Source organism: Humulus lupulus, chromosome 9 (assembly GCF_963169125.1).
Source record: "Humulus lupulus chromosome 9, drHumLupu1.1, whole genome shotgun sequence".
NCBI lineage: Eukaryota > Viridiplantae > Streptophyta > Magnoliopsida > Rosales > Cannabaceae > Humulus > Humulus lupulus.
In genome coordinates this window covers 178,565,005-178,637,093 of record NC_084801.1, presented here as the reverse complement: position 1 = coordinate 178,637,093, position 72,089 = coordinate 178,565,005, and the positions used below count along the sequence as shown (strand labels likewise).

At 34.7% G+C, this 72,089-nt stretch overlaps 5 protein-coding genes and 1 non-coding gene across 6 annotated transcripts; 4 read left to right on the top strand and 2 right to left on the bottom strand.

The window, feature by feature from the left end:
* The first annotated feature begins 2,998 nt into the window (after positions 1–2,998).
* Positions 2,999–6,291, top strand: LOC133801326 (NADPH-dependent aldo-keto reductase, chloroplastic). The gene is made up of 7 exons (XM_062239493.1): positions 2,999–3,250; positions 3,718–3,768; positions 4,293–4,369; positions 4,857–4,944; positions 5,252–5,527; positions 5,655–5,903; positions 6,047–6,291. Exons 1-7 carry the CDS (start codon positions 3,128–3,130, stop codon positions 6,131–6,133), a joined length of 951 nt encoding a protein of 316 aa, XP_062095477.1. The 5' UTR covers positions 2,999–3,127; the 3' UTR covers positions 6,134–6,291.
* An 11,081-nt stretch (positions 6,292–17,372) lies between these two features.
* LOC133801325 (uncharacterized protein At2g39795, mitochondrial) lies at positions 17,373–19,163 on the top strand. Its single transcript, XM_062239492.1, has 3 exons — positions 17,373–17,744; positions 18,345–18,688; positions 18,774–19,163. The coding sequence occupies exons 1-3, from the start codon at positions 17,466–17,468 to the stop codon at positions 18,931–18,933; spliced, it is 783 nt and encodes a 260-aa protein (XP_062095476.1). The 5' UTR covers positions 17,373–17,465; the 3' UTR covers positions 18,934–19,163.
* A 9,085-nt stretch (positions 19,164–28,248) lies between these two features.
* Positions 28,249–30,863, top strand: LOC133802547 (NADPH-dependent aldo-keto reductase, chloroplastic-like). Its single transcript, XM_062240884.1, has 8 exons — positions 28,249–28,411; positions 28,616–28,741; positions 28,832–28,882; positions 28,962–29,038; positions 29,180–29,267; positions 29,364–29,639; positions 29,774–30,019; positions 30,107–30,863. Exons 2-8 carry the CDS (start codon positions 28,622–28,624, stop codon positions 30,191–30,193), a joined length of 945 nt encoding a protein of 314 aa, XP_062096868.1. The 5' UTR covers positions 28,249–28,411; positions 28,616–28,621; the 3' UTR covers positions 30,194–30,863.
* A 2,611-nt stretch (positions 30,864–33,474) lies between these two features.
* On the bottom strand, positions 33,475–33,580 carry LOC133802887 (small nucleolar RNA R71). The gene has a single exon (XR_009877634.1). It is a non-coding gene; the product is annotated as a small nucleolar RNA R71 (small nucleolar RNA).
* A 624-nt stretch (positions 33,581–34,204) lies between these two features.
* LOC133800365 (uncharacterized) lies at positions 34,205–35,618 on the top strand. Its single transcript, XM_062238324.1, has 3 exons — positions 34,205–34,412; positions 34,507–35,094; positions 35,176–35,618. The coding sequence occupies exons 1-3, from the start codon at positions 34,205–34,207 to the stop codon at positions 35,616–35,618; spliced, it is 1,239 nt and encodes a 412-aa protein (XP_062094308.1).
* Positions 35,619–49,143: 13,525 nt separating this feature from the next.
* On the bottom strand, positions 49,144–55,428 carry LOC133801322 (delta-1-pyrroline-5-carboxylate synthase-like). The gene is made up of 20 exons (XM_062239491.1): positions 55,285–55,428; positions 54,493–54,564; positions 54,201–54,304; positions 53,663–53,768; positions 53,426–53,587; positions 53,022–53,299; positions 52,689–52,839; positions 52,397–52,561; positions 52,224–52,301; positions 52,014–52,103; positions 51,658–51,744; positions 51,410–51,496; positions 51,241–51,337; positions 51,060–51,163; positions 50,839–50,914; positions 50,515–50,665; positions 50,356–50,424; positions 49,760–49,826; positions 49,599–49,669; positions 49,144–49,484 (listed from the first exon to the last, which is right to left on the bottom strand). Exons 1-20 carry the CDS (start codon positions 55,342–55,344, stop codon positions 49,403–49,405), a joined length of 2,157 nt encoding a protein of 718 aa, XP_062095475.1. The 5' UTR covers positions 55,345–55,428; the 3' UTR covers positions 49,144–49,402.
* Positions 55,429–72,089: the final 16,661 nt, after the last annotated feature.

Sequence of the window (72,089 nt, the reverse complement as noted above, 5' to 3'; positions counted from 1 at the left end):
GTCTTAGCTAATATTCATTAGTGTAGTTTCCGAAAATCTCGGTAAACAGGAAGGCATGTCAGGTCCTTTACCACTATAAAAGATTTCAATGACAACCAAGTACAGTGCGAAAACAAGTCATAATTATCTCTTACCCTACTCTCAAAGATACATGATTATAATTTCTTCTCAAAATAATTAGCTTCATTCATCATAATTGTACTATATGAAATATTAAACACATGGCAGCGATGAATGGTGTCAACGCGACATACTGTACTAGTCAAGGCTTGTTCTTGTTCGACTCTGGAAGTTCGGTCGTTAAAGTTATTAATTACCCTAACAAATTCAAGATGTCTTCAGCATTAGCCTCAACGAATATTAAGCGCTCCTTGGTGTAAGGGCTTCGTCTATGTCAAAATATCATCAGCAATAAGACAAAGTAGTGGATGTAGACATAAGAGGAAGTACTCCAATGACAAGCTACATACTTCCAAGGATCCCAAAACAGTTACGATTAGATACAAGAATCAAGCAAGTGTGGTCGAATGGTGAAAAACTATTAGCGCTAAACCAGATGAGTGTATACGTTTTTTATCACTACAACATAGATTACACAACCATGGTTGGGGAAGTTCTACTACCTCCAATACGACTCACTCATACAATCGACATTTCTCAGTTGGTTGAACCAATTTTTCATGCAATTAATAGAAAATAATAATTTCTTCATCCACTAAGCCGCCAATGTGGTCTTCACTTTAACCCTATGTATTAAGAATATTTCAACTAAACTTATGATATTGTATTAGGAATATTTTAACATCTAGTTTATGTAAACACAAGTTGCAAGATATTAACATGTTTGTGTCAAACATATATCAATCAAACAACTACTGACTCTCATAATTAAGCAACCATCTAAATAATATTTTCCCATACCTAATTGAGTTAGTGATTCATTCATCCCAATATTGAACAAATAAAACATCTTTAGGGAATTTTTTTTAAAAAACTCATATAAAACAACTACAATATATATCAGTTTTACTTACGTGGATATTGTTGCGTCTTACTCAACATAACATATAAATCACTTAGCGGAAGCACAATGTTTACGTTACCAAAATTGTAAATATCTCTCAAGTTCATATTAAGTTTACGATCAAGCTCTCAACTGTACATATTTTTGGATAGAAATTTATTTTTTTGCTCGTACCTTTTAAACCCACATCACCAACAACTTTTCAATCGGTTCACACAACTGGTGATTGCAAGTCAAAAGAAAATGTGAAAAAGAGAAAAATTGCCTTAAAAATTTGACATTTGGCTAAATGTTGGGCCCCGCACTAAAGGACTGAGTCATGTGAGGGACTAAAAAAATTCGCCTATATATATGAGAAATTGGTGAAAATAGTTTTTTTTAAGTGATTTTGCACTCTGGCCTACTTTTGATTCTTTTTTGCAAAATTGCTATGTTTAAAATTCGACTAGTTGTCTAAATTTTTCGAGCAGCTGTTTAAAATTTTTGACCAGCTGTTTGAATCTTTCAACCACTTGTCTAAATTTTTGACTAGTTGTCTAAATTATGAGATGTCATTTTGTAAAGAGTTATAAAAACTAGGCTAGAGTGCAAAACGACTTTAAAAAATGAGTCTTTTGGCACTCTAGCCTAGTTTCAATAGTTTTTTGCAAAATAGTCTCTCATAATTTAGATAGCTAGTCGAAAATTTAGACAGGTGGTCGAAAAATTCAAACAGGCAGTCGAAAATTTTAGATAGGTGGTTGAAAAATTCAAACAGGCAGTCAAAAATTTTAGACTGTTGGTCGAAAAATTTAGACAACTGGTCGAATTTTAAACAGATGTCATTTTGCAAAAAATTATCAAAAGTAGGCAAAAGTACAAAAATACTTAAAAAATAGGTCATTTTCACAAATTTCTTTTAAAAAAATAGGTAATTTTACTAAGGGACCCTATATATACATAAAGATAAACATATAAAAAAAAAAGGTTGAGGGAATATAAAAGAAATAACAAAAAGGAAAAATATTGGTTGTGTTTGGTAAAATTTTTGTTTTTGAATTTTTTAAACACAAAAAAGGAAATAAAATTTTATTTTTGTTTCTTTATTTTAAAAAAATGAAAATATGTTTGGCAACTATTTTTGTTTTTTGTTTTTAAAAACAAAAAATAATAAATGTGTTTGATAATTTTTATTTTTATTTTTTGTTTAACAATATAAGGTGTTGATTTGAAGAAGAAAAGAAAAAAAAATGAAAACTGTTTAAAAAAAATTTGAAAGTAAAATTTTTTTATTTTCAAAATTTAATAAATTTTAATTAAAATTTAAAAAAATAATAAATAAAAATAGAGTTATCAAACACATTTTATGTTTAATTTTCAAATTTCTAATTAATTAAATAAATATATATTTTTTTAAGTATTACTAAACAATCCCATTATTAACTAAATACTATAAATATAAAAATAAACAAAAAAACTAATAGTACGGGTGTAATTAAAAAAATGGCACAATGGTGCCTATATATATAATATAATAGCACAGTCAATTTTTTTTTAAGATATCTATTTAATATGTAGTAAAATGAGAGAAAAAAGCATTATATATAATTAGTAGGGATATAATTATTATAAAATTAAAATATTATAAGTATTTATTTTATAAAAATAGACATTTTTAAAAAAGTCAACACATGTCATTAGATCAGATTAAAAGTTTCCGTATCACTCTTCGTTCGTGGTAGGAAAATCTTGATCAATTCAATGCTCTTCTTTGGAAAGTAACGACCGTTTTCTTATTCTTTATTTATTTTATTTTTTTGAGGGAATGTAACGTAACGACCGTTAAGCTAAAGAAAAAAAAACATCGTTGGATCAACTCATACGACACGTGTTTGACATCTACTCCATTAAAAAATTTGGACGGTGACGATTATCCCACTGTTGGTAACAACCGCCACACGGCACTATATTGATTATAGCAGTGAGAGGTACACCCAGGACGGCCACTGGCTTCTACTTCTGCTATCTTCCTCATTCATCTATAAAAAGAGGCCGATCAAACCCATTTAGAGAAGACGAAGAAGAAGAAGTAGAGTACTCAGAGCTCGAGTAGCGAAAGTAGCTATGGCGGAGAATGATATTTTGTATTTTGAGCTGAATACTGGAGCTAAAATACCTTCGGTAGGCTTGGGGACTTGGCAGTCTAGTCCTGGTTTGGTAGCCGAAGCTGTCACTGCCGCCATTAAGGTCCTTTTTTCTTTTCTTAGATTATCTAATTTATATACTGATTTTATTTGTAAGAATGATATTCATCTAGCCACTACGATTTTGATAAAGGTTCAATTCTGTATATATATGCACTCATGATTTTGATGGTTTGAATATGAAAAATGGCGTGGTGTGACATAGTTGACAGACTTTGGGTTTGAACATAAGCAACAGAGTGTGTGGGATTGAATTTTGATAAAAACACATTTTATAACTTTTTTTCCATGAAGGAACTTAAGTCCATTTACTTACAGAAGATTAAAGACGCTATTTTCAAATTTTAGCCTCAATTTGGGTCTTTTTTTTCTACAAGATTCTGAAGAATAAAAATCACTTTAGTGGTTACTTGTTAAGCAGTTTTGACATTATATATTTGATAGGGAAGCCAAATTGTATTTTTGATTATTGGCAATTAACTGTGTCATTTTGTAAACTTGTCATTGCAGCTCGGATATCGCCATATCGATTGTGCTCAAATTTATGGTAATGAGGCTGAGGTAAATGCCCTTGCTTTTTTTTTTGTCTAATTGTCAGTCTCTTTAAGCTTTGCCATTGTTTTTTTATTTGGGTCCTGTTGTGCTATAAGGAGTTAAACTGCTTTCAGATACTATCATTCGTTTGGATTATGTCTGTATTTTTTTGGGTCCTCTTCAAGGTTCTAGCTGCTAGATATATAAGCGTAGGTGTCGCTCATTATATAGTTCTTGTTTTCTTATCAAACCAATCACCAAGCTTATTTTGCATACATCGTCACTGTCTTTGAATTTGATATCACCAAGTAACAACAAGGCACCTGTGAGGCTGTGATTGTCTTCCATTTTACCATGCTAATGCAAATACTCAAATGATGACTTGAAACTAACCCTATTTTGGATTTTTCTATTTGCTAATCTATTCTGTATATCATGATTCATTGTCTTTTACTTTAACATTATATTTTATTTTCGTGTTGTTATTTTAAAGGATGAAGTATTTCAGGTTTGTTAAAGATAACACTCTTCTGGTTTTCTGTTTCTAATAGATTGGTTCTGCCCTGAAGAAGCTGTTTGAAGAAGGTGTGGTGAAGCGTGAGGATTTGTGGATCACCTCTAAACTATGGTTTGTGTTTAATTTAAAGTTGAATATTTATTGTGTTATTAAAAGTATGTAGTTCTTATGTCGTCTACCTCGGTTAGAGCTTCTTTAGGTATCTTTAACTCCTTGGTTCAATGGCAGAACAAAATTTGAGATTATATTTTTGTTTAAAAAGAATAAAAATCTTGATTTCTATTATTACAGTTTTTAAAAGTATTGACTTAAAAAATGCTTAAAATGAAATGTTGATAAAGATTCTTCGTATTGTGTTTAAAGCCTAAAGTTATTTATTTATTTCCAGTAACAAGAATATCAATTACTGAATGGGTTTGTGATCTGATCTGAAAGTAAACTAAAAACATGACAAAATTCTTGATCCTACTTTTGCATATAGATAAAAAAAAACATAGTTTAAACTCATTTATGAATAAATGTTATTGGTTACGCCTCTTATTTCCCCTATATCCAAACAGAACCTAAGGGTCCTTTACGGTTTCTGTACAATCCACAGGAATCGTGATCATGCACCAGAAGATGTACCATTGGCGTTGGATAGAACCTTGAGAGACTTGCAGATTGATTATCTTGACTTATACCTTGTATGTCTTACTTTCTAAGCTCTAAGCTTATTTTTCAGTTCTTTTATATACGATGCCGGAGCAACAATATGAGTTGAATTACTTTTTGGAAAATCCTTAGTTCTAGCAGCCTTCTAGTGTCATTTTTGTGTTTCTTCATATACATGTATATGTTGCTTATTTAAAAAAATGGAGATTTTCTTAAGCAACCTTTTGAGAGGAATTCTACTTAGTTTGGATAAATGCTGTCATCTTTCTGAACAAGTGAATATATTATTAACAATATTATTCAATAATCTAACTAAGTGAGGTTGCTCAAATTTTGAAGATGCACTGGCCAGTGAAGATGAAAAAGGGGTCAGTAGGCTTCCAGCCTGAGACCCTTGACCAAACAGACTTACCAGCCACTTGGAAAGCAATGGAAGCACTTTATGATTTAGGTAAGGCTCGAGCTATTGGTGTAAGCAATTTTTCTACCAAGAAACTGGCAGATTTGCTCGATGTGGCCCGTGTTCCTCCAGCTGTTAACCAAGTTGAAATTCATCCTTCCTGGCAACAAGCCAAGCTACATGAATTTTGCAAATCCAAAGGAGTTCACCTTACTGTAAGTTGTGCGTCAATCAAATTAATTTTAAGATTTAAATTGTTCTATGATGATCTCAAGCCAAGTGGTAAACCTTCAGTTTACATATATATGAGCTGTAATATATATTCATATGTACTTGTTTCAGGGGTATTCACCGCTGGGTTCTCCAGGTACTACATGGATAAAAAGTGACGTCCTTAAGAATCCAATTCTCATCACGGTAGCAGAGAAACTAGGCAAAACCCCTGCTCAAGTAGCTCTGCGATGGGGCCTGCAAATGGGCCATAGTGTTCTTCCTAAGAGCACAAATGAAGCTAGAATCAAAGAAAACTTTGGTGTTTATGGTTGGTCTATACCAGAAGACTTGTTTGCCAAGTTTACCGAGTTTGAGCAGGCAAGTCCCATCTTGATAATTTTCTTAATCATCTAATACTCGCCTCAAAAAGCAAAGATGATTTTACTTGTGATTATGAATGGGTATTTTTGTGATAATTGGCCTTGCAACTGATAAATATATATATTTTTTTCGAATTTCAGGCAAGACTCCTCAAAGGGTCCTCATTTGTTCATGAGACTTGTGGTTCATATCGTAACCTCGAGGACCTTTGGGATGGTGAAATCTAAACATTTAAATCATTCTTAAAATTAAAGGAGATAAAGAACAGCAAGTGTAGACTCTACTGGTTTGTTTTTCATCTAATTCTTCTCCTAAAACATTGGTTATAATTAGTAACAGACCTCTTCTATTTTCATGTTATGGGAAATAACTTGATTTGGTTTAATCGGTTTGTTTATTAAAATGCCTTGTTTGCTTAAATATGGCCTTAGTTTAAGAAACGCTACGTAGAAAAATGAGCTCATTGGTAACTAAAAAATTGTGAAGAAAAGAAAATTAATAAATTGTATTGGGAACAAGAAAAAGTAAACTCAACTAAAATCAGTTGATACTTGAATAAGAAATGACTCAGTCTTTATAATATATAATATTTCTATGGTGCAATCCACACAAAAAGGAGGGGAAGAATATCCTATAAATTTTTAGAAAATTTTAAATAATTTAAAGAGTTTAGGTTGGAACATATTTTGTACGTGCATAAAAAAAAATTTAGTAATACGTGCACAAATTGTTTGTATTTGGTTCTCAGCACTATAAACTATTCAAAATTTTCTAAAAATTTACTAGATATTCTAAATAAGTACAACATACATAGTCATAAAAAAAAATTCGCACCGAAAATTGTTCATAAGTAAACACAAAAGAGGTGTATGGTACACCTATTTTTGTGAGTTGAACAATAGAAATTCCCTATATATTTATATATTTCTTTGTTATTTTATCTACTGGAATCAAACCTTTGGAATAGTTCATTTGATGGCTAGCTTCTGTTTCACGTTTAAGAAGTAGACCCCTGCCACTAATTAAACAATCTGTATATTACTTTATGGTTTTTTTTTCATTGGTAAATTAATCCTCAGCTTTTTATTTTTTATTTTAAATAAACACCAAGAATATAGTTGGTATCCATTACAAATCACCTAAACCAAGGACTCAGGTCAAGACCCAAAAACAACCAAGCGAACACACAAAGGATAAGACAGTTTCGATTTTGGATAGCTCCATTAGCCAGATCCAAACAAGAGCCGTCTTAAGAAAGAATGTTAAAAAATGAGTTGTGACAGAATAGAAAGACTTGATTATAACCAACCAAATACTAATAGAAAAAGTGAGCTAATTAATTATCCATAAAGATTGTTTTTGATCCAAAACTCGAGTTGTATGTATGCTTCAATTCAATGCAGCCGGCAATATCAGCTTGGTTCACACCTTTTATCAAACTTTCTTTAGCTTCCAGTACATCATCTTTCTCAACCAAAACTTTCTGCCAGGCCGATGGTGGACATAGGCGGATTAGGCTTGTGCTTAGAGATCTCACATAAAATCTATTTTTTTTTTTTTTTAAAATATACAAATTTATTATATATATAAAAACCTTCAAAATTTTGAAAAATATTATTTTATATATATATTTTAAATAATAAATTTTGTATAGCACATCCTATCACTCAGGCCGACCCGCCTTCCTCCTCTCTTGAGACCCCAAGGCATGTATCATTGAATGATTCAAATCCTAACAATGAAAAAGAACTTGAACAAACGCTCTTAACATAAGAACATTAGCAACACATGACTAAACTACTAGACTTCATTGTTGGAAGAACACTTTCCTAAATAGATCACATTTTTTATTCAAATAACCGATTTTTCCATAATTTAAATATAAAAAATGCATCCTAGTAACCATAGAGTGATGTTTTATTGTACCGTATTGTATAATATTATTGGTTTTTATTGTATAACATATTTATATATAAATATAAATTAATACCAAATATTATACTATATAAAAATATGTTATACAATACAATTTAATATAATACTATATAATATAATACGGTATGATACGCTTGTACCGAAAGCACAAATTTAAAACTCGAATTATGAGAATTTTACTTTATAGAAATTAAGGACTTAATTGGTTGATAGCTCAAAAACAATATATTTAAATTGTTAATTTGATTTGAAAAATACCATTTTGAAAATAATATTTTAACTTTTTACATTTTTTATTGATTTGTGATTTCAGCTGCAGTTCTCATTTTTTACATTTCGTAACAATAAGGTCCAAAAAATTAATTTTGTATTAGTTAGGTCTCAACATTTTCAAATCGTATCATTTAGACCCCTAAATGCTATTTTTATTTATTTTTTCTTTTAAAATACATAAAAAAATATATAATATATGGTGAATCATTCTTAAAATATTTGGACATTTAATTTATGATAATAACAAATATGACATGAGAAAAAAATATTTTCATGGTATTTTAAAAAATATTTAATATTTTTATAAATTAAATTAATGTTTCATTAAAAAAAAATATTCTTAACTACATTGTTGTTTTATAATTAATATTAATAACTATATTATCTCGATTATCTTGATATCATCATTTTTATTATGCTTATGCTTGTTTATTTCATACATTTTTTTAAAACTTAATAGTGTATATAAAGTTATTTATGTGCATATATATAATTATTTATAAGTTGCATTATACAAAAAATTAGAAAATAAAAATAAATATATATGTACATGATAAATATTAATAATCTCGTGATAGTTCAGTTATTAATATTAATAAATATATGTAAGAATTTAAAAAAAATTAATTTAATTTGTAAAATTATTAAATATTTTTTAAAATGTCATGAAAATATATATATTTTTTCAATGTTATGTTAGGTATTATCATAAATTAAGTGGTTCAATTTTTTTAAGATTGATTCACAATTTTTTATATTTTATATATGTATTTTGAAAGAAAAAGGAAACAAAAATAGCATTTAGGGACCTAAATGATACGATTTGAAAATGTTGGAGACCTACCTAATACAAAACTAACTTTTGAGACTTAAGTGTTACAAAGTGTAAAAAATAAAGACTGTAGTCGAAAAAAAACTATTTGTTTTAGTCTAGGTGAGGATTTGTAAAAAAAACTATAAAATATCATTTTCTAGTTTTAAGTGCAAATGCTTTTTTATTTTCAAACACTTGTTTTAGATTCATTTTTAAAGATAGTACACTAATCAAAATAATATTTTATATTATAGTATTCAAAAACTTAAAATTTTATTTGGATTGAGGCCCTAAAGTATTGAAAGCAAAAGTCACTTATATTTATGGGGAAATTGGGTTATTATATTTGACTATAACTTCTTTTGAGGTTTGAAGTGCATTAGGTGAACAAATAGCAAAAGAGCCCTCTGCTTTGAAAAGTGTTTATTTAACTACTACTGCACACGTGCATCTCTTGACGAAAGACAAGAGCAACATGCTTCCCATGAAGAAATTTAATGGTATTTCCTGGTGTATAGCCAATGCAATGAAGTTGGACCCAATTTAGAATAACCAAGAGACAATGTATAATTCTACTAAACAAACTACTCTTTGTAACAAAGAGTCAGTGACACCTGATATGTTGTTCATTACAAATGATATTGTCAATTAGTATGTTAAGTTAATTTATGAAGATTGTTCATACATATAACACTTCCCATCATGAGATAGACTTTGGTTAGTTTATATTTATATTTGGTACACTGTGTTTTTGTAAAGTATTATTTTTGTATTCTGTGTTTACAATAATGCTCATTTGATACCATGTATTTTGAAATCGTATATATTTAGTATCCTGTATTTTGAAATCATACATATTTAGTACCCTAAACTCAAATTTATTTAATAAAATTTTACTAATTTAATCACCATCCTTTTAATTACGTGAGTTTCAAATTCAAATTTAATTATTTAATTACATATAACTTATGACAGTTTTGTCATATTAATAAAATTTTATTTATCAAATGTGAGTCTAAGGTACCAAATATATATAGTTTTAAAATACAGGATATCATACGAGTATTATTGAAGAAAAAAAAAGGTATAAAAATAATACTTTACAAAAATATAAGGAACCAAGTGAGTAAATTTCCTTTGGGAAATTTGAGTTTTAATGCAATAAGTGACACTACATTTAAAAAATACCCTATCCTTATATAACTCTCGTTTTGGTGCTACTAATGGCGTTACTACCCAAAATACCCCTGGCATAATTTTTCCTATCTTTTTCTCATAGTCTTCACTCTCTATCTCTTATGTTTTCCCTCTCTCTCTCTCAAACTCTCGTACACACAAAAAAAGCTAGCCACCATTAATTTGCATTTCGGATCTAGGGGCAAGTTGTGAGTCATTTCAAGTCAAGAAACTTCATTTTGGATTTCAGATATAGGGGAAAAATCGTATGGGTAAGTATATATTTGTTATATGTAGTGAGGAAACTTGTCTGGTTACATTACTTGTCTTATTTCGAACAGATCTGTGTATGCCTTCATGTTTTATTGCAATTTTTCACTATCGGAATGAATTTTGGATACTACGTGCGTTTTTTTCTGGATTTTTTTCATGTCTCGATGAGTTTCGATGAAACTCGATAGGTCTCGATGTGTTGCATGCATGCTGGCTCGATGGTCCTCGATGGACCTCGACGTGCCTTGATAGTGTTAGGATGTTAATACCTCGATGGTCCTCGATTGTACTCGATAAAACTCGATAGGTGTATAAGAGTTTAATTGGATTGTTTGCCTCGATAATCCTCGATTGTACTCAATAAAACTTGATAGGTGTATAAGAATTTTATTGGATTGTTTGCCTCGACAGTCCTCGACTGTACTCGATAAAACTCGATATTTGTGACCTCGATAAGACTCGACATATATCGATAGAAATCGATATTTTCTATTTTATGTTGTAGTTTAACTTTTTGACCTTTTGTTTTTGTTTTTTTGTTGCAGATTTGACTGTTTCCGTATTTTTTGCATTCAATGGTGTTTGGGAACTCGAAAATATGGATTGGATTTTCAGAGATGCTGAAAATCAAGTTCTGCCCGTGGAGAAGGGTGTGACATATGAGCAACTGCTTGATATTTTGTACGATGAGCTTGAAGTGGATAAATGTGTGCATGACTTGAAAATTGAGGCCCCGTACACATGCCTATCACAATCCGTCAAACCTACTGTTATAAAAAATGACAGGCATGTGCGTGCATTCATTGGGTTAGCATCGAAATCTGTAGAGAAGCTCATTCCTCTATGTGTTACATTGATTAAGAATGGAGGTGTAAAAAATGCATCGGCTTCTGCTAGCGTTAATAAAGAAGTTCGATTTGAAGAGAACATTTCTCCTCCATGTTATGGTTTCAAAGGAACTCAAGGTGACGTTGGAACATGTGTTCCCAAGACAAATCCGGATGTCATAGTCCATGATGATATCCCGGTTAGAGATCCGTCATATGTGCATGACACGGCGGAGTACGATCCCTATGGCTACGAACCTTATGTCAACGACGATCCTGTTGCTGATGCAACAGATCTTGGTGGGCCAGATGTTAGGGCAGATTTTCCAACACAGAGTTCAGATGTTATGTTAGATGAGGAGCGCAGAATAGAAGATCGGCAAACACCTGAGACCAGCAATAGTCGTCCAGGTCCAAGTAGAACCGATGATAGTTTTAGATGGAGTTCTCCATTGGACTTAGGTGAAGATCGTAGAACATGGAGTGCTCCCATGTTCACCAAAGAGGATATAGAGGCCTCACATCAACATCATTCCTCAACTAGCAAAGCTTCAGGAGAATTGCACCTTGGGAAGTTCTTTCAGAACAAGCTTGAATTGAAAACCAAAGCATCCATATTTGCGATGAAGAATAATTTTGGGTTTATGGTGAAGAAATCTGGGACTGATGTGTGGTACATTACCTGCAAGGATCCTGATTGTGGTTGGAGATTGAGGGTAAGAAAAAAATGCAATCTGAAATGTTCGAGATTACTGTATACAATGAAGTACACACTTGCTCACAAGAAATTCGAGATAAGGACCACCGTCAAGCATCACCGTGGGTTGTTGGGCACCTAATCAAGAGGAAATTTGCTACCGATGGTACTCGGTACATGGAAAACAACATAAGGGAGGACATGAAGCACCATTTTGAGGTCGAAATGAGCTATGAGAAGGCGTGGAGATGCAGAGAAAAGGCTCTTATGTATGTCAGAGGGACACCTGAGGAATCATACTCCAAGTTACCTGGATACCTGTGTCAGTTGAAGCATAAGAACCTAGGTACAATTACTGATTTTGTAGTAGAAGATGGTCGTTTCTTGTATTGCTTCTTTTCCCTCGGTGTTTCTAGGCGTGGTTTCTAGTACTGTCGTCTTGTAATTTGTGTGGATGGCACATTCTTGAAAAATAAGTATGGTGGCCACATGCTCTCTGCTGTTGCGTTGGATGCAAACAACCAGTTGTTTCCAATTGCGTTTGCATTGGTGGACAGTGAGAACCATAACTCTTGGACTTATTTCATGAGAAAATTGAAGGAAGCCATAGGGGACGTTGAGAACCTTGCTTTTGTATCGGACAGGCATAAAAGCATTAATCATGCTTTGGAGCTTGTGTTCCCAAATGCGTATCACGGTGCATGTTACCATCGTATCTGTATGAATATTGTGGCAAAATTCAAAACTGACCACGTGCAAGACATCATGGGGTGTGCAGTGTACGGATTTCGAAGAACGGAATTTCACAAGTTCTTTGACAGGATTAAGGTAATTGATCCACCCATTGCTCAATATCTAGAGGGAATTGGCTTTGAAAGGTGGAGTAGCGCTTATTTTCCTGGTAACCGATACAATATCATGACGAGTAACTACGCAGAAAGCTTTAACAATAAGACCAAGGAGGCAAGGAGCTTTCCAGTCGCCACTTTTCTTGAATTCATAAGATTCACTCTTCAGTCTTGGTTTGCAGATAGACGTGAAAGAGCTGCAAAAGCAACAACTGTGTTATCACCTGAGATGGAAAATGATTTGAAGCAAATAGGTGATAAAGCAATTTTTTTAGATGTCTAAGTCCTTGGTCATCACAAATTTCTTGTGGTCGATGGTAATGGTGATGGTGAGGTGAACTTGGCCACAAAATCATGCTCTTGTGGCATGTTCCAAACCATTGGGATACCCTGTGTACATGCTTTTGCTGCAGCCAGAAAAAAAAGCATACACATTTACTCATTGTGTTCCCCTTACTATAGAATCGAGGCATTGAAGGAAACTTATAAAGATACTATTTACCCTGTTGGGAACGAGGATGAATGGGTAATCCCTGATTACATCAGAGATACGGTTGTCGGCGTCCCCGTTGAGAAAACCCCTGTAGGAAGGCCTAGGAAGCAGAAATTGGGTAGGCGAAAGACAACTCGCTATGCTTCACACGGGGAAAAGATTGTCAAGCCACGTAAGTGTAGCATATGTGGTGGTAGTGGGCACAATAGGAAGTCATGTAAGGCTAGGATTTAAAATATTGTGTTATTTAATTGATTTTGATGCATTTATTATATGGAGTACTTCTTCTAATACTTTGTTGGTTTAGATGTCGAGGCAGACACATTATGTGAATTTAGTACTTTTTTATTTAATAACTTTTTAAAAAAATATTGTTTGATAAAAAATAATATACAAAACTAACTATATGCTATACTATACAAGATGTGTAAGACAAAAATATAAAGAGCATCATAGGGACAAATTCTGATAGAATAGGTCCACACACCACTTGGTCCTGAAATGCTGGATGTTCTCATCGATAACGGTATCGAGTGGTAGCCTGGCAACCAGATGCTCGATATGTTTGATGGCAAACATACCACAATCCCCACTGCATATAATCGATTTTGTGTCAATAGAAGATAAAAATAACTTTAATTTTCAAATTTCAAAATACACTAATTAAATAGGGGAATACCTTGTCTTAGTCTGAGGACACTCCTCCGGAGGAATACGACAATATGAAAAAGGCTTTGCATTCTGCTCAGGATACACTTTGAGGTCCTCATGGTCGTCAAACATGCCAAAACACCATAACAATGAAGGCAACAATAAGCACCAAGACTTGATCGCTTCCTCCATCAGAGTGGGACTGAGCACGCTATGGTTGGAATCATAAATGTTGATGCACCACGTTGGAATAGAGACTTCAATGGCGATCCAATGTGCGGCTTTCTCGACGTGCAAGGCAAAATATACTTCACTCACATTTTGCCATGATACAAGGAATTGATTATCATCGCCCTTCAACATTCTCAGCACATCGTCGTCCCATGTATACTTAGTGTCGATCTCTCTGAAATGATTCCAACGACCTAGGCACACCTAGGGGAAGGTGGTGTTCATGATCGCAGCATCCTGCCGAAATGCAGCATGGTAAAAGTGGCGTCGGCGGCGTAGCATGTGCAAAGCGGCATCAATATGCTAAAAAAACATGAAAATTCGTTAGTACCATCAATATATTTTAAGATTGAATTGAAAACAATGTAATTTACATACCGATTCCCAAAGCCAAGTCTGGACTATGTGCAACTGTAAGAACCATGCCACACCGTGCATCCCAGTATAGACGTTCCGGTCTCTCTTGTTGTCGATCTTCCCGATGATCCACTTATGGAAGCTCTTCTCCTGCTGTGGGTCACACTTCCTTAGTGGTTCAGCAACTAGCCCCTGTTTATCTAGTCTGATCTTCTTTGTTGGGTCGGTGAAGTCATCAAAACGCTTGGGCCTGCGTTTCTTCCTGACAACTTCAAGGCTAGCTGCCTCCTCGGGTTGCAGGACTCGTACACTGGGACTGTCAGCATCACTGGCAACTACAAATGTATGGGCCTGTGGAGTGGAGGGTTGATCGCCACGCTTGTAGTCTGCAGGCAAGATATCAGACTCTGTATCTGATTTTACGTCGATGGATCAACCTGAGACCAGTGAAAGCAGCTGCGCCAACTGAGCCATGATCGTGGTCTGATTCTGTAGTAAGGTTGCCTGGCCCTCCTCAACCCTCTTGAGCCTCTGCATCAATTGCTCATAATTAGGTTGGGCAACCTGACTAGATGAAGCTGCACAGGCCTGTGAAGTGCCTCCTCAACCCTCGGGACATCCTCATAAAAAAATGAAGGCTTCCTTTGCAACTTTTGCCAGCTTCTCTGCCTCCTTCTTAGGTACCACTACTTCCTCCGCTGCAGTCCCAGCCTCCCCCATAGTTGATTCCAACTCAGGGAATAACCTGGAATCAACTTCTGGGAGGCTATTGTAGTAGACTACCTCACCGGGACGTGGCTTCAGCATGGGAAATACCACTAACTGCATGGTTGAATAACATGTGTCAGGAAAACTTTAATAAAATAAATCGTTAATCAATTAATCTATGACATTTAACAAGATAAAATGGAACTTACTCGACGGTTGGCGAATATAGAAACCAACAGAGCTGTCGAAATAGTGATATCAGTCTTCGTAGCCCAGCTAAGCATCCTTAGAATCTGATTCCCACTATTCTCACCGAACTTACTCCCGAGAGAAGGCATGGTCTCAAAAGCCCAGTAAAGAAGCGCGGGTGCATAGCAATTGAAACTATACTTCGCCTCCTTCTGTTTTTTGCTTGACCCCTTTTTCTTCTTCTCCTCATAGTGTTTCAATTGCTTCTTCATGTCCTTTTGAACTCCTTTGCTAACCTTCTTAAATGACAACTTCCCCCATGGATACTTGAAAAAGTAATCAATATCCTCAACCATTCTCAGGGAATCTCCCCATATCGTCGTTGTCTTCTCTGGGGCATTCAGTACCCCCTCTATCAAATAGCACAAACCCAGCTTAAATGCATCTTCTGGGTTTATGGATGCCTTCAATGCATCTTCCAACTGACCAAAACTAACCTTCGAATCACCATTAAAATATTCCTGGATGATCCGATCACTTGAAAGATACTCTTTCAACTCATCTGAGGACGGTGATTTCCCAAAATTTAGCCCGGTAACTAGGGCAAACTCTGCAATACCAAATCTACACAGAGTGTTGCCCAAGTAGAACTGACCCTCTTCAGGCTTCTTGCTTTCTACCTTACGCAACATTAGCTGATGCAGCAGAACCCCAGAAAAACTAAACGGCTTCGCCTTAAAGAACTGTCCCAACGGGCATGCCTGTGCCCTTTCAATAACACCATGCCTCTGAAACTGCTCTATAAGGGTATCCAAGTAGGCACTACCCCTATAAGTGACACGACCAGGAAAGTGCTTCTCCAACGGCACAATAAGGTCAGGCATCTGGAAAAAAAAACTAAAAAAATGTTAAAAATGTAAAACAATCTGGTCACTATCGAGGCAGTTACTATCGAGGCCTATCGAGTCCCATCGAGGCAGAAACTATCGCGTCCTATCGAGTCCTATTGAGACCTATCGAGGTGGGTTCTAAAAATCACAAAGAATAATATCATTGGGTTACTATCGAGTCTTATCGAGGCCTATCGATTCCCATCGAGGTAGGCCCTAAAAATCCCAAAGCCCCGTATCATCGATTCCTATCGAGGTAGGCCCTAAAAATCCCAAAGCCCCGTATCATCGAACCCTATCGAGGTAGGCTCTAAAAATCCCAAAGCCCCATATCATCGAGTCCTATTGAGTACTATCGAGGTAGGCCCTAAATATCCCAAAGCCTAAAATTTCATTGAGTCCCATCGAGGCCTATCGAGGTACAATCAAATCTAGTCCCTATCATGTACTATCGAGTTGCATGAAAAATATCGAAAAAAACCCAGATTTCTTCATTTGCCAACCCCGATCTATTTTATGAACAAAAATCAACAAAAAAAACCAGGCACATACACATATTGCAGATTAAAAACGAAATCCCTCACCTTCGATTTCTTTGGGGTTATTTCCTAAAAGTTTGGTCGGCTTGCTCGACGTTTTCTCCTTCCCCTTCTCCGATCGTCAACTCCGACCCTTTGGGAGCCCTTGTTCGTGGTTGTGGAAGACAATGAAGGTTGGGTTCTACGGATTCAATCGAGGCCTATCGATTTCAAAGTTTGCTTGGTTCAGGAATTTGGGAGAGAATACGGAGAGTTTGAGAAAATTGTGCCAGGGGTATTTTGGGTAGTAACGTCATTAGTAGCACCAAAACGAGAGTCATATAGGGATAGGATATTTTTTAAATGTAGTGTCACTTATTGCATTAAAACTCAAATTTCCCATTCCTTTATACTTTGTAATAACAACATGGATGGATTGACTTTTGTTAGCGGCCGTACCATTACCCACCTCTTCCTAAAAAAGTGTACTGAAAATGAAATTAGACTATCGATGCACATGATAAACGACATGTCGTTCCTCTTATTTGTAAATTGTATATAATGTAACTGACTTGACTACCACAGAAGTAGCTTACAAACCAAGTCGTTCGGCCTAAAACCCTTCTTCCAAAACCCTAAGCCTAACCCTTCTTCAGCCGAATCCACTCAAGTCAAGACTATGGCTTTCTACTCCCTTCTCCGCAGAGCTTCCTCCTCGGTACTTCCCCTCGCAGTCCGTACAGTCGGTTCTTCCAGAGCCTTCCATGGCGCGGCGGTCTCCACCGTCCTCACAGTCCAGAAGGGCAACCTCAGCCGCGATCTCATCCGTCGAAGCTTTGTTCCATTTCTACGATTCTCTACTGAAACCGCCTCGAAACGTAGCGCCGATCAGAAACTGATTCAGGTTCTCGAATCTGAGCTCCAGTGCGCTGAAGAAACTGAGCCTGGTCACGATGGCGTGAGTTCTAATTTGGGTTTTTCTTTATTGTTTTATTTAAATTTAAATGAATTATGACAGTGTTTCTTTTGGTTACTTCTCTGTTATGAAACCTTGTTTTGCTTCCTTTATTGCTTATGTTTTTGGTTTTGTGTCAATATCACTGTTGTTGACTGTATATGATAGTATGATGAGGTTATGGTACTTAGACTAATTCATACCAGTTGATCGTCTTCAGGGTCCATTTTACTTATGATTAAGTACCCTTTTCTTTGTGTGACAAATGGTTTCTTAAGTTGTTAGATCCTAAAGCTTTGTTGCCCATATGCTCTTTTTTCCTTTGTTGCTAAATTCTTCCTAGTGTGTATTCTTAGGATCTAAATGAACGTATGCAATCAGAATTGGGTTGTACAAGAACATATGTGTCCTTGTGTCATCTTCTACAAATTATTTGAGGATCTCATGAAATTTTAGGGGTACATGGTGATAGCATTCGAACTAAAGTTTAGTATATATTATTTCACCTTTCCCATTTGAGAAATTATGTTTTGTCATTTTAAATTAAATCAATGGAGGAACGGTTTTGGCCAATTGTGTTTTTGTGTTTTATGACATGAATAGGTAGAAGAGATCCCAGATGGATTTCCTTTTGAAATTCAAGACAATCCTGGAGAAAGAACTGTTTTACTGACAAGAGAGTTCGAAGATGAAACTATCAAAGTTGAAGTTGACATACCCCATGTCTCAATGGAGGATGAGGAAGATGACAATGATGCTAATGATGAGAACGAGAATAATGATGAACCTAATAGCATTCCTCTGGTTGTAAGCATTTCCAAAGGAAGTGGACAATTGATGGAGTTTGGTGTCACTGCATTCGCTGATGAGTTTACCATAGATAGCTTGTCAATTAAACAGCCCGATGGTACTGAAGAGCAGCTTGCATATGAAGGGCCTGATTTCAGGTAAGCTTGTTAGAGCTGATGTTACTTTTAAGTTAACCACGGTCTTGTTCACTGTGCTGATGTACTCCTTTTTCCTTTTCTTCAGTGATTTAGATGAAAACTTGCAGAAGGCTTTCCACAAATATCTTGAGGTTCGGGGGATCAACCGAAGCACAATTAATTTCCTGCAAGAGTACATGATTGCCAAAGACAGCAAAGAGTACATGAATTGGTTGAAGAACCTCAAGAAATTCGTTGAGCATTAAACAACCGAGAGAACTTAGGAGGGTAGTAGAGGAATATCCTGTTTTTTGATTGTTGAGATTTATACAAAACAATTGCAGTGGAATTGAATTCCACACTAAGCATTTTCAAGGGAACAATAATGAGATTTTTGTTCGGAAGGCAAACGTTTAGATCGGTTTATGTACGCCCCCTTGTACCCATTTTAGAGTTTATGTTAATGATTACATAGTGATCGTAAAGTTTTGATTTTGATCTGGTAAACTATGAGTATAAATCCTAGTCAATATGGTAAGGGTAGCTGAGATAAGGTTTGTGATGATTGGTTGTCGAGTTATGAGAGTTACACTGACTTTGATCCATGTCTTCTAGCTACTTTATAACCCACTTTGATTTAGTGTTTTTGTGAAATGTATACACAAAACGTTTCTGGATTATAACTAGAACACTATAGCTAGTTTTTTGATACATCTTACATCAATAACTCGACCTCTACTATCTATAACTAGTTTTAGACAAGTTTCTTTTGAAGTGGTTACTGACTGCCAAGTATGGCTCGTAATAATCTATCTTCTAGAGCATTCGACGATTCTTTTGCCATTTGAGGCGTTAAATTACCTACTAATCCCAACATCACAATGCCTTTTTTGTTTAAATTTCATAGTAAATAAGCTTCTAGATGCAGGATTTCATTAGTGATTCTTCCAGGCTCGGCTTGTCACATGAGTTTGAATTTCCTCATATACCAAATGTTTATTAATGAGTACAGCATCCTCAAAATTGCACCCCTCCCACGGTTTATTAATGGCTACTAATACATTTTTTTCCCAAAGATGGTTCATCGCCAATTGTCGCAGCATTGTCAGCTAAAGTCGGTCCCTTTTCAATACAATTACCTCACGCAATTTAGGGTTTTTGATGCATACAAGTATTTTTGTTGGAACGTTGATGTATAACTAATGGAATGTTTAAAGTATCTCCATTGCCCGATAAAATGATCTTTTCAGTATTGGTATAAATGATATTTCCCTCATGTTCGGCTATAGCGAGAACTCCGAAATCTAGAGCCACCTGGTATACCAACTCAGTACCAACAATGCACTTTTTCGATAAATCTTCAAAATGAATGTCATAAATTCAGTTCAACCTATCCCTATAGCAAAAATGCAGATTATCCCAACCAAATACTTAAAACCTATCAAAGTAGCTGCCTTCTTTGATACTTAAGCCTCCTATACAATCATGAATCCTAATATACTACCACCTGAATGCTGGAAGAAAAAGAAATAGTATTTCCACGCAGCAAATAACCAAATTTTCTGCACAGAGCTAATCAGCAAGTCTATCAAGCTACAAATCTTTCCGGGTTGCTCAATAGTCCACAGGGTCATCGACTCCAAACTTCCAAGAAAATATTTAATTATAGGGTTCGACCTATATACAAAGAAAAAGGGTCTCATAATACTTTCACATGGATTGGCATACAAACAATACTTTACTCCATGGGAACAGGTCCTGAACTACTTTCACATGACTTTGTTTGACATCGATCAAAAAACGCATTATCCAAAAATCATGTGCGAATTCACATATGGAGTTCTCACATAAATGCGACCACCCGCTGTAGAAAAATGAAGAATTCTTTATTTCTCTTCCGTTTAAGATGAATGAAGATGCCAACCCAACTAAAGCAAACCATCCTGGAATGAACCCCGACCGCCAAAGTTTTGCAAACAAAGAATGCGACGAGCTAAAAGCGCAAGGACTAATTGAAGAAACAGAATCTCCATGGGCCTGCCATGCATTCTACGTCAACAAACAGATCAGAACAAACTTGAGGAAAGCAAAGATTGGTAATAAACTATCAATCGCTCAACCACTTCCTAATAGGCCAAATAGAAATTCCTTGTTCTCCAGCCTATCACAAGCAAAGGTATTTTCCAAATTTGACCTAAAAGCAGACTTTTGGCAACTAGGAGTCAAAGTAGAAGATAGGTCGAAAACAACTTTCTGTATTCCAAACCATCATTTCCAATAAACCGTAATACCATTTGGGCTCAAAACAATCCCATCCCTCTTTCAAAAAGCCATGATCAAGATATACAAGCCAATCTTACACGAGTCCCTTATCTATATTGACGATATCCTACTTTTCTCCCAAGATAAAAGGTCTCGTATAAAACTTCTGACCCAATTTGCAGATATCACTGAAAAGTATGAGATTATGTTATCAGAAAGAAAATGGTCTTAGGCCAGCCCAAAATTGAGTTCCTAGAGATGAAGTTGCACGATGGCACATACGAAGCCCAACCTCACATGTCCAAGAACTTCAAAAATTCCCAAATGAAGGTCTAACAAAGACCCAAGTCTAACAGTTCTGAGGGATCGTAAACTACCTCAGAGACTTCGTGCCCCACCTGTCAGGCTTCACAAGCCCATTAACCAAGATGCTTAAAAAATATTCTCCTCCTTGGGCAAAAGAATAGACAGAAGCGGTGAAAAACCTAAAAGAATTAATGAAAAATCTACCACCACTACAGATTCCATCAGATGGAAAAAGAATCTTGCAGACTGACGCAGTGACAAAAATTGGGGAGCGGTCTTATTAGAAGAAGACACCAACAACAAAAGAAAGGTGTGTGGATACAAAAGTGGAGCATTCAAAGATTTCCAACTCTCCTACCATTCTACTCTGAAAGAAATCATGACAGTCAAAATGAGAATCATGAAATTTGAAGTCCACCTCATCGGTCATAATTTCCTAGTATAAACAGATTTCTCATCTTTCGAAGGAATGCTCACATTCAAACAAAACAAAGTTTTTGTAATGCCTCGAATTTCCTAATAAGGTCTGGAACCTTGATTAGGAGGCCGGGAGGGCCATAATTGATTTATTATGATATCTAATGATTATATGCATGTTTATGTGAATTATATTATTATATGACGGTGAATGCATGCATATGGGCTCATATTTATAATGCAAGGGCATTTTGGTAAATTGGCCATTGTGGGCGTACTTGTTTATTTTGGGTGCATGATTGTGAGTAATTAATATAGCCACATTATAAGGTGGATTGGCTCGAGCTATCGACATGAGACGATCATGAGGTGTAAGTGTTCGGTCTAGTCATAACGGGTTTAAGTTCGGGGCTCGGGGTGAGTCTCGGGGTGAATTTAATGATTAGAGCATTACCGGGAATTAAAGGGTAATGAGATATGATTTATTGGTATTTGGGAATATTGAGAATAGCAGGAATTGGATAGCGTTAATTATAATTAACGAGTAGGGCGAGAAAGGACGGTTTTACCCTCGGAAGACTTTAGAGGGGTTTATTTGGCTTAGGGGTATTTTGGTCTTTTGGCCCTAAGGATATATATGACATAAAGGGCTGTAGAAAACAGAGTAAAAATAGAGCCATCCTCATCCTCTCTTCCTTCCTCTCCCGTACAAGATTTTCCCTTCTCTTTTCTTTGAATTTTGAGAGCCCAAATCAAGAAGTTAAGCTTGGAAATCAAAGGTGGCAGCTAGGAGACTTGTTTCAACCATTAAAGGGGATTCAAAACAGGTTTCAAGGTGAGCTTTAGACTTTGGTTTCAGGTGTTGCTCTGTTTTCAAGTTTTGGTTTTCAGCTTTTGATTCTTGTGAGAAGTTTGGATTCAAAGGGGTTTTGATGAGGGGAGGTTATGGGTGGTGTCTAGAGGTTTGAATGAGTGTTTGTAAGGGGTATTGGACTAATTTGAGGGGTTGGTTCTAAGGGAAAACGCAGGGGCAATTTTGAGTTCGCGTGCTGGTTTTAGGCTGGACTGGGCTCGGTGCCGCGGCACAGCTTTTGCGTGCCGCGGCCCAAGCGTGTCTGGCAGATGGGGTTGGAGGCGTGCTGCGGCACAGCTTTTGGGGGCCGCGGCCCATAAGGCCAAATTTGCTAAAAAGTGGTTTTTAGCTTAGGGATTCTTACCATAGGCCTCGGGGTTGGACCTAGTACCCGGTTGGGTAGTATTTGAGGTCTCGGGGGCTGGGATTTGGTTTGGGAACCCTCAGTTATCATTTTTATTAATGATACCTTATATTTGGTTATGACTAGGTGACCGCTAATGGGCTAGAAGTTGATCGTTCTCAAGGGTCGTTCTTTTAATCGTTCTAGCTCGACATTGAGGTAAGAAAACTACACCCTGTGTATATGAGACATGCATGGTTATTATGATGCATGTTGGTTGATTAATGAGTACGTCATGCGTGGTTATTATTGATGAATGTCGGTTGATTATTATGTATGACATGCATGGCTATTCTTGATGCATGTTGGTTGGTTATTAAACGTGACATGCATGACTGTTATTGATGCATGTTAGATTGCTGGATTTATTGCATATGATGCATGAGAAACATGTGTTTGGGACATGCTTTATATACTGAGTATGACACTGTTCAGAGCTTGAGCCTCTGTGTTTATGCATGGCCCTGATAGCACTACTACCTGTTTGGTAAGCATGCTAAATGCCTCGTTTATGGATGTGGAACATGTGATATGTGATTGGTGGCATGTCTTACTAGTGAAAGACACTGACTAGTCAGGGACCGACTCTAGAGTCGAGAATTATGCATTGAATGGCTCTATGGCGTTAATGCCAGACCGACCCTAAGGTCGAAGAACTTATAAGCGCTTGCCTGGTCTACGACCAGATGACTATAGCCAAGGTATATGACCCCGGTGACCGTTTGTCACATGGCTAAGGGACGTTGTCCATAGTTTCGACTCTAGGGTCGTGAGGAAGGTTATGTTGGTGACTAATCACCTTGCACCTGTCCTAATCAAACTTAAGAAAGAATCACTTATCGTTTAAGCCCTGGTGACCCTATCGTCACATGGCTAGAAGGAGCGATGCTCATTATTGTGACTTTTGGCTATTGTCACCTATTTGCTTGGACTGATAGTCCTAAATGGTTATTATGATTGTTGTTGATATTATATCATGCTTTATTGTGTTTTCTTGCAGGGCTTCGGCTCACGGGTGCTACGTGGTGCAGGTAAATGCAAGAGGAAGCTGGACCATCCTTGAGTTGGAGAGTTTAGGTGATGGTGTGTACATATGCAGCTGCTTGTCCGCCACGGCCGAGGTTTAAAGTGGAACTAGGGTTGAACCCTATTTTGCCGCTTATAGCGGCTTGTTGTAAATATTTTCTGTAATAAACTCTGAAACTATATTTTCGGGATCCCAATGTATAAATTAAATGTTCTAGTGAAACGTTACATCCTAACCAAAGTTTTTAATCCCCATACCGCTAATCATACTTAGTTCACGATTTTGGCCAAATGACTCGATTAGCGAGTTTAACACTGTTTACAAGGCACACCGTAACGGTCCCTGGAGTTTGGGGCGTTACAGTTTTCAATGCCCAACTACTCTGACTAGTCATGTGGTTCTCTCGCTACACCTTTTAGGTAAAATACACCAGGAAAAACAAACACCATCCCAAATTTCCTGTCACGGCCAAGCCGAAGTACTATAAATATGATCTCCCAATAAACTAAACAACCCATCCCTCTAATTTTCATGGCAAACCTTTCATCAGTCACCTCTACCTTTCCGAGGGATGTTCAAAATGTTATCAACAGCAAGACCCCAAAAATAAAGGTCATCCAAAATGCCCTAGATATCCAATCCACCCTTATCAGAGTTCATGAAAAATCGATGGCAAAAGAATTAGGCCTCCATCCAAAGTACCCATTTGCCAAACTCTTTCACATGGAGAATACCATTTTCATGCCAAAAAAGATTACCCACATGTTTTGGTACTTAATGATTTCCTACACTATTGCTATTGAAGTTCATACCATAGGCCTCCAAACCTCGGTTCGTAGCTACATGCAAAGGCCTGACCTTCGCCCTGCATACCAACATCCCATGGAAATGTTACAATGGCTTAAGCCACTATCTAATTGGAATGACCTGCTCACCCAACAATGGGAAAAAGTTCGTAACAAAAGACCAGTTGGTTTCTCTTACCCAGCTGATGAAAACGTGGCAAACCCAACAAAGTGCTATACCATCCTATTATTAAGGATAAATGTCAATCATGATCTGGCAAACCCAATGGTTGTAATCGAGAACCCCGAACACACAGACAACTAGAGAAACTGCTGTTTAGTACAAATGACATAATTCCTGAAGAAATATGGCCATGACCAGAAGATGACACACATTGGGAACAATATTTGACATGATACTCACTAAAGATGGAAAAAGATATGGATTATTACAATCAACATTACTCTGAAAATGAGATTGATTATAATGACTTGATCTTCCAAGGCTCACAACAACCAGATACTTTGTGCTCGTATCCACTAACGACATCATTAAGAGAGCTTGATGAAGAAATAATGAGGGGATTATCAATCACGAAAAGATCCACGTTGCCAACACGTGGAGGACCAAGTATGTCTGATGAAAATGACAGTGATGACTACTGCATGAATCTTAGCCCTAGTCATGAACCCATCATCAAATAAAATCAAACCCATGTGACTTCTGAGAAGATTCGCCCATGTGACACACCCAGCTATGCTGACCAGATTCGCCTAGGTAATAAGCGTGTTCCATAAAAAATACACTGAAGTTTGCAGAGTTCCTAAGAACATCAGAGATTCCCTGTTTGTAGTTATTCCTGAAGACAACAGAGATTCCCTGCAATTTGAAAAGACAACTCGGCGTCCTTTTGTATCAGTATGTAATAAAAAAAAAAGAGTCTAGAGTGACAAAGATTCCCTCAGTCTAGGGAAGGGTGTATGCAACTTTTCTTTATTATCGTCTTAGTGGAAGGGGCTTATAAATATTCCTCCACACTCTGAGGAATTGCTTAACGTTGCATATTAGAACTCATTAAAGCATGATTCACATCATTATGCTCGATAAAAGGAATAAAGGAAGCTTTAGTAGAAATATATTGGAAGGGAAAATTATTTCGAAGATGGACCTGTTCCCATTCCATAGTCAGGAATTCTTGACGGTATTGAGTCGGAAAAACTTGATCTTTCTTAACTACCGTGATTCAATGCCAAATAATTTCTTGCCACTACCATATAGTATTCATCTCAACTTGGTGATAAATAAAGCATACATACTTTTTTTGATCTATAAGAGATTTCATAAAACAGACTTTCTAGAGATCCACAATGACCAATCCTCGCATGAATTGATAATGATCCAATAAGTCCAACACTGATTCCTTTGGACATATCAATAGAACAAGTGTGTCCATAGTGACTAAGGTGGATATCTCGTATCCGAAAACTAGTTGTTCGTCCTGTCAATCCTCCAGAGCCAAGATAACTCGATTTTCTCCCATGAACAATTTGTGTCAGTGGATTAGTTGGAACCAAAACTTGAGATAATGGGTGTAATCCGAAAAAATATTCATAAGTAGTTGTTAATGTGGTTGAAGTTACCGAATTCTGAGGGGTCGGTAACAATTTATGGCTAATTGCCCCACTCATAGTTCCTCTAACAATATTTTCTAACGAACCAGGGCCAATTCAAATCGATCTTGTAAAAGATCCGCTACAGAACGAATACGTTTATTTTTCAAATGATTCATATCGTCAACTATACCCATTCCGAATTTCATTCCAATCAAATGATACGGTAACAAAAATGTATTGTTCTGAGATATATCAAGATTCAGTCTACGGTTCATATTTCGTCGACCAATATTCTTCCTAATTCACATCTTTATTGAAAGAATTTCTTTTGTAATTCATGACATAAGGGCTCAAAAAATACTGAATGTCCATCAGCACAAGCAAATTGTTGATAAAACTCCAAAATGACATTTTATTTTGACTTAATTTTTTTTTTATCTCCTTATCATTCAAGAAAGAAAAGAAAATTTCATGGTAACAAACATTTTCTAGAATCTCCCTTAGATTTGAGCCCATAGTTGATGATAGAACTAGAATATATATTTTCTGTTTCCTACTCACACAAGCCCATAGCCTTGCTTTTCTATCAATCTCTAATTCTAATCTTCCTCCCCAATCTAATATTATGGTGTCGGTATAGGCCGAAATTCTGTTTTTGTCCAATTCTTACGAGTAATAGATACTGGGGGTTTGCAATATTTGATTGATCACAATTCTGTATATTCCATTTACTATAGAAGTTCCCAAGGAATTCATTAGAGGAATGTTTCCAATAAAAATAGTTTGTTCTTGCATATCTCTACTGATTTTCCATATTGATCCGACGGATACATATAATTCAGAAGAATATGTGAGTGATTCATATACAACATCTCTTTCTTTTATCAATGGTTCTGCCAATTGATATGTTTCCACAAATAATTGGAATTCAATTTCTTGATCCATATCTTCAATTTTTGGAAACCTATAAAGTTCTTCTGTTAAGCCATGATCAATGAACCTACAAAACCAGAGTGTGCATCTGCATGTTGGGTGTTCTTCTATCAGCGACCCGACGGCTTATGTGCGACCTTGTGGCCATGTGGAACTGCATTAAATAATTATGGGATGGGGGATTAATCATAGTAGTGGAACTGTTAACTATTTATCTTAATTGCATGCACAGGGTTGCACAATTTTCACTATACGAAATAAGGGTTGACATCTCAACAATTTACTTACACAAATAATCTCATTTAAGATTGGCAACTGAGAAAGTTAAGGGTAACTTAAAAGTATATGAAAGAGGGCAATGGGAACATGACATCTCAACAATTTATCAGTATCTTTTAAGAATGGACACACTAGCAACTGGGGAGGAGCTTCATACGGACTTTGTCTGTTATAGAAATATGAGGTTCAAAATCCATGCGCATTGTAATGTCTTTTTTTTGGTATGTATTATTTAAAATGGTAAATGCTTAATATAAATTTTGAGCGTTTAGTTAGTTAGTATGAGTCTGATTGGTTCGCGATTGAAAAACTACATTTTCAAAAAATGTGTTTCTAAAATGAAAATATAGATTTATAGTCTAAAAACATGTTTTTGAAAATGTGATTGATCTATAAACTGTTTTTGAATTTTAAAAAACTGAATATGTGACTGGTAGAAAATCTAAAAATATAAAAAAGTTATAAATTTGTAGGATTTTAGGATATAATAATTTGAATTGGGAGAAAACATAAAAATAATATTTTTTATTTTGTAGCTTAAAGTTAGATTCAGTATTAAAATTGAAAATTTGAAAATAAATAACTATTAAAATATGTAGGTCCTACCATTTGTTAAATTTAGAAATTGAATTTGAATTCAATACTCTATAAAACTTGTGATACCATATTTTATTACTTTGTTCAATTTCCGTTTCTATTCTTCGCTTTATGTGTAGCTGGGTGGGATTTCGTGCAAGATCCTATTATTTTGCCACGAATCTTTAAAGCTACATTCCCAAAATAAGATCTAACCAATAAATATTAAATTTTTAAAAGACCATATTTCTCATCGCACATTCTCTTCTCAAAAATCTGAACCAAAAAGGTAAAAGCTTTTCAAGTCACAAATATTTGAGCTCCCCAAAAAAGATGAAAATTTTCAGAACATATAGGAATTTGATTGTATTTTCTTCATCTTTGAAGTCTCTTTGTCTTTCAATGATTGGTGTTTATTCATTATTCTGGATTCCTGGTCTAATTGCATCAAACCACAACTTAGTCTCTGATATGGGTTTTGTGTATTGTTCAGAAGAAAATGGGAATGGAAGCAAAATACTTTGATCTTAACACTGGAGCAAAAATCCCATCAGTTGGTCTCGGAACATGGAAAGCTGACCCTGGTGTAGTCGGAAAAGCTGTCATTGCTGCTGTCAAGGTAAACCATTTTATAGTTTCCTATGAATGATGAATAGTTATACATATGTATGTATATATTGATTCTTTCAAAAATCTGGTTTTCATGTAGAATGGTTACAGACACATTGACTGTGCTCAAGTCTATGGTAATGAAAAAGAGGTAAAAAATGATTTATTTATAGCTTTTAATCTTATAACATTTGTTTCTGTTGCCTTATGGTGTGAAGAACGATGTGCAGGTGGGTGTAGCTCTAAAGGAGCTATTTTCCTCTGGGACAGTGCAGCGTTCAGAGATGTTTATCACATCTAAGCTATGGTATCTCTCTATTATATATATATATATATATATATATATAATCTTAAATGTTAGTAGATATATTAGAGAATTGAGAGTCAACAAAATAAAAAATAAAAACTTGTATTTGAAGAATCAAACTGCTTCTGAATTGTATTGTAGGTGTAGTGACCATGCACCAGAAGATGTCTCAAAAGCTTTGAGCAGGACATTAGAGGATCTGCAACTTGATTTCATTGATCTATATCTCGTATAATCTGCCTCTAGTGCCTTGAAACTTAACTTCAGTTTCATATGATGTTTTTCAAAAGCATGGCATTTGTTTTTTTTTCTTCTTCTTTTACAGATACATTGGCCATTTAGGACAAAGCCTGGCTCAGCGGGATTTGCCCCAGAAGTCATGGCTCCATTATGTCTTCCTGAGACATGGAATGCAATGGAGAGATTGTATGCGTCTGGCCAGGCTCGAGCGATTGGCGTGAGCAACTTCTCGACTAAGAAGCTGCAAGACTTGCTTTCCTATGCCAAAATTCCTCCAGCTGTGAATCAAGTAGAGTGCCATCCTGTGTGGCAGCAACCTTCTCTTCACAACTTGTGCAAATCCACCGGTGTTCATCTCACGGTAACACTTTGACATGCCTTGCTTTAATTGAAATAGTCTCATGTTGTTTACCAAAATATTTTAATTCTTAAGTTGGACATCTTTATGGCCTTTAAATTTGAGTAGATTGAGGTGAATTGGTTCTGATCTTACAGGCTTATTCTCCTCTTGGATCACCGGGGTCATGGATAAAAGGCGAAATCTTGAAAGAGCCAATACTAGTAGAGATTGCTGAGAAGCTAAACAAGTCAACAGCTCAAGTAGCTCTTCGTTGGGGTGTTCAAAGTGGACATAGTGTTCTTCCAAAGAGTGTAAATGAGTCTAGGATCAAGGAAAACCTGAGCTTGTTCGACTGGTCGATCCCCAAAGAACTCTTCTCTAAATTTTCAGGAATCCATCAGGTAAATTGAGTCTTCTACCTCCAATTTGTTTACTTAACTTTGTTTTTAAAACTAATGATATTTTGCATGATCATGATGTTTATACAGCAAAGGCTGCTCCGGGGGGATTTTGCACTTCATGAAAGCTTAAGTCCTTATAAGAGTCTCCAAGAACTGTGGGATGGTGAAATATGAGATAACATGATCATATGATATGGCTTGGCTTGGCTTGGCTTGGCTGGCATAGCAAAACTCTTCTCGCAATTTTGTCATTTCAATGCAGAGAAATATATTTAAGTATCAAACTTTTTCTTCAACTTGATTGAACTTTTTTTTTATTAAACTGATACAAAGTACACCAAAATTTTCTTTGAATCATAGAATAATGTTTTCGTGTCTACATGAATACTTAGAACATGTATGGACTTCATTATTACTTCTTAATTTATGTAACACTTAACTTACATTTATTTTTTCTCATTATTATTTTGTTTCTTTTTGGAATTTTTTCTTATTTTGATTTTTTCTATAAAACATTAGAAACATTATATTCTTGGGTTACATAATTTCCACTCTATGGAAAGAAGTGTTGACATCTTAACAATTTTTCTATAGAAACAATTATCATTTGAAATTGAACACACTAGCAGCCGAGAAAGATATAGAGAGTAACTTAAGATATGGAAGACGTTTATCAGTGTGTAAAGAAATATTAAGATTGAACAAGCAACAACAGGGGAGTGACTTATTTGTCTTATTTTCATTATTCATAAATCATAACTCAAATGGTTTTTTATAGGGGATCAAAGTACTTTTTAAGGGAAGATTTAAATGCATAATTTGAAATGGTAAATATTTATATAATGTCGTAACAACACCGATTTTTTATATATTTATATATTATAAATGTTAGTTTAATGGAAATGGTTGGTTTTCTTAGATTTAATATATTTTTATTTGTTTTCTAATACGTATAGTTTTTTAAATAAGATAAATAAATTAAAAATAATAATAATAAAATCATCTAAATAAGGTAAATAAATTGAAAAAAAAAAAATGAGTCATATTAATTTCTCATCACACATTATTTAAATTACTTTATCAATTATGTTTTAAAAACTATAAACCAAAAAATATTTATATGTTTAAATTTATTATTTTCTTTGTGTTATTAATTATTTATTTTGTCACTTAGTATATTTTGTTTATTTAAGTATATATGTAATAGTGACATAAGACATAAATATACATATTTCTTATTTTTTTCGTTTAGTTTTTTTATATTGAGAAATTACTGATAACTCTTGAATAAAGAGTTATTTGTCATACTTTTAAGCTTATGATAAACAAAAAAGAATAAGCTGAGTGATACTTTTTAATGGTTTCATTTCATTTTATTATCCATTTTTTTGGTCTTATCTTATCCTTTAGTCTTTTTGAAATATCAGGACATTTAATAGCACTTAGAGAGTTTTTACATGGTGCTCTTTGAAGAAAGCAAGAAAAGCAAACATATTTTTATTAGGTGTTGCTTGTGATAAAATATAGGGATTGCTGAAGACAGGAGCTTTTGCTGCAGCATTTTTCTAGCAAAAGAAGGAGGAATCAGCAGCTCAAAAAGGAGGTCATGTGGCATCATTTATCTAGCTATAAAGGAGACTGACGTGGCAGAGTGGAAAAAGATATTAAATCAGCAGTTATTTTAGTAAGTGGGCCACGTGTGACAGAAAGAAAGAGGGCAAAATGGAGAAATTAAAAGAAGGAAAAAGGAGAGGGTTGTACCCTAGCTAATTAAGGAAGGAGCAGCCTCCATTTTTTATAAGACTGGGGCCAGAAGTTTACTGTAGAAAACCAGAGAGAATATCAGAAAAAAAAAAACGCCAGGAAGAAATAGAAGAGAGGTTCAAGAAAGAAGGAGGCCAACCAAAGAAACTAAAGCATCATTTTGGATTTGTTTTTCTCTTCTTTCTAAACTCTATTGTATTAATTTCTGAGTTGGATTTTATCTGAATATTATGGGCTGTTTTGATTATGAATTAATGTATATGAAATCAGCCATGAACTAATTTCTTGGTGGCTTGAATTGTTGATGAACCCTATATTATAATCTATCCATTTCTTGCACTTTATTTTAATAAAATTTCCCTTGATCATTCAAGTGCGCTTAAATTGATTTCTTGTTGTTGTTTGGCCAGCAATGACAAGTTATTTTAATTATATTTAATGCTGGAAAGATTGAATGTAATAGGAAGAACTTGGATGACACAAGTCATAATCTAGGTTAGGTTATGTTAGTAATTAATATAGGGATATGTTAATTACCTTGTGTAACATATGAGAAGTGAACTGTGATTGCATTCTTAAATATGATTTTGCATAGAAATATATTTAATTAGGCAGAAGAATTAAGGTCATAAGATTTGGGAAAGTTTTATGCATGTTAAATGAACTTTTTGTTATCCTGGGAGTTTTGCTAGAAAATTGCTGCAGCAATACGTTCGCAATGTGTTCAGGAAAAATAATATAGGGGGATTCAATGATTCAAGTCCATTTTAAAATTTATATATTTCTCTCAAGGTTCTTGTTCAGTTTACTTTGAGTAATTTTACTTTCTTTTTATTGGGTTAAATTGGAAAATCAAAGACATTCAATTTGTTCACTAGTGTAAGTGTTTAGTGATTAATTTTTGCATTTAGTTTTAATTTGCAATCCCTGTGGAGACGATCTTGAATACTTACTACTTTATTACTTGTTTTGTGACTGTGTACACTTGCACATTTTAATTGAATCAATTTTCACAATAAGTTTTTGGCGCCGTTGCCGGGGATTGAAATTAGAAATTCTTGTAAAATTAATTACTTGCAATTTTTTTTTTTTCTTTGTTGAGCTGACTTTGTTTGCTTACTCTTGTGTTTTCTTAGGTGATTTACTATATGAACGAGCAAGAAGACATTGAACTAGCTCCTATTGACCCCAAGATTGAAAGAACAATTAGAAGAAGACTAAGGGAACAACGGGCTCAAAATCGCCTTAATATGGCTGAAGAGGTAGAAGGAGTTGAGGGTGCTAATAATGTCATGAATACAATTGCTATGGCTGATGATAGAGAGAGAGCCATAAGGGAGTACGCTGCCCCCATGTTTAATGAGCTTAATCCGGGCATTGTTAGGCCTGAAATTCAAGCACCCCAATTTGAGTTAAAGCCCGTGATGTTCCAAATGTTGCAAACAGTGGGTCAATTTAGTGGGCTGCCTACTGAGGATCCTCACCTTCATCTTCGCTCATTTTTGGAGGTGAGTGACTCCTTCAAGCTACAAGGAGTGACTGATGAGCCCCTAAGGTTGAAATTGTTCCCTTTCTCTTTGAGGGATCGAGCTAGAGCTTGGCTCAACACTCTTCCTCCCGACTCGGTGACTACATGGAATGAGTTGGCTGAAAAATTCCTGATGAAGTACTTTCCCCTACCAAAAATGCCAAGTTTCGCAATGAAATCATGTCATTTCAGCAGCTGGAAGATGAATCATTCTGTGAAGCGTGGGAGAGATTCAAGGAATTATTGAGAAAGTGCCCACACCACGGGATCCCACATTGTATACAAATGGAGACTTTCTACAATGGGCTCAATTCTTCCACTCGTATGGTGTTAGACGCTTCAGCCAATGGGGCTATTCTCTCTAAGTCCTATAATGAAGCCTATGAGATTTTGGAGAGGATAGCTAGCAACAATTATCAATGGTCCAATGTTAGAGCCTCAACAAGTCGAAAAGTGGCTGGTATACTTGAAGTTGATGCATTGACAGCTTTGACCGCTCAAGTTTCTTCAATGACTAACCTTCTCAAGAACATGAGTTTGGGGGGAATGGTACAACCAGCTGCTATGGGCCAAGTGGCAGATGTTTCTTGTGTTTATTGTGGAGATGGGCACACATTTGATAGCTGTCCATCAAATCCTGCATCAGTTTGTTACTTGGGGAATCAAAATGTGAGCCGTAACAACCCATATTCGAACTCTTACAATCCGGGTTGGAGGAACCATCCGAACTTCTCATGGGGGGGGGGGGGGGGCAAGGAGCTAGTTCAAGCGGAGCACCAATGTAAAACAAGCCTACATATCCACCGGGGTTTTCTCAACAACAACAAATAGCTCAACCACCTCATCCTCAAGTGTCTCAATCAAGCTCTTTGGAGAGTTTAATGAAGGAATATATGGCCAAGAACGATGCTGTAATTCAGAGTCAAGCGACATCCTTGAGGAATCTAGAAACTCAGCTGGGGCAGCTTGCTAATGAGCTAAGGAATAGACCACAAGGCACTTTGCCTAGTGATACAGAAAATCCAAGAAAAGATGGCAAAGAACATTGCAAGGCGGTTACCTTGAGAAGTGGCAAAAATGTGGAATTGACTGAGGATAATTGTACTAGAAACAGCGAGCCCACTTCAATCCAAAGTAGTGTGGACAAAGGAGACAAAGCTGTGAAATAAAAAAAAATTAAATGCTGATCCTGAAGCAATTGCTGCAGCAATTCCTCCGCAAAATGCTACAGGAGAGCCTACAAGCAAGCCACCTCCACCATTTCCTCAGCGCTTTCAAAAGCAGCAGCAAGACAGCCAATTCCGGAAATTTTTAGATGTTTTGAAGCAACTTCGCATCAATATACCGTTGGTGGAAGCTTTGGAGCAAATGCCCAACTATGTGAAGTTTTTGAAAGACATTTTAACTAAAAAGAGGAGGTTTGGTGAGTTTGAAACAGTGGCGTTGACTGAAGGGTGTAGTGCCATATTGAAGAGTAAAATTCCTCCTAAATTGAAGGATCCGGGCAGCTTCACAATTCCTTGTTCTATTGGTGGTAGAGACGTTGGTAGAGCACTTTGTGACTTGGGGGCTAGTATCAATTTGATGCCCATGTCGATTTTCAAGAAGTTGGGGATTGGAGAAGCAAGACCAACCACAGTGACTTTGCAATTAGCGGATCGTTCTATGGCGCACCCGGAAGGAAAAATTGAAGATGTACTTGTGCAAGTTGACAAATTCATCTTTCCGGCTGATTTCATCATCCTTGATTATGAAGCGGATATAGATGTTCCTATTATCTTGGGTAGGCCATTTCTAGCTACCGGGAGGACCTTGATTGATGTACAAAAATGGGAGCTTACTATGAGGGTGAATGACCAACAAGTGACTTTCAACGTGTTCAATGCTATGAAGTTTCCGGATGAGGTTGAGGAATGTAAAAGGCTAAGTGTAATTGAGTCTATTGTTGCTGAAAAATTCCACAAGAAAGCTTGTAAAGATGGAGTAGGGGTGAGGTCACTTGAAGAGCTTGAAAGTTTAAGTGAAGAGGAAGAAAGCCAAGTTACATGGGTGGAGTCAAAGCAGCCTTTTGCCAAAATTAGGAGGTCTTTTGAGTCATTGAACTTGTCGGAAGGGAATTTTAAGCCTCCTAAGCCTTCTATTCAAGAGCCACCAAAATTAGAGTTGAAGCCTTTGCCTAGTCACTTGAAGTATGCCTATTTGAGAGATGATGAGACCTTGCCTGTGATTATTTCAGCCATGTTAGGAGCTGAAAAAGAGAGTTTGTTGCTAGCTGTTTTGAAGAAATACACAAGGGCCATTGGTTGACTATGGCGGATATCAAGGGGATAAGTCCTTCATTTTGTATGCGTAAAATTCTGTTGGAAGATTGCTGTAATAATTCTGTTGAGCAGCAGCAAAGGCTTAATCCTATCATGAAGGAAGTGGTTAGAAAAGAGATAATTAAGTGGCTGGATTATGGCATTGTTTACCCAATTTCAGACAGTTCTTGGGTCAGCCCAATTTAGTGTGTTCCTAAAAAAGGTGGAGTCACGGTGGTGGCTAATGAAAACAATGAGTTGATTCCCACAAGACAAGTGACGGGCTGGCGTGTTTGTATGGACTATCGGAAGTTGAATAAGGCTACTCGCAAAGACCACTTCCCGCTGCCATTTATTGACCAAATGTTTGATCGATTGGCGGGAAAGGAGTTCTATTGTTTCCTTGATGGGTATTCAGGCTATAATCAAATTTCCATCGCGCCGGAAGACCAAGAGAAGACTGCCTTTACTTGTCCTTATGGCACCTTTGCCTTTAGGAGGATGCCTTTTGGGCTGTGCAACGCCCCCGCCACTTTCCAACGTTGTATGATGGCAATATTCTCAGATATGGTGGAGAAGTCTCTTGAAGTCTTCATTGATGATTTTTCAGTATTTGGGGAGTCTTTTGACACTTGTTTGGCTAACTTGGAGCAAGTTTTGGCTAGATGTGAAGAAACAAACTTGGTACTCAATTGGGAAAAATGTCATTTCATGGTTCAAGAAGGCATTGTGTTGGGCCATAGAATTTCTAACAAGGGCATAGAAGTGGATAGAGCAAAGCTGGAAGTTATAGAAAAATTGCCACCACCTACTACAGTCAAGGGGATTAGAAGCTTTTTGGGGCATGCGGGCCTCTATAGGAGGTTTATAAAAGATTTTTCAAAGATTTCTAAGCCCCTTTGTTCTTTACTTGAGCAAAATCGAGCATTTGAGTTCACCAAGGAGTGTCAAGAAGCATTTGTGACTTTAAAAAAGGCTTTTATCACCGCACCCATCATTGTAGCTCCAGATTGGTCTCTCCCCTTTGAATTGATGTGCGATGCTAGTGACTTTGCTGTGGGGGCTATACTTGGGCAGCGAAAAGAGAATGTTTTTCATTCCATTTATTATGCAAGCAAGACATTAGTCGATGCCCAATTGAACTATACTACCACCGAGAAAGAGCTTTTGGCGGTGGTGTTTGCTTTTGACAAGTTTAGAGCTTATCTTGTGGGGACTAAAGTGGTAGTTTATATAAACCATTCAGCAATCAAGTATCTAATTGCCAAAAATGATGCTAAGCCATGACTTATTCGATGGGTGTTGCTTCTTCAAGAATTTGACTTGGAAATTCGGGATAGAAAAGGAACGGAGAACCAAGTGTCTGACCACTTATCTAGACATGAAGCTGGAAGTGAAAAGCAAAATGAAGGTCTTATTAAAGAGACATTCCCCGATGAGAAATTGTTGGTTGTGAACCAAACCACTACTCCATGGTACGCTGATTTTGTCAACTATTTGGTGAGTGGTTTGCAGCCACCTGATTTGAATAAGCAACAACTCAAGAAGTTCTTTCATGATGTGAGATTCTACTATTGGGATGAGCCCTATTTGTACAAACAATGTTCAGATCGAATCATGAGGCGTTGTGTGCCTGAGGGGGAAGTTTCTAGCATCCTAGAGCATTGTCATTCGGCTCCTTATGGTGGACATTTTGGGGGGCAGCGGACAGCCGCTAAGGTTTTTCAATCGGGGTACTAGTGGCCTTCTATCTTCAAGGACGCTCATGAATTTGCTAAGAGATGTGATCGCTGCCAGCGTGTTGGAAATATTTCAGCAAGGAATGAAATGCCATTGAATAGCATCCTTGAAGTGGAGTTGTTTGATGTTTGGGGAATCGACTTCATGGGACCATTTCCACAGTCATTTGGCAATTTGTATATCTTGGTGGCGGTAGATTACGTCTCTAAGCGGGTTGAGGCAGTGGCAAGTCCTACCAACGATTCCAAGGTGGTCATGAAGTTCCTACATAAGCATGTGTTCACCCGCTTTGGCACTCCAAGGGCTCTTATAAGAGATGAAGGCACCCACTTTGTTAACAAGATTTTGGCAGCTTTGTTAGCCAAATATAGTGTGAAGCACAAGATTGCCACCGCTTACCACCCTCAAACCAACGGTCAAGCGGAAATATCCAATAGGGAGATCAAGGGAATCCTAGAGAAAGTGGTGAATCCTAGTAGAAAGGATTGGTCTCAACGATTGGATGATGCTCTTTGGGCCTATAGAACGGCTTTCAAAACCCCTTTGGGAATGTCACCGTATCGGTTGGTTTTTGGGAAAGCTTGCCATTTTCCCGTTGAGTTGGAGCATAAGGCATATTGGGCCACTAAGAAACTGAATATGGATCTCCAAGCTGCTGGAGAAGCTCGAAAGTTGCAGTTAAATGAGCTGGAAGAGATGAGGTTGTTCTCCTATGAAAATGCTAAGTTGTACAAGGAGAAAACTAAGAGGTGGCATGATCAGAAAATTCAAGCTCGGGTTTTTTAGAAGGGGCAGAAAGTATTGCTTTTCAACTCGCGCTTAAAGTTATTTCCTGGCAAGTTAAAGTCCCGCTGGTCTGGCCCATTCATAGTGGTGCAAGTTTACCCCTTTGGAGCTATTGAAGTTCGCGAAGATCAATCCGGAAGGGAGTTCAAAGTGAATGGGTAGTGGCTGAAACATTATTTGGGAGGTGAGGTCGACCGAGAGAAGACCTCCATCACCTTGGAGGATCCATAAGGCTGAGGTTATTTTGGGTTGTCAAGTGATTCAGGCACTAATTTAAGGACAACCCAGAAAAAAGAAAGTGTGAAATATTAGTTTATATGTATAAGAAAAATATATATATATATACATACATATGAGTGTTTTTAATTGTTTTTATTCTTATTTTTATTTTTTGTAATTTTAATTTCATTTTAGTGTGATGTTTTGGAGTAGTTTTATGTGTATTTTGGTGTTTCAGGAGTTAAGAAAGCTAGAAACAGGGTGTTTGGAAGTGAGTTTGAAGTCTGAAGGTTTTGCGAAATTTTTGCTGCAGCAAAATGGCAGCAAGTATTTCTAAAAAAAAATGAGGAGTTTCGTCAATGTTGGGTTGCTGAAGCACATCTTGGGCACTGTAGCAATCTGGGCAGAGAAACGAACCTGGGTCATGGTGCTATTCAAATATATATATATTACTATAAAAAAAAAATTATCCATATATACATATATGTGCTATATTTAATATCCTTTCTACATGTTTTACTTTATATATGTATATATATATATAACTATAGGCATATACACGTATATAGAAAAATACATAAAAAAAAAAGAGAGAAAAGTTTTATCTATCAGTTTAATATATATATTATCAATTTACTATATATGATTTTTATCTATTTTATTTTTATTTTATAATATATATATCTGTATATTACCTAATACCCCATACCCCTATCTCTTCCACACTCACGACCCCACCAGCCCCGCCTCCCTCAAACCCAGTCACGACCCCACCAGCCCACCACCCCCATCGACCCCACCAGTCGGCCCCGCCACTCAGCCGCACCCACGAACCAAGCAAGCCGCGACGCAGTCCAGGCAAGTCCCTGCCCTCGCTTCGTCGTGCAGTCAGCAACCACCTCGACCCCAGGTGGCATTCCACCCACTCCAGGCGCAAGAAACCCAGCCCACATTCGGCACCCCAAGTGATTCCGAGAGTCCCTGCCTTAATCTTGGTCGGACGAGACCCAAGCCTACAGCGCCCCTGCTTCGTGTGTCACAGCCGAGGGCCATTTCTATCCAGCCCAGCCACGAAGCTCCATTTTGCATCGGGTATTCATTACCGCGACTCGACTCCTACTGGGTAAATCTTCTCCTTACTAGCTGGGTTCTGTTGTGATGTTCTGGAAATTTTGGGTTCCTCTATGAGTTTGGCACAGATGTCATTATTCATTCTAATGGAGTCGAGTTAGTAGTGTTGCATTGAGTATTGAGCAGCTCTGATTTCTCAGCCGTTTGTGCATTGTGTTAATCTTCTGATTAATCTGTTGTGACCTGTTTTGGGCGCTGGGGCACTTTGATTGATATCAGACATCATTTGAGCTATTTGTGGTTGTGGGAAGTAAATTCTGGTTGTTGGTTTGTCTTGTGAGGCACCGCTTGTCTTTGTCGATTTGGATTTTGATTTTACAACATGACCACTAAAACGAGAGCCCAGAGAAAGAAACAAAAACCTACCCCGCACCACCTGCTCCTCAGCCATCACAAGCTACAGCAGAACAAACCACTCCAGCACATCCCAAGAAATACCAGCCCAAACAAACCCACGAATCCAAGCAAAAAGAGACCACCAGCCCTATACCATCCCCACCACTGAAACGCAAGACACGATCCAGGGCCACCGAGCACTCCAGGGCGGGTCCATCTACTGAACCCCGCAATGCGGAGACATTTCATTGCGAGGTTGCAAAGCGCTTTGAGAAGCTTAAAAATAAAAAATTATGGCCTGAACGGGGGGTTTTTGCCTGCTGCTTTTGAGTTGCCAGCCTACATCACAGCAGTTATCGAGAAGCACCAGTGGGCCCGGTTCTGTTTGAAGCCCAAGCGGGCGTGTGTGCCCCTTGTGCGTGAATTCTATGCCAACTTGGTGAACGACGCCAGCCCTGAAGTATTAGTCCGCGGTACCTCTGTGTCCTTTTCAGCAGAGGTTATTAATGAATTTTATGGGTTGCCCATTTATATCGATGCTGACTTCCAGGAATTAGTTGCTGCCCCCACGCTAGAGCACTTTGAGGAGGCACTACGTACAGTGGCAATTCCTATTGCCTCGTGGACTGTGTCCGCCACTGGTCGTCGTACCTTATCCTATGCTGTCGTGACTCTTGAAGCCAGTGTATCGCTGGCCTTTATCAAATGGGCACTGCAACCAATCACCCATGATACGACAGTAAATCAAGACCGCGTACTACTACTTTATTGTATTTTGGCCGGCAAAACTATCGATGTTGGGCAGATAATTACGCAAGAAATCTTCAGCTGTGCCAAAAAAAATTCTGGGCGTTTGTTCTTTCCTGCGCTGATTACGCAGCTATGTTTGAAGGCTGGCGTCACTATCAGCCCTTCGGAGGAATTGTTGCAAGGGCGTGTCGACATTGACTTGGTCTCCATTCACTGCGTGCAAGGCCATGGTGCTAAATCAGATCGTGGCAAAGCACCTGTGAATGATGAAGTGCTGCCTACCTCCACTACCGCCATGATGTTGTCTATGATCCTGAGTTGTGTGGCACACAATGAGCAGCAGCAGATTGAGTATTTTAAGTATGCAAAGAAGAGGGATGCTGCCTTGATTAAGTCTCTTCAGCGGAACTTCACCAGGCCCACAGTGCCTTTCCTTGAGTTTCCTGATGCCATCTTGAAGGAATGGACCATCCCACTGCCGCCAGACGACCCTACTCCTTCGGAGGACACTTCCGAGGAATAGGCGGAGGGAGTTTCTTGTCTTAACTTGTTTAATTTTTATTTTATTCACTGCTTTTGTATTGTCGCTATTCTATACTTTTGACTTCATTGTTGTCTTGTTTGTTGATATTTTGATTTAGAGTCGATGTATATTTTGTCTTGTGTTTGTGTTGTTCTGAGGATATATTTTGTCTTGTTAATATTAATTAGGGGGCTCGATGACGATTTGCATAATATGACCATATATTCCCCCTAGGTTGAAGCTGAATGTCTATCTTACTTTCGTTTTAAATTATATCCTTTGGGTGTGAATGTTGCTTGCCACTGCTTGATGACTCTGTTTCTCTCTTTAGCATGTGCATAGCTTGACTAAGCAGTTTTGAGAACCTAGTGAAAGTTAGGTCCTTGTGAAAGCTTAAGTTTCTAGAATTACTTAGTGATTTTCCTTGAGGCGAAATCCTAGACAATACCACACCGATGAAATGATTTAGGCCATCTTTGGACCGGTTGAGCCTTTTAAGCCTACCTTGTATGCATTTTTATCCATAGTCACCCTATTGAGCTTCAGTGTCATTTTCTTTCTTAGCCACTCATTAGCCTAGCTTTACATATATATATTCACTTTTTTTTTCACCACACCCTTTTAGCACCTTGATCTTTATAGGATTTATTTATTGTGCATTTTGGGGGGTTGTGATGGATTGAGTGTGAGCAAGAAAATTGGGTGAGCGTTTTCCTTTTCTTATTTCGCTTGTTTTCACCATTGGGGACAATGTTGATTTTTAAGTTTGGGGGGAGAGTGTGTTCTCAATTTTCTTGTACTCTCACCATCTAGTTGTTTATTTTAGTAAAATATATAAATAAATAAATAAATAAATATAGCATCAATATATATATATATATATATACTTAAGAGTACACTCCCTTGCATCAAAGCATATAAAAAAAAATCAAAATCAGAAAAGAAAAAGAAAGTAAAAAAAAAAAAGAGAAGTATGTATGTTTGTAAATAAGTTTGGGGGTGTACTTTTCAAATAAAGGAAAAATGTGTTTGAGTTATTGTCTTATTATGTTAGTAATAAAGGCTAGTGGCAAGATTTATATTGTGTTGTGGGGTTTTCTTGGGGGAAACTAATGTGTGCATTTATGTATTTAGGTCCTAGAAAGATTGAGGTGTTTAGGGTGATTTGAGCCAAAAATTTATCTCTCTTATCCTACCTTTACCCTAGCCTATCATTACAAGCTTGATAAAGTCCTATTGATCTTTGGTGTGGTGTTTGTCTACATTAGTGGAGAGGGAATCACTAAGTAACTTATGGAGACATTATTTAAGCTTGAGGACCAAGGTCTAGCTTGATTTTTGGTGATTGAAATTGTTTAGGAAAAGCTATGAATGCACTAAAGGGTGAAACACTTGATTCATATTTTTGGCAGCAACATTAATACTTGAAGGATTTGATTTAAAACTTGTGTAAGATTGAAATTCAGCTTCCCATTTTCAAACCAACATTCCTGAGAGCTTTTACCCTTTTTAATCTTTAGCTAGGCAAAGTATATCCTCTGTGTTTGTTTGTTTAGTTAATTGTTCTGTTCAGTCTTTTCATTTGTTGTTATTGTGTGTCGTGCATCATCTTTTGAGATTCATCACTCGAGGGCGAGTAATGTCTTAAGTTTGGGGGTGTGATAACTCTTGAATAAAGAGTTATTTGTCATACTTTTAAGCTTATGATAAACAAAAAAGAATAAGCTGAGTGATACTTTTTAATGGTTTCATTTCATTTTATTATCCATTTTTTTGGTCTTATCTTATCCTTTAGTCTTTTTGAAATATCTGAACATTTAATAGCACTTAGAGAGTTTTTACATGGTTCTCTTTGAAGAAAGCAAGAAAAGCAAACAGATTTTTATTAGGTGTTGCTTGTGATAAAATATAGGGATTGTTGAAGACAGGAGCTTTTACTGCAGCATTTTTCTAGCAAAAGAAGGAGGAATCAGCAGCTAAAAAAGGAGGTCATGTGGCATCATTTATCTAGCTGTAAAAGAGACTGTCGTGGCAGAGTGGAAAAAGATATTAAATCAGCAGTTATTTTAGTAAGTGGGCCACATGTGACAGAAAGAAAGAGGGCAAAATGGAGAAATTAAAAGAAGGAAAAAGGAGAGGGTTGTACCCTAGCTAATTAAGGATGGAGCAGCCTCCATTTTTGATAAGACTAGAGCCAGAAGTTTACTATAGAAAACCAGAGAGAATATCAGAAAAAAAAAAAAACGCCAGGAAGAAATAGAAGAGAGGTTCAAGAAAGAAGGAGGCCAACCAAAGAAACTAAAGCATCATTTTGGATTTGTTTTTCTCTTCTTTCTAAACTCTATTGTATTAATTTCTGAGTTGGATTTTATCTGAATATTAAGGGCTGTTTTGATTATGAATTAATGTATATGAAATCAGCCATGAACTAATTTCTTGGTGGCTTGAATTGTTGATGAACCCTATGTTATAATCTATCCATTTCTTGCACTTTATTTTAGTAAAATTTCCCTTGATCATTCAAGTGCGCTTAAATTGATTTCTTGTTGTTGTTTGGCCAGTAATGACAAGTTATTTTAATTATATTTAGTGCTGGAAAGGTTGAATGTAATAGAAAGAACTTGGATGACACAAGTCATAATCTAGGTTAGGTTATATTAGTAATTAATATAGGGATATGTTAATTACCTTGTGTAACATATGAGAAGTGAACTGTGATTGCATTCTTAAATCTGATTTTGCATAGGAATATGTTTAATTAGGTAGAAGAATTAAGGTCATAAGATTTGAGAAAGTTTTATGCATGTTAAATGAACCTTTTGTTATCCTGGGAGTTTTGCTAGAAAATTGCTGTAGCAATACGTTCGCAATGTGTTCAGGAAAAATAATATAGGGGGATTCAATGATTCAAGTCCATTTTAAAATTTATATATTTCTCTCAAGGTTCTTGTTCAGTTTACTTTGAGTAATTTTACTTTCTTTTTATTGGGTTAAATTGGAAAATCAAAGACATTCAATTTGTTCACTAGTGTAAGTGTTTAGTAATTAATTTTTGCATTTAGTTTTAATTTGCAATCCCTGTGGAGACGATCTTGAATACTTACTACTTTATTACTTGTTTTGTGACTGTGTACACTTGCATATTTTAATTGAATCAATTTTCACATTATTTTCTCTAGCCATTAATTGAATAATATATATTTATATATAAATTTTGTTTACTTAATTTTTTTAATTAAATAATTAAAATTAGATCAAATAAATTTTTTAAATTCATACTTTTAATTTAGAATTTCTTAATAATATTTTATTATATTGAATATTTTTTTATAAAAAGAAAATTAGAAAAAAAATATTTAATTTTAAAATTAAAATCACCATATATGATATATATAAATCAAAACATAAAAATATACCAAAATTTAAATTATTATGAACAAAAAATTTCAAACTAATAAACAACATCAAATAATTTACTTTGAAACTAGAATGCATCATATTTTTATATGTAAAAAGTGTGTATCTAACGAATTCAAGTTTAACGAATTCTATCACTTCAGGTTTGTCTCATTTTGAAAAATTATACGAACATATTCCTGACTATTCTTTCTTGAGAGTCTTTGGTTCTGCATGCTTTGTCCTTCGTCCTGGTATAGAGCGTACAAAATTATCGTCACGCTCTACACTTTGTATGTTTCTTGGTTATCGTGAAGGTAAAAAATGATATCGTTGTTTTGATCCAACTTCTAAAAAATTATATGTATCTCGTCATGTTGTTTTTCTTGAGCATATACATTTCTTTTCTATTCCTGGGACTACTCATGACTTGACCAAATCAAATCTTATTCATATTGATCCTTTCTCTGAGCATACAAGTACCTCTTCTCATCAAGTTCCTCAAATTGTAGGGTCTGAATCTTCTACTGCTCATATAGTCCATTTTCATCTTCATTGCTCTCCCAGGTCTTGAGCTATTGATATTGGTACTTCGCAGCTTAACATTTCTGATGCACCTCCACCTATAGCTGTTCAAGATGCTCCTGAAATTATGGATCCTCCTCGTTATCCTCATCGTAGTCGTAAGTCTACTAAACTACCCAATTTTGTCTATTCGTCTTATTCTAATTCTTTCACATCGTTTTTAGCTTCTATTCATTGTCTGTTTGAGTCTTTATCCTATAAAGAGGCAGCTACTAACCCCATTTGGCAGTGTGCTATGAATGAAGAACTTTCAGCTTTGCAAAAGACATATACTTGGGATTTGGTACCTTTACCTTCTGGTAAACGTACAATTGGTTCTCGTTGGGTCTACAAAATTAAGACCAAGTCTGATGGGTCCGTTGAACGCTACAAAGATAGATTGGTGGCTAAAGGTTTCTCTCAGCAGTATGGCATGGACTACGAGGAAACTTTTACTCTGGTTACAAAAATGACTACTGTTCGTACTCTTATTGCAGTTGCATTTGTTCGTTAGTGGAATATAATTCAGATGGATGTCAAGAATGCTTCCTTGAATGATGATTTGAATGAAGAAGTTTATATGGTTCCTCAAATTTGAATGACAATGTTGCATCGATGGTGTTTCGATGCTATTGTGATGCAACCATGAAAATTTGATTTTGTTTTTGCCAAAATGATGCTTTTTGGATGCAAAATTGATGGTGTTTCGATGCTCTTGTGATGCAATCATGAAACTTGATTTTTAACAAAAATAATGCTATTTTTTTATGCAAAATCGATGCAATTTCGAAGATGTTTCGATGCTCTTGCAATTCATGAAAACTTGTTTTTTTGGCCAAAACGATGCTTTTTCGATGCAATCATGAAACTTGATTTTTGGCCAAAACGATGCCTTTTCGATGAAAAATCGATGGTGTTTCGATGCAAGAATTGATGGTGTTTTGATGTTTTTGCGATGCAATTATGAAAACTTAATTTTTGGCTAAAACGATGTTTTTTTTATGCTCTGTACTAAAATTTGACGAAAACTTTGGAGGTTCATATTTTTCACTCAAATGTCTGTGTTTAGATGATTTTTTTTTAAAAAAAATTGGTACCTTATCGAGATCTACAAAATTAGAATGAGAGAGAGAGTGAGAGAATGAGAGACGTTAGAGAAAGTTCGGACTGAAAAAGAAAATGAATGTTTGAATGTTAGGGGTATTTTTGTTCAAAAAATTGAAATTATCATATATTTGGCATAGTTGTTGGCATATTAAACAATTTCACTGATTTATCATGTATAGAATATGAAATTTCCCAAATAAAATAACTTTTATTTATTATTTTACTTAAAATTCAAATTTAATAAGTGATGAGACCTATAGCACCAATTTTACCAAAAAGATTATTTTCAATAATAATCTCTCAGATTATTAAATAATTTTTTTAGTTTATGTTCTTAGTAGTTATTTTTTAATTTTTAATTAATGTTGGTTTAATTTTGTAATAGTTAAGTTTTTAATTGTTATTGTTATTATTAATTTTTGTAATTTTATTTAAAATATTAATTTAATACCAATACTAAAATTAAAAAGTAAAATATGATAATATTAAAATTACAATAAATATTATATAAAACAAAAACAGAGATACATATGTAATCAACAAAAAAAGGGGGGGCTTAAATAAAAAAAAATTCATATGCACCATATTTCAAGCAGAAAATAGCGTACGTTATGTTGGAGATCAATGTTGACCTCTTTTTGAAGTTTGAAGGTTAATCTTTGAATATGGCATTGTTGATGGAACCAACAAAAATTAGTTGAAATAATAAGGTGTTTGTTTGGTAAATTATATTTTAAAATTATTGTGTTGAAAAAAAAAACTATTATGATTTTTGTTAACTTTATCATTGAATTGGTGTGTAAGTACAAAACTAACAAAATCAATAATATATTAAAACACCTAATAAATATATACAAAATGAAAAATTTTCATATAATTTAACTTTAAATCAAGTTTTTTTAACTTATGTTCACATTCTTTAATAAATTATTGTTTACCAAACAAATTTAATTGATGAATTTTTAAATAAAAGATAATCAAACTTTGCATATAAGCTAAAAGCAACCAAACTTTAGTTTAGTTGTGTCATGGAGCTAAATTGTTTAGCTATTTGTTTTTATCATATTTACTAAAGAGGTTTTAACTCCTAGTTTTATTAAATAATACCTTTCAAGTTATTTAAAAAAAAATTATGTAATAGCCTTAGAACACTCACAATAGATCATGTTAAATAACTACAGAGCTAAAAATATAACTAAAAACACTAAAATTCTTCTCCATCAGATGATGTATAATAGCTGAGGTGTTTAGCTAAACTACAATAATGTACATCCTTCTCCACATTTAGCTACACACTATTCATCATTTAAATTTATTTAATTATTTTGTTTATTCTTCTCTCTCATCTTCTTTTATTTAAAAAAAATAAATAATATCTAAAAATATAATATTTAAATGTTATATAGAGAAACTATAAAAAAATTGATATATGATGTAATGTAAAAGTTTGAGGTAAAATAAAAAAAAAAAAAGAGTTTTTGTAATGTATTTTGAAGGATAGGGCAGAGAAATTGTTGTGAGTGCTCTTAAGTAGCTTTTAGATTTTTTAAAAGTTTTGTCAAAATCTTATAGACAAAACCTTGGTTAACATTATATTTATGTGATTGAATAATATTTTATATGTATATAAATACATCATAAATTATAATGTTTAATCTTTAATAAATGAAATAAAATTTTCTTCATCTAAACCTAAGGCTTTTGGCACCTTTGTAATTAATGAATCCCCAAATTTGATTAGTTTAGGATTTTGATTAGGGTTTTTAGCATAAATTCTCATTGAATTTTGTTGTTGTTTTCAATGTGGTCCTTGAGAAAAAAAAATTGACAATCAAATCCTTGAGTTTTTTTTGTAAATAATAATTAAATAACTTTAGTTAAATTATTTTTAGTAAATTTAAGTTTTTATGAACAAATTTAGTATTTTCTATATATTATACATCTTTTTAAAAAAAATCACTTATCATAGTATAAAGAAAAATTAAAACATTTTTTTTTAGAAATAATAAAATTTGTGAAAAATAAACAAATAATAACTTAATTGTTATTGTTTTTCTTAGAAACTGAATTGACAAAGAACAAACAAAACTCAATGGATATTTAAGTCAAAATCCCTTTTGATTATGGTATATTATATAATTTTGGTCATTTGTTATGAATTTTGAGTTCGAGATCTTTCTATTTTATATTTTAAGATTAAATGTTATAATTCTTAGGATTTAACTGTAGAGTAAGTTTTTTGTCAGGAACATTTGAGAATTGTTAGACCTGTTCCTTTGTAAATGTTGAAGCACAATTCAACGATATATTTAAATATATCTATTTAGTAAGAGACTGTGTTAGGTTCCTAAGAAACGACATACTTTGTTTTATAGTATAATTTAGGATTCTGAAATCCAGATTTAAATAGTTTCGAATACCGAAATTGACAAGTTGATGATTTCGAAAAAATAGAAAAATTACCTAGGTCCCTTTTAAGGAACCTACTACAGTCTTCCCTGTTAAGTTTATATTAAACTAAAAAAATTCAGTAGATGAGAGAGTTTGTAGTTCAATTTCCATATTTTCTACTACTAAGATTTAAGAAAAAAGAAAGGAAATTTTTTAATACGTAAGAACTCATGTGTTTATGAATTTGTTGGTTTGGCTACGCGAGCTTATTCAGATGACAATAGAAACACAAGTGATACACCAGCTTAAACTATCTTAATTCTTGTCCTTTTCGTGTACATAATGAACCAATCACAACCAGTCAAACCATTTAATTTGGAGATATATCATATGATAGTTGTACAAATACAATCATCTCATTGTGATATTCTGTATAATCCTTGGAATGAACACGCCATATTTCATCCTTCTCCACCGTCTGAGCCATTGAAATCGATACAGAAAACTCCCAAATCTTCTTACTATTTTACTTAACTGAGCATGATTAACTTCATTTAGCCATGCAAAATCTCACCATTTAATGAGAATGAAAAACATAAAATGTAATCAAGAAATGCATTATTGTTTAGAAAAAAGAGAAACTACTTCAGCATTTTATTGTTGGTGTAGTACTAGTACATACCGCATAATATTTTGCCCCTTGAACAAGGTCAAAAAATTGCAAGGGGGCCAAAATAGGGAATACTAGTTTATCAAAAAAGAGACAAAGAAAACTAGTCAATACAATGCATTGGATCTCACTTCTCAGTAGTTGCATCTAAAATATAGGACACGCACTTTTTTACAACTTAGGCTAACATAGTAAGCTGCTTTTGGGTGTGGCTGATCGCTTTATGACCAGAGGCCACCTTTCCGTTCCCCCTCATTACCCTGCATTTCATAACAAATTCCACAATCATTACTACTTGTTTTCAACCAATCAAAACATATGGTCCCAAATCAACATGTTATTCTATGAAATATAATTGCATAGAATTTCCATACCATTGTGTTGTTAGCAATCCTTCTACTCCAACAGGATCTCGAATGTGAACCCCGTTCGAATTTATTTCAACCTGTTAATCCATATAATGGAAGCTGTTAAAACAAAAAAGAGGGAGAGAATCCACCATTCATCTGTAACCAGGATTAGCAAGGTTCCATACCTTATTATCAATTTCAGAGCTTCCTCCATTACAGGATACTCTACTTCCATTATGGCATAAGCCAGCGCTGTTGATATATGAAATGTCAACATTTATCAAGACCTTGAAAGCTGAAACACTCAATTATCCAGACAAAATGCTACTTGGAGGGATCTAAGTAGTTGAGGAATATCACTTGAAAAGGTGTGAAAAAAAACTGCCATATTAATAACTAATTTCTAGCATAATATTGGAGAATCAGTAGTTTGAAATGTCAAACAACATTTCATCAAGTTATTTTTCAGAAGTTTCACGGGCTGTCTATGAGTTTCTGAGAAAGGATTTGTTTTCTACTCCTCAAGTAGCATAATATTCCAATGAATTCTGTGTGGATGCGCTGCATTGCTAATCTCAAATAAACTCTCAAGTAATTATTGACTTATTGTATGGCATAAACAGTGCTGGTCTTTGAGTTGAAGTTGTAGAGTGGAAAATCGGGATATACAATTTTGGTGTGAAAGGATAAGGCCCAACAATGGTTTGAAAAATGTGGAAAATTTGTTATCAATCTGATATTATGCTTGTACTGTAAGTCATCTACAAGCAAGCAAAGGTACCTGTCTACTTTATCAAGGAAAATTTCAGCAGCTTCTTTGTCTTCTGCGACAATAGAATCAGAATGAGAGCTGCAAGAGGGCCAGTAAACAATGTTAGGAACTTTCCAATATTGATTAAGTTCAGTGGAAAGAGATGTATGAATAGGAAATTAAACCTACCTCCCATTTTGATGAATGTGGTCGATGGCTGCATATATGTCCTCAACAATTTCAACTGTGCAAGCCATCTTATTGTACTCAAGATGGAACGGGCTCAACTCCGCAATACTAAACAAAGTGCTTGCTTTAGGTCCACCATACAGAGAAACGCCTGCATCCCATGACTTCATATGCTCAGCAATTTGTCATGGTGTTTACTTGTATATAAAAAAATTATATCTTGTACTAACTCGTTTGAGAAATAAGACATGGTGAGCGTTCATATCTTGGATTGGTGAATGAATTTTCAAAGAAGAAAAATTAAACATAACGGTAGCCATATACCTTTAATTTGCAGTTCTGCCATGAGTTCACTTAATTTGCCACTACTTGACAAACCCTTGTGGACAAGAAGCTTTTTCTGAAGAAAAGCATATGGTATAGAAAGCTAGATGAGTTCATAGTACCATAATATGAGAAAGTTTAGCTTATTAAAACTTTTGTACAAGTCAGAATACTAAAAATTAAAAATTATACAAATCAAAAGGGCATTGATTACTTCTTACCACTGTATTAGATGTGTCAGGGTAATTGATCTTCGCATCAAGAACAATGCTCCTCGCCATATCCAAATTAGCCGACTTATCAATATAAACATGACAAATTCCATCTGCAAATAGCACAATCAACTTCATTAGTAACTCTACTTTGTTAGTAACAGTTATCTTCGATCTCGCAATTTCTTACCAGCATGACCAAGAACAGGGATTTTTGTTGATTCCTTGATTTGAGAAACAAGGTTTTTATTGCCCCTAGGGATTACTAGATCTATCACATCTTCAAGCTGTGGCAGAATAAATCATCAAAAGTCCACCCCTAAAACCATAACAAAAACTTTTAAACTGTTTCTGCATACCTTGAGAAGATCAGGAATTTCCTCTCTTGAGGTCACAAGTCCAATGAGGTCGTCACCAACTACAGTTGGGATTGCTGAAGTGATTACCTACAAAGTAAAACATGTAAAAAAGTAAAACCCAGTTAAAATCAGTGGATACTTCACTAAGAAAAAACTCAGTAAGCTTTTTTCCCTTTGTTTTTTCTCTATTTTTCAATGAGATATAAAATAAGAAAAGAAAAGAAAATATTTCATTTCTAGAATCAAACCTTGTGAAAAATTGCATTCGATCTCTTGGCGTCTGATTCACCTTTAAGTAGTAGACCATTGCCAGTACGAATTGCTAATGAAGCAATCTGATTATTCAAAGAGAAATGGTCAATGATAACAAATCTTCTCCATGTTATTTTATTTGTAAATTTGTGTTCCACTTTCTTGACTAATTTCTACTAGCAATTTTAGTAGCCATAATTCTCAGTTAAAAACAAGCACAATCAAACTCATGCACTTGCAGCTACAAGAATAATCATGCATGGAAAAAAAAATCCCAAGAAACACTGATAAAATAGAAGAGAACAAAGGGAAAATTATTTCCGTATCAAAATCTGAAAAATGAATAATTCACCTGAACTAAGGCATCAGGTCGAGACTCAAAAACAACCAAGAGAACACCCAATGGACAGGACACTTTCTCTAAGACAACTCCATCTGCCAGCTGTGTGCATAACCAGTCATTAGAAGTGTACAAAATGAGTAATGACAGAATAAAAACAATAAATATAACCAAATACTAATAGAAGAACTAAGCTAATCATACACAAAGTTGATTTCAAACCTCTGATCTCCCCGAAACTTGACCAATAGGCTCTTCCATGTCAGCGAGTTTGCGCACAGATCTTGCGAGACTAGATATCTGTGAAAAGAATAATCTAAATCAACATGAATTTCATAATAAGAAAAAAAAACTCTGTGAAACAACCAAAGGGGGAAAACTTATGAACGACTTGCCTTTCCGGGTTTTAGGGTCAAACGAGATAATACGGTCTTATCCTTTCCAGCTTCAATAGCAGCAGCAATATCAGCTTGGTTCTCAGCCTTAATCAAATTTTCTTTTGCTTCCAGTGAATCAGCTATGTCAAGCAAAATCTGCCTCCTCTCTTTAGATCCCAAGGCCTGCAACATAAAACATTCAAATTACCAAACTGAACATTAAACAAAACTTGCAGAAAGAAGAGTTTTATGTCTTAACAGAAGCAAGACATGGCTTCACATGTTCAAACAAAAACATGGTGTTACTTACTTGAAGCCGCGTTGAACATTCCCTTGCTGCAAGTGCCATTTCTCGTGCACAAACTTCTTTAACTACAGGCCACAAAGGTGCATCTTGATGAAATACAGTACCAATACGCTTTCCTTGAAGAACTTTGATGATATTGTCTGCGGCGTAGCCACTGCAGTGAAGTTGGAAACCAGTTTAGAGTAACTAATAAACAATGTACAGTTCTGCTAAACAAGCTCACTTTAACAGTGACACATGATCTTTGTTACAAATGATACTTCTGTCAATGAAAGAAATAACATAACTACGCTAATCTATGAAGATTGTTCGAATATGTAACACTTGCGATCGTACCTAGTAATAACAACAGGTATGCCAGCATCAGCTGCACTAACAGCAGCATTGACTTTAGCGGTCATACCACCTCTGCCTAACCTTGACTTGTCTCCAAATGTTATCTCGTCTTGATGTTTCTCTTTGACATAAGTATGAATTAACTTCGACTTGGGGTCATTTGGAGGACCACTGTACAGTCCCTCAACATCACTTAACAACACAAGAAGGTCAGCCTTTAGTTCCTGAGCTAACAGGCCAGCCAAACTGTCATTATCCCAAAATATACCAGAAGAATCCTGCAAACATTTTTAATGAGATAAAGTTTATTCGACAGAAATTCTTAAGACAGTGAAAATAAACAAACAATCAACTAAATTAAATCAAATGAAAAATAACTTATGCTAAACATAGGATCTCCATACCACTAAGGGTTCTCTCCTGGTACTGACAGCATCATTTTCATTGAAAATAGGTATAACCTTTAAAGATACCAAGGAGTTCACGGTATCAGAAAGTTGCTTCTTGAAGGCTCGATCTCTGAAAACTCCATCAGTGACAAGAAGTTGAGACGAGGTGACATCAAGCTGCATGAAAAATAGGTTCATATTAGAAATTAAAATAAATGAATAAGTGTACAGATAAATGATATTTGGTCTAACCTGGCTGAACATGGTATCATAAAGAGCCATGAGACTACCCTGCCCAACAGCTGCACAAGCTTTTCCATCGTCTAACTCACCTTGTAAATATTGTAGATCAGCAAAGCTGCAAAAACAAGCATGGTTCCTTTTAGGCAATCAATGGTTAAATGGAATATTTAATCTCTCCTCTATCAAATTATGGGATGTTATAACCACTAGTGAAAATCAGAGAACAGATCAGAATTGTGAAATTATCATAAACCATGTTTTTGTTTGTTAGATATATTTGAAAGGACTTGCACTCGACCTCTTACCCACCCAATCCCTAGAGTTAGTGTCAGGTGGCTAGAAACCATCACTTTTAATTGTTATTTGTCCTGAGGCTACTCCTTTTACTGTTGTTGTTTTGCTTGGCATATTTGAACATTGCATTTTTTAACCAAAAGCATGAAACTTTGTACCTAGAATAGAACCAAGAGCAACCCATGTGCACTTAGAGAAACTTTATATAATAATAATAATATAATTGTGTGATAAACAAAAGACAATATTTTACCTGGTATTGGCCAATCTCCTGTATCTTAGCCTCTGGCGGCCAAGACCAACAGCTCCTGAAGTCACCAAAATAACTTCATAGTCTTGAGAATTCAACTCTTTAAGCTGCAGTAGTTACATCAAAACATATCACATGGACAGTTATAAGCAAATTTTTGAGATAAAAATTGAAATAAAATAAAATCCAGAAAGAATCATTTGAGAAACACAGATTTATTATCTTTTAATATTATTACTATTATTTTTTTTTAAAAAAAGAATTATTTTTCTCTTCCACTAAAAACACAGAGTACCTGCTCACACAGAGCCCCAAGTCTTCCCAATGCTAATCTTCCATCTCCTCGAGTAACGACAGCTGTTCCCACCTGAAACAAAAAAATACTCATGAACAAATATGATCCACACCTTACGTTTCATTTTTTTTATAAAAAAAAATAAGAAGTTTTAATAAAGATTTATCTGGTATTCTGTACTTTTGATAAATTATTTTTTAATTTATATTTTCTAAAATAGACCTGATCAAAATATTTTGAAGTAAAATCACAAATAATTCATTAAACTACCGACTCAAATATATAGTTATACTGTATTATTATACTTAATTTTTTATTCAATAAAATCAAATTTAAAGGTTATTTTTGAATCATTTTACAAATCATAACGTCAAAAACAAAGTTCGTATAAACCCTTTAATAAAAAGATTATATTAAATGAAAGAAAAAAGGTTCAGAACTCCAAGTATTCACCTGGATTAATTACTTAGAATGTTTAAAGCTTAAAAAATCTGTTCTTTTCACAAAATAAATGTATGAATAATAAAACGGGTGTTTTTTTCAATACTGATCTTCAAATGTTTTAAACCAGAACTTCAATATTTAATATTATTTAAAGAAATAATAAAGTAAAGATAATCGCCATATTGATCTAACCAGATTTCTATTTCTACAAAGCTAGTTTGAATCAAATCGGAGAAAGAAAAATACTATACATTTCATTTAAAAAAAACGCAGAGATTATAACAGAGCACATTGCATCCATACATATATATATATATACAAGTTATATGAACTTGTGACTATGAGTACCTTAACAACCAAACGCTTCACATTCTTGACAAAAGCTCTAGTAGGATCCATGGAGTCCATTAATGGCGAACTGAGAAAAGTCACAGAAATTGTATTATAGAGAGAGAGAAAGAGAGAAAAAGAGAGTGAGAGCCACTGCCGCTAATCAGGAAAATGGTTCAGAAACGAAACAGCATATATAGTCGGGAAATGAACATGGATTAAGGAATCGACGGTTGAGATTAATCGTACGTCCAAAAACCGAGGACATAATGACACGTAGCACTGGAAGTGACGTGGGGACTCGGTAGACAAATTTTATGACTTAAAAAAATGAACTATCAAAAAAATTCAACAGTGAAACAAGTGATCCTACTGGTCCACTTGTGGCTTAGCTTCTGAGCTCACACGAGTACCAGTGGGACCCGCTGTACTAGATTATGTGACAAGTGACTGAAAGTAACGCACTAACGTGGCAATTGTCATACGATAATTTTTGTTTTGAGCGATTTTATTATTCCGTGACAATCATTATTATTTTTTTATTATCGAAATAAAAAAATAAAAAAACAAATATATTTTTATTTACCAGAAAACGTAAAAACTCCCAAGGAAATGGACTTATATAATTTTCAATATTCTTTTTACACACTGAATGTTTTCCTTTTTAATTCTCAAACTGTTCATTTTTATTTAAAATTGTGCGAGTAATATATTTAAGATGAGGAAGTAATATGGATATATAAATTTATTATGAGGTTGATAAGTTGATAATTTCAAAATATTAGTTTGAATTTGAAAATGGTATGTTCTCACATATTTGATTAATTAGTTATTTTTAAATAGACAAAATAGGAAGAATGTGGATAAAATAATACTTTCTCTATTTTACAAAAGATTTAGTATATATTTTTAATACAAAATTTTAATCTTTTTCAGGATGAATAACAAAGTTTTTTTTATTTATTTTTACAAGTCCTTCAAATCCTAACCAACATTCTTCAAAAAAAAAAAATCCTAACAAACATATATATATTTATATAAATATATATAAACGAGAATTTTCTAATAGGGATTCAATTTAAGTTATATTGGTAATATTCTCAGTGTTCTCGATCTATGAACGGTTTTTGGTGTAATTTTTTTTATACACGTGTATATTGTAGCTATTTAGAGCATCCTGCAAATTTTCAGAAAATTCCGAATGATTTACAATACCGAAAACTAAGTTCAAACATGATATTGCACGCGCGTGACTATTTTTTTTTATATGCGTGGAAAGCAATATATTTGAACCTAGTCTTTGGTACTGTAACCTATTTGGAATTTTCTGAAAATTTGCAGGATGCTCTAAACAACTACAATATACACGCAATATATACAGTCATAAAAAAATTGCACAAAAAACTACTTGCAAATCGTGAACACCAAGAGCATCACCAATCAAACTTAAAGTGAAGTCTTAAAAAAAAAAAAAAAAGCATATATATAAATAATCTTACAAAATAAGCATTAATCCAGTTATAATGGTCATAGTCATTGACCATCATCAATAATACTATAAATTAACTTTACTAAAACTGACCAATGAGGTTAGTAAATTATTATTATGATGGATCATAGATTCGAATATATGTGGGTATATGAAATTTCACATGGCGGTTACAAAAAAATAAATTATTTATTTATTAATATAATAATTATGTAATTAATAATTCATTAATTTTTTTACGTGTAAGATCCTTCAATTATTTTTAAATATTTCACATTTTCATCTATCCAAAACATTATATCAAATAAAAACTAGAATTATTTTCTCTAGTCTTCATGTAATGTAATGTGGTTGACGAAGACTTGAAAATGAGGTAAGTTTCTATTTGCCTTCCACAACTTATATTACTTTCATCTTCATTTAATCCTGTATAATTAGAACTGATGCAAAAAGACATTAAAATTATTATATTGCACCTCAAATTCTTTGTTTATTTACAATAAACGATGTTAACTTTCTTTGCGAAAAATTAGTGTGCAAGAATCTCACTATTAAGGCTGAGCATTTGGCGGGTTGGTCGTGTTACAAGGCATTTTTACCCGTCCAATGTCATAATCGGGTTAGCAAAAGTGACCCGTAACTTGTCCAATTAAGAAAAAAAAAATTGACCCGTCCAATAATTTGGACATGTTGGTCGGGTTAACCGAAATTATATTTTTTTTGGGCGGGTTGGTCGGGTCAACCCGCCCAAACAAAAGTGGTATTTTTTTTTTTACATTTTTTTCTTTTAAATACTAGTACTAATAATGTGAAGTTTATATTTTTAAGCTTAAAACAATATTTTAAATTTATAGTAAAAAAATTAAAACAAAACTTAATTAATTTATAAATTTATTTGAATATATTAAAAATAATAAATTCTTAATTGTGCGGGTTGATAATTATTTTAAACCCGCCCAATGTAACAATTTGGCGGTTTAAATTTTGGTCGGTTTATTCGGGTTGCGTTTTTTGGCGGTTTTTTCGGATTGGTTTGGGCGGATTATTCGGGTTGGGCGGGTTGTAAAAATTTCTGCACAGCCCTACTCACTATTAATACATTTCCGAAAGGAATTGAATAATGGTCCTCTTAAGGGTTGACTTTTGGAACTGAAAGGTTATTGAGTTCAAATTCATAAATCAATTTATGAATTAACATTCACTAGTAAAGTTAATGGTACTTAAGGAAACAAGATATAATTAAAGAGGTTAAACGGTAATTATTTTATACTTTTATTATGAACCATTAGTAGATAATTGAATTGTATATAGTGATTACAATAGTGCAATCTCATATTTTTAGTGGAATAATATTGAGATTAATAAATTAATGTTATTACATTAAAGATTTTTAATTAATAATCTAAATTTATTAGAGCCTGAAATTATAGGTCCATAGATCCCCAAGATGAATTTATCAAAACTATTCAATGTAAGAGTTGAAATTGGGAAAAATTACGAAAATTGCATATTTGGAATAAATTTGTTCTTTAGGGTCAAATATGTAATTGAGACAAATTGATTAATTAATTTATTAATTTTCAAAATTAATAAATAAATAATTTTTTTTATTAAAATGGCATTTTCAAAAGTAGCATTTAAATAATTAAGATAATTAATTAATTTTATTTATTTAAATAATGTTAAAAATATATTTATGATAATTCAAATTGGATTTGAATTTGAAATGATATTTATTCTTTAATTAATCTGATAAATAAGTTATCATGTTTAGATATTTTTTAATAAATAATAATTAAAAGAAAATTGTTAGAACACATCCCTGAAATCAGTCAGTGATGTGTTACACGCCAACTACAGTGGATGCAATGTAGTTAGTGTGTAAGAGAGTCCAAGAATGAGTCTTGGATATTTCTTTTATTTATTTAATTATTTAATAATTTATTTACAACTTGAATTTTGAATTTTTGAATTTCAAAATTTTAATTAATTCTTTTATAAATTTACCAGATAGAAATAATTTTGAACATAAGACTTTTGACAGAAAGAAAATAGATTGTATTATTTTTTCTACCCTTGAAAATTGTCTCCGACCTAATATTCCAAGATCTCACGTGTTGAGAATATCTTGTGAATCAGAAAATTTTCCCTACCACTACTCTACGTGCCCACACACGTCTTGAGTTGTAGAGATACATCTTGGAAGATCTTGGTCTTAGTATTTTGAAGAACTGCTTTGAATTGGATGTTCGTTGGAGATACAAAAAGATAGCGATGAATCTTGATAGTTCTTCAACTGGTAAATCCTCATCTTTTATTTATCTATGATTAATGTATTGCATGTTAATGGTTCTAATTATTTAAAGTTTGTTTAAATCATTTTTTTTTAAAATCTTTGGGCTCAACACCCCGTTGTTTCCGCTGCGCACATGGTAAACCAGTTACCAACACACTTTAGTGCGAGAGAAGGTGCAGGCGGCGAGGGCCACCAGCGAGCAGCGGGGACCTCTGGCGATTAGTTGGGACGTGCGACGCGCTCTTGATCAGCTAGGGCAATTGGATAAGGCCCTTTTCTTCTTACGATTGGTGCCAACATAGTCATCTGGGGAACAATTGGCTTCACGCAATGGGAGAAGTAGACCAGGGCTCGCGAGGTTCGCCTCTGCCTAAGTGATGGGGGAGCAATGAGGGTCACTCTTCTTGATGAATGGTTGATAAGGGCATTTTGAAGTATATATTTGTGATCCTTTCTCACTTAGATATTGTTGATTTCTAGCATTTTTATGTGTTTCTAGTTTGTTTTACGAGTCTTTGATTTTTTAGGTTAAAAAACATTTTATGAGAGTTTATTTATGAATTTTGAGTATTTTGTGGCTATATATTGACGGGAGATGATAAGACTCAAGAAAATGAAGTTTAGAAAGAGTTTTAAGTGTTTTAGAAGTCCTTAAACCTGAGGTTCGAGGCTGGAGTTGAAGAAACTAAAGAAAAATTAACGAGCTGAAAAATAGCCTTATGGCTGCGGCCGTCCATATTCCAGGTCGCGACCTCACAGACAGTAGGTAATGGTCGCGATGAGCAACACTCCAGGTCGTGGCCTACACTCGACTTTCTGGAAAAACGTGTTTCATGGCCGCAGCGAGGAACATCAATGGTTGCTGCCTATGATTGATTTTCAACTTTACTTTTAATTTTTAAATGTATTTTCAAGGGGCTATAAAAGGGTTTAGGGCTAACATTTAGAATAACTTTGGATTACGAATTTTGGTGATTAGAGCGACATAGGAGAAGAAGAGACATTGTTATTTTCAACATTCAATCTAGTTTTTCTTCTTCTCTAAAACTTCTTTATTTTCAATTCATGTTTATGTTTGTGATTATGGAGTAGTTTTCTTTTAGGTTAAGGCTTATTTCAAAACCCTAGACATGAATTCTTGAATGCATTGATGAATTTTATTCCTTCTATTTCCTTGTATTAAATTGCTTCTATTCTTTTAATTGAATGTTATGAATCTTGTTTAGACAGTCGCTAATTAGGGTATTGCATTGTTCTATTATCATCTCAGGATTGTTATTCACCTAATAGTCTAGGGTTCTAAGTAGAGTGGTAAATTGTAATTAAGTATTGTGATAGGTATTTAATTGTGTTGGAGAATAAAACCTAGGTTAAATGAATTGCATGCTGAATGTATTTGTTGCCTGGATTAACTAGTTTCCACTAAATGTAATACTTTTCCTAAGTTAAGTATGTCACATGCTTAATGGGTTTATTGCTTGGTAAAAATGATAAATTAATGAGCGCTTAACTTTAATTAGTTATAATAAGGAAACTAAGATAATTGACTGTTTGAGTATTAGCTTGGAGGATAATAGTTTAATTGGGAATAATGAATAATGTTTTTCATTGTTGATTGATTGATCGTTGAAGGTGGAGAATAATTCTTAATTATTCTTTAACATCGTTATTACCAATTGCTCTTTGATTATTATTTTAGTTTATGTTTGTGACGCCATAATTTCTCATAGTATTATCGAGAACACAACATTGGATCATAAACATAAATATTGCTCCTTTATTTAAGAAATAATATAATAAGCAAAGGGATCTCATGTCTTTACAAAAATAAAATAATAGTCTTTAACAAAATAAAATGAGTAACATTAGAAATAAAAGAAAAACTTAAAAGAACATGCTTTGTAAATAAAATCATAGGCCCGTTGATCATTCATCGACTATATGGTCCCCACAAATACATCACTAAGTTCTTAGGTCCCACTCGCTATCGACCTTTCTATCCTCAATTGTCTGCACAACAACATCATAAGGAGTGAGCTTCTAAGCCCAGTAAGGAAAATACAAACAAGCAAACATATAACCATATAGTCATAACGAACATACCGTAATGTAAAGACCTGACTCATTTAAAGACCTCGGACCTTTAAAACTACTAAGACATAACTACTATGTAGAGTCCCAGAATTTACTTAGCTAGTTAGATAGTAGTAGTAGTAGTAGTAGTAGTAGTAGTAGTAGTAGTAGTAGTAGTAGTAGTAGTAGTAGTAATAGCTAGTATTAGTTATAGTATGTTCATTACTATGGATTTTGTTTCAAGCCGGGACTTAGTTGGAAACTCCTAGCAATAGTTATGGATTTTATAAGTTTAACCTATAGTTTAAGAATATTAATTTTAACCTAAGGTTTGATTAATATGACTGATATTGATGGTGATATTTATTATATTATAAGGTTTAGATAGACCCAATAAGATAGTAACACTTGTCATATGTATGATTATTAAGAAATTATTATTTTAATGATAAAATAAGAGAAATATAAGACTTAGTTTTCACCAAAATCTGATAGGAGCATGATATTTGTCACAATTTTATTTATTTGTGGATTAGGATGCAAATAGATTTTTCGTAACTTTAGGGTACTATAACTTCCGACCTATTTTTGACTCAGTTATGTTATGAATTTTGAAAAATAGTATTTATAGAAAGTTGTAGATAATTTAATTAGCTTTCTAACGGTATAAAGAGAGTCCAAATCGAAGTTCTATAGCTCCAGATATGTTGATTTTACTGAAGGGGAGTTTAGAGTTACGAGATTTAGGGAGTTTGAAGTTATGATTCTATTTGTTTATATTATTTTAAAAATCAAGCTTTGAATCCTTAAATCTCTCTGAAAAATTTGACCAATTATTAAGCCTTTGGCTGAAGGATATTCAAATATTTTCAATTAAATTTATTATTTTTATTCAAAGCCAAAAAGAAGATTTTTATTCCTAGAACTCTATAAATAGGACCTAGCACCAAGCCTTTTCATTCATTCTTCAAGCATTGATCAGAGCCTTCCATGTACTAGTGAGACTATAGAGTGATAAACACTTGGATTGGGGTTATAAGCTTAATCATTATAAGCTTAATAAACACTTGGGAAGTAAGGTTATAGTGTATTTCGGTTTCGAGGTATAGTTCGGTCATAGAAGCATTCAAGGTATTCCTAATTCTAGTTCCTTTCTGTATTGATTCTTATAGTTCTTCTCTACTCAAATCCTAACTCAGTCTTTTCTATTCTTAGGCATCTAAGTTCTTCGAACTTAAGATTTTCATTTGTAAGTATCGTTTCGATGGTGTAGTTTATTCTTTCCATCTCTTTTCTTTAGTATACTCACCTCTATATTATGGTTTTTAGGAGTGTTCCAAAATCCCGACTTTGTTCTCATCATCCGAGTATATTGGTAAGGAAAATAGGATAGGATTTTATATGTTATATGATATGTGATATGTTATCTTATGTTATGTTGTGTTATGAAATGTTATATTGTGTATGTTTGTAGACTTGGGCATATGACCTGTACACTAACAAGCCCCAATAAATTTATAGGCATATGACTTGCTTAGCTAGCAAGCCCCACAAATCTAATGGGCATATGACTTGTTTAGTTATGGGACCCCAAGTAATAATGGCAATTATAGTATGTGTGACATATGTTTATGATATGTTTTATTATATGCTACGTTATGAATTTTATGTATATGAGTTATGTGTTAGGTTTTCCTTGCTGGGCATTAGGCTCATTCCTTTATTTTTTAGTGTGATGCAGGAAACTAGATACGGAGGCGGAAGGATTCTTGGAAGCTTGGCATGTGTGTTGAGGATGAACGGACTGAGTGGACTGCGTGTCGATCGAGGATGAAGTTATTTATATTTAGTCTTTTAGATCATGCTTTTCCACATTTAGTTTTTTAAACAATTGAATTAAAGTTTATGTTTTTCTTTTAAACAATGGGTACCTATGCCATATTTTATATTCTTATGTATTTGATACAATATTTTGAGATTTAATAAAGTTATATTATTTCTTATGTATCTTTCCCAAAATAGTAGTTATGTATAGTAGATCTAATGGTCCAAGGTCATAGAAATAGTTGGGTCATTACATACTATCTTTTGGATATATACATAAAATGATCAAATTTTATTATAGAAAATCCAAAAAAAAAAAAAAATACGGGAACCCATTGTTCATACATAAAAATAATAAAGAGAACAAAATCTATAATTAAAATTTAAAATATTCAAAGTACTAAGTGTGCAAACTTTAAAGACATATTTCAAAAGACTAAAAAATACAATGTCATCCTCGATCGATATCATCGGTTCATTCCTTTAGTTCCTTGCCCAATACACAAGCCAAAGCCACCTCGAACCCGTCCTGCCTTCCATGTTCATTTACCTGCACAATCTAAATAAAAAAGGAACGAGCCTAATGCTCAGTAAGGAAAAACTACTAAAACATAAAACATAAAATGGACTACAATATTAATGGAAATTAACTCATTATCGCAGCATGTGATAAAAACCACTATAGTCCTCTTAACTATTTTTAGAGGTAGGTTTAGACACAACTATAGTCTACAATAACAATAAAAATCTCGGGATTTGCTATCTAAGCAACCATATTTCCCGAGTGACTAAAGGCATAAAAAAAACAATAAAAATCTTGGGATTTTCTATCTAAGCAACCGTGTTTCCCAAGTGACTAAAGACATAAAAAAAAAAACATACATACAAACACAACACATAAAATCTAACTTATTTTCTTTACCAAAATTGAGATATTGGAGACAAGTGCGGGATCGAAAACTCCTAAAACCAAACATTAAAAACCATAAGTTTCCTAGAGAAAAGAAGATGAAGATAAGTTCTAAACCATGAAATAAAGACTTACTGAAAATCTTAAGTTTCAAAGAAATCGAGCACCTAACCCAAAAGTCATTATAACGAGTTAGGATTGAACTAAATGAAAAGAATAAGAAGAGTATAAATAGATTAGGCCTGAGGATTAAGAATACCATAGATAGCTACAGCTGCGATTTATACCACAAACACCCAAATCACACTATAGCTTACTTCCCAAGTGTTTAGAAAAGCTTAGATTTGAAAGCTTTAACCCTAAAACCCTAGTGTTCTCTCTAGAACGAAAATGACAACTTGGAGGCTCTGAGAAATGTTTGAAAGATGATGCAAATGTCTGAGTGATAGGTCCTATTTATAGAGTTCAAGGAGTGAAACTAACTCCCATTAAAATGAATAAAAATAGAATTTTCCACTCAACAAATGCTCATAAGTCGGTCAAAATCATTCAAGAACAAGTCCAAGCTGCTGAGGATTGATTCTAGCTTCGAGTTTCATGGAAATTCAAAAATGACACAAAGAGTCGATATATCACCCACTATAGGCGATATATCGTCTGTCCTATTTTGTCAAGGCCCCGCAGTTTTGATCATGCAAAGTCGACGTTTTTCTGTATTAGCATAGGTGATATATCTGTTGGTTTTTATTGATCAAATCAGAGATTATGCGTAGCGGAACAACAATTAAATTGTCAAATTAATCCCATAAGATTTCTAGATCTAATTCTTCACACTCATATATATATTGAATCAAGGACAAGAATAGAAAAAATTACCTCAGGTCCTTGCTTGCTGCTATATTTTCGTATGGCTGAATCCTTGAGATCTCACACCAAGATCTTCCAAAATGTTCTCAGGCACACAAAGAACGAGTGTGGGCTCGCTATACAAATAATAGGCAATAACTATTTATCAGATATTCTCAACACATGAGATCTGATAAAGTTTTGGACCTAGGTTTTGTGAAGAACAATAACCTTTGTTTTTGTCACTATTCTCTTTTCTCTGAGAGAATCCTAGATATTTTTCTATCCCTGAAAAATTGCGTTATGTGAAAACTGATATCCAATATTTAATAATATCCAATATATTAAAATATATGTTATTTTAAACAAATTCAAAATAACTGATCAGTTATCAGATTTTTGTTTAAATAATAATATTTTAATCATATTAAAATATCTCATTATTTATTTAATATTTAAATAACTAAAATTGTGGAATCAAGAGACTAAGTCCATCTCTTATACGTGTAGCACAGTGCCTGTGCACTGTGCCACACGTGTACCACATGCCTGTGCAGGCATGTGATTTTTTCCCAATTTTTATTATTATTTAAATACCAAAAATCCCAAAAATAAATTAATTCAAAATTAATTATAGATTTGATAAATCAAATAATTAATCAATTACACATAATTAAACAATAATTATGTTTGATACATAGAAAAATATTTTACTTATCACATAAGTCCTTTTTGCCCATTTTTTGTATTTGCCTTTGACAGTGATTGTTTGAGCCATTTCGGGGACCATGAACCTATAACATTAAGCTCCAATAAATTGAAACTAAATAATTAAACTCTTTAATTATAATAGTTAATTTATTAATTCTGGTATTACTCCACTATAAATTCAGAATTGCACTCTTTATGTTATAGATATACTTTTACAGAAATCTTTTTCTTAAGTTGTCCATTGATATAACCATCTTATAATAGTTCAACCCTCTAATTAATTAGTTCATAAATCAGAATGGGAGAATTACCATTTAACCTTTCTAATTTACTTCTTATTCCTTAAGTACCATTAATTCACTAGTGAATAATTAATCTATAATCTAATTATAGATTGGAGCTCAAAATCATTCAGTTCCAGAATTAACCCTTAAGGGAACTAATATACGATCCGTTAGGAAAGATTAGATTCCGTATTATTGATGCATGTTCCCAGCCATCCATGATATTAAATCTCCAAAACAAAAGTCATTAGCCTCATTCTTTGAAAAGACCTTAACGAATGAATCAAAAGATTTAATAAACATGAATTGGAGTTCATGAACACTCAGGATTTAGGTTGATCTATAAATGATCATCAGTTATGATATGAATTACAAGTCTTTATTGTTAAATGATTTTTGGATAAAGACTTTAAGTCATATCGGTCCATGTCATATATAATCATATTATATAAAGCACATTTACCGAGATGTCGTTCCACATCAATAATCTGAATCTAGATTATTTGTATCATTATGATACTCAGTAAACCGTACTTACAACTCCAATTAAAGAATTCCATAACTTTAATTTGTTGTTGTTGACTATTTTTATTCATTCATGTGACCTTAATTCTCTCGTACTAATACAAGATCACATCCTCAATAATGAATATGGAATTTTTCTGATATTTACAAAATTATTCAAACAATAATTTAACAATCTAAATATGACAATAATAATAAACCATTATATTTATTTATTCACAGAAAAAACAAATGTCTTTACATACTTTTAGGACACACTCCTAACAATATCGCCCCTATAGCTGCGATATATTAACTTACTCTTATTACTAAACCATGTTTTTGCACATTTTAAGCACACTTAAAGTTGTTTGAACCACTTTGACTGAGTAATACGATATCCTAACATCTGAGGGGAGGTTCTAGACTTCCTAGGCTTATCCTTGATTATTTTTATTCATCTAAAATCCTTGAATCCTTAATAAATATACATGTCACATTCTTAATTATTCTATTTAAACCTTAGGCTATAATATTTTTAGGACCAACTACAATAATTAAACCTTATGATAAAATTAATATTTCTAAACTATAGGCTAAACTTATAAACTTCATAACTATCTCAACGAGATTCCAAATAATTCCCGGCTGGGCCAATATCCACGAAAACTAAAATACTACAACATAAGATAATACTATCTAACTAAAAAAAAATCTGAGGCACTACAATTCTCCCCTACTTAAAAAGAATTCCGTCCTCAAAATTTACTTACCATAAAATTCCGGATACCGTGCTAGAATGTCTTCCTCCAATTCCCATGTTACCTTCCATTCTATGCTATTACTCCATAAGACATTGACTATCAGAATACTCTTCGACCGTAATTCCTTCACCCCATTTTCCAGGATGCAAACTGGTCGTTCCTCATAACTTAAGTCTTTTTAGAGTGTTAATGTATCGTACCTGAGTACGTGGGACGAGTTTGACGCATATCTACGCAACATTGAGATGTGAAACACATTGTGGTTGTCTGCTAGAGCTGGCGGTAGAGCTAATCTATATGCTACTAGTCCCACCTTGTCCAATATCTCAAAAGGAATTATGTATCGGGGACTAAGTTTGCCTTTCTTTCTGAACCGCTTCACTTCTTTCATTGAAGATATCCTATAGAAGACTTGATCTACGAACTTGAATTCCACATCTCGTCGCTTGGCATCCTCATAACTATTTTTTCGACTCTGAGCGGCGAGTATACACTTTCTAATTAGCTCCACTGCGTCTTAAGCCTCTCTAGCAGCCTCGGGTCCAAGCATTTGTCTTTATCCTACCTCATCCCAATGTAACGACAATCAAAATTTCCTTCCGTAAAGTAGTTCATAGGGTGCCATACAGATCGTTGCCTGGTAGCTGTTATTGTAGGAGAATTCTATAAGTGGCAAATACTTACTCCATAATCCTCAAAAGTCCAGTACACAAGCGTGCAACATATCTTCTAAAATTTGTATGGTACGCTCAGACAGATCATCGGTCTGAGGATGAAATGTCGTACTGAGACTTAGCTTGGTACCCATGGCTTGCTTCAAGCTTCCCCAAAATCTCGATGTGAACACTGAACCTCTGTCAGATACTATGGTCTTAGGAATTCCATGCAGTCGTACAATTTCTTGAACATAGATGTATGCTTACTGGTCTGCAGTGTACATAGTCATGACAGGCAGGAAGTGAGCTGACTTTGTGATTCCATCTACCACGACCTAAGTCGAGTCATGCTGCCTGCTTGTCCATGGTAGTCTTGTCACGAAGTCCATGGCTATGTCTTCCCATTTCCATTATGGAATACTAAGCAGTTGTAACAAGTCTGCGGGTCGCTGATGTTTTGCCTTTACTTGCTGGCATGTTAGACATTTGGACACATACTCTGCTACATCTTTCTTCATTCTCGGCCACCAATATAGTGTCTTAAGGTCGTGAGTCATCTTGGTGGACCCCGGGTGAACTGAGTGTTAGGAACAATTTCTAGTGCGTAGCGGAAATTGTGGTAATGGTAGTATTGTATACAACAACAAAAAATCATATAAACAACTTTATATGAGAATTCTTTAATATGCAATATGTTAATCAATGTAATATGTATATGTAAATGTAACGACCCAAATTCGCTAATAAGGCTTAAGGGCCTTGATTAGTGTGCCAGGAGGGCATAAATGGGATTAGAGTGAATAGTATTTATTTGAATGAGATATTATGTGATTGATAGTGCTTAAATGATATTATATGATAATTGATGATATTGTGTGATAATATGAAATAGATATGTTGTATATGTGATAACCACATTATTATGTGGATAACTCTGTAGCCGGCGACTCGAGGCGATCCTAGGGCTAGATAGCAGGAAAAGTCACAACGGGGCATTATAATTGACTTTGGACAAGTCAGGGGTATCTTAGGTATCGGGTAGTGATTTGGACTATCGGGTGATGGAAATAAATAATTGGAGATATATTTGAGGTTAGGATGTTTAAGCGGGAATACTGGGGAATTTTACTATTTTGCCCTCGGGGACGTTTCTGGTACCCCGAGCTTTGGGATTAGTCTGATAACTTAAGGAATATGTTAGAAAATAGTAGACACAAGTTTAAACCGACCTTTCTCAGCTCCTTCTCTCTCTTCTCTCTCTTAAGGAAGAACAACATTGAAATTTGAGGAGGAATTACTGGAATCAGGCTCAATCTTTGAGGAATTAAAGGGCTGAATTAGAGGTTGAGATCAAGAACTAATCAAGGACTGAATTGGAGCCAAGGTAAGCATTGATTTTCGTTCTGTGGTTAAGAACTTTAAGAAAAATGGCTGAGTTTTTAATAGATGTGATTTTGACATTTAAGGTGGAGTTTGAGGCTTGAAACTCTTCTGACAGGCCAGGGGGTCCTTGGAGAAACGATTCTACAACTGAGGTAAGGTTCAATTCAAAGTTTGATGGTTGAATTTTAGAGTTTCCATGGCTGGTTTTGAGGTTTTAGGTTTGAAATCTCAGAAATTGGAATTGGGATTTTGGTGAGTGTTAGGCTGGATTTTTGGTGGAATTGTGTTGTTTAAATCATTCTAATGTTGTTGTTATTAATTGGTTTTGAGTTGGGGGATTTGGGATGGCTTAAGGTGAGGTTTAGAGATTGAAAATGGTGGATTTTTCTGGGTTCGAAGGGTTGGGCCGCGGCATGGTTCTTGGTGAGCCGTGGCCCTTCGAAGCTGATGCATGCTGAGGAAAGAGGGTGGGCCGCGGCATGGTCCAAGCAATGCTGCGGCCCTTACCTGTTTTTGTGCCTTAGGAGGGCTCTGTTTGGGGCCATGCCGTGGCATGGATGGCCTATGCTGGGGCGCTTAAGGGATTTTGGAATTTTGAGATTTTAGGCTTGGAAATCTAACCTAGGGTACTCGGGATTGAATCTTTTACCATATTTGGTGAAGTTCAATGTTCCGGGGACTAGAACTTGGTTTAGAAACTCATTTAAGATTGTTAATGGTATCTTTCATCATGGTTGTGACTAGGTGCTAAGCTAGGGCTCGGGGATCGGATCGCGCTCAAGGAGTATCGCCCGTAACTGGTTCATCTAGAAGCCAAAGGTAAGAAAATTACACCCGGTTGAATATTTGAACGGGACTAAGGGCTCCCTGATATATATGACTGAAAGAATGGTATTATGCCATGTAAATTGTAAACCAACGGCCTAAGTGTGCCACGGTTAACTTGTGCAATTGGCACGGCTCGGACACTGGTATCCGAGGACAGCTTATTATGCACTGAGCTCGGTTTAAGCGGGTCGGAGTCAGTGGGTTAAACAGAGGGTGCGACCTAAGGTGTCGGCCCTAGTATTTGTGTTAGTTGATTATTATATTTGGCTATGAATGTGATTAGTGAGATTGTTAAATATTCTAAGTATAGATGAGGTTATTTGTACCTTGAAGTATGCTTATATGCTATGGATTAAATACTTGAACATGCCTATTAGAATATTAGTTTGATAATATTGTATATGCTGTGTATGTTGTTTTCTTACTGGGCCTTGGCTCATGGGTGCTACGTGGTGCAAGTAAAGGCAAGGGTAGGATTGATCAACCCTGAATGGAGAGCTCTGCAGGGTGAATGTACATGTCAGGCCGCTCAACCGCCACGGTTGAGGAGATTACAGGGACGAGAGGACCAGAACCCTGTATTTTGCCTTAGTATGGCTAATGTTTACTCTTAACTGTTGAATTTTGTAAACCAACTTTTAAACATTGTACTTTTGGGGATCCCTTCTGTAAATTGTTTATAGTCTATAAAATGTTTCTTTTGCGGCCAAAATGTCTTTTAGCCCTAGAATACTTTAGCTAATGACACGTTTTGAATAAACGACTTGATTAGCAAGTCTCACACCTTTATAAACACACAGTGTAGCGGTCTTGGCTATCCAGGGCGTTACAGTAAAAATAATACAAAATGATTTACCTCTTGTAGCCTATCAAGAATCCTTGAATCTTTTCGTACTTATTTTGATCTTCCTATCCTCGCTAGAGTACTCACACCTAGATCTTCCAAGACGTTCTCTACACCTCAAGATGTGGGTGGGCACATAGAGAACAAGAACCAATATTTGTGAATCAAAAGTATTCTCAACACATGAGACTCTTGATTATAGGCTAGAGAGAAATATTTTTCTTTTTGTGTGAAAAAGATGATCAATTTTTATTCTCTGTCAAAAGTTCTTTTCTATTTTCTATCATATAGAATATATAGACATTATTATCATAATAATAAAATTTATCATCTTTAATAATAATAATAAAATGATTAAAGACAAAGTCTTACATTCTATTTTAAAACCTTTTTCAAAATATTTAATTAATTAAATTAAATAAAAAACCAATAATTGATCACCATCAGTAGTGACACACGCATAGGGCAGACCAAGAAGTCCTATGCGTGTAGCACTTCCCTGAAAAATGAGATTTGCTTTTTCATGCATTTTATTTTAATTAATTAACAATTAGAAATTCAAATAAGGTATCATCTTTGTAAGAAAAAGATAACAACTTAAATTTCAAAATTCAAAATTTAAATTTCCATTATCATCTTATTATTAATTAAATGAATATATTAATCAAAACCAATTTTGACTATCCATATTTATCCTTTCACACTTAAATAAAATAATTGATTAAAATCAATTTCTTTTATTTTTACACAATTTCAAAAATTTCACAAATGCAATAATAAATTGTGAAACTTCAATTATCACATAATTGCATATATATCCCGAAGAATAAACATTCTCTCAAATAGCTCATTCACAGTTTGACCCTTGTATCAACTTGTAGAGTCCAAGAACTTTACTTAGCTAATTAGATAGTAGTATTATAGTAATTATAGTATTATCTTTATGACTGTGGATTTTTGGTTCAGACCGGGAATTATTTGGACACTCATAGTAGTACTTGTAGATTTTCTAAAGTTTAACCTATAGTTTAAGAATATTAATGTTAACCTAAGGTTTGATTAATATGGATGATATTAAGGATAATAGTTATTATACTATAAGGTTTAGATAAGAACCAATAGGATTTTAAGCACATGTTATGTATGGGTGATTAAGGATTAAGTATTTTGAGGATTAAATTTAATAAGGGTAAAGTTTGAATGCTCTAAGGTCAGTCAGCATCTTTGAATACGTTTGAGGGCTTAGTCAAGGCTGTTTACTCAATTTGAATTAAGCTAAAAATGTGTAATTTTGTGTTTAAATAATCAGCGAATGCCGATATATCGCAACTATAGGGGGCGATATATCGCAGCACATAGATACAAAAAGCACGAAACGATGCACGTTTGCCTCGGGCATAATGGTCCAGGC

Coding starts and splice junctions, on each gene's coding strand:
- LOC133801325 (XM_062239492.1), top strand. CDS start 17,466: ATGGCTTTCTACTCCCTTCTCCGCAGAGCTTCCTCCTCGGTACTTCCC. Junction 17,745..18,344: donor CTGAGCCTGGTCACGATGGC/GTGAGTTCTAAT, acceptor TGACATGAATAG/GTAGAAGAGATCCCAGATGG. Junction 18,689..18,773: donor TATGAAGGGCCTGATTTCAG/GTAAGCTTGTTA, acceptor CCTTTTCTTCAG/TGATTTAGATGAAAACTTGC.
- LOC133802547 (XM_062240884.1), top strand. CDS start 28,622: ATGGGAATGGAAGCAAAATACTTTGATCTTAACACTGGAGCAAAAATC. Junction 29,268..29,363: donor ATTTCATTGATCTATATCTC/GTATAATCTGCC, acceptor CTTCTTTTACAG/ATACATTGGCCATTTAGGAC. Junction 30,020..30,106: donor AATTTTCAGGAATCCATCAG/GTAAATTGAGTC, acceptor ATGTTTATACAG/CAAAGGCTGCTCCGGGGGGA.
- LOC133801326 (XM_062239493.1), top strand. CDS start 3,128: ATGGCGGAGAATGATATTTTGTATTTTGAGCTGAATACTGGAGCTAAA. Junction 5,528..5,654: donor CCAAAGGAGTTCACCTTACT/GTAAGTTGTGCG, acceptor TACTTGTTTCAG/GGGTATTCACCGCTGGGTTC. Junction 5,904..6,046: donor AGTTTACCGAGTTTGAGCAG/GCAAGTCCCATC, acceptor TTCGAATTTCAG/GCAAGACTCCTCAAAGGGTC.
- LOC133801322 (XM_062239491.1), bottom strand. CDS start 55,344: ATGGACTCCATGGATCCTACTAGAGCTTTTGTCAAGAATGTGAAGCGT. Junction 52,562..52,688: donor AATGTTCAACGCGGCTTCAA/GTAAGTAACACC, acceptor TTTATGTTGCAG/GCCTTGGGATCTAAAGAGAG. Junction 49,485..49,598: donor GGATTGCTAACAACACAATG/GTATGGAAATTC, acceptor TATGAAATGCAG/GGTAATGAGGGGGAACGGAA.
- LOC133800365 (XM_062238324.1), top strand. CDS start 34,205: ATGGCCAAGAACGATGCTGTAATTCAGAGTCAAGCGACATCCTTGAGG. Junction 34,413..34,506: donor GGAATTGACTGAGGATAATT/GTACTAGAAACA, acceptor CTGATCCTGAAG/CAATTGCTGCAGCAATTCCT. Junction 35,095..35,175: donor AGATGTTCCTATTATCTTGG/GTAGGCCATTTC, acceptor ATGACCAACAAG/TGACTTTCAACGTGTTCAAT.